We start from the raw sequence: 71,460 nt of genomic DNA, 5'->3' as shown, positions 1-71,460 counted from the left end.
TTATAAGTATTATTATTATTTTATTTTATTTTTTTTTAGTTTTCAGGAGAAGGTCAGTTCTTATTGCCTCTGCAATCACAGGGTCCCCCCTAGGAGAGGAGGGCTTTCTGGGGAGAGCTCAAAGGGAATGAGGAAGACACTGTATGTAGTAATTCACTGAGTATGCTAAGTAAACAGCTTGTTGTTTTACGCTCATGTCTCCCTAGTTATTTCAAACATTAATCTGACAGAAATCAGCCTTTGTTCCTCTTTCCTCACTAGATATTATTTGCCTCCAGAGACACCACCCAATAAGACTTCACAGGGCCAGTAAAGACAGGAAATGAACCAAGTGATTTTGCCCACAGTGGCTGCATCTACACAAAGCGGTGGACTGCGCAGCCATTTAGTACTTGCAGAGCCAAGTACTACATGACTGTGCGGTACCCGGCGTTATTGCGCAGTACTGTCCCTGCACGTTTTTTTCCTGATCCTGCTGTGCAGTATCTCGTTGCTACTGTGCAGTACCATCGCTGTCACAGTTAGTGCCCCCCAACACTACGACATAGTAGCAATGAGCTACTGCACCATAGTGTCTTATGTAGACGCGCCCGCTAAGGAGCACTTCCTTGCCAACCAGTGGAATATTTACAAGAGGCCCAGACTTTGCAGGTTCCTACCTGGGCCCAAAGAAAAGACCTAGAAGTCTATGGGATTCCAGTGCTGACTCCTCGCCTCCAAAGCCTCATTTTCTCCTTGGAGGTGCCTCTGGTCCTCAGTGAAATGCCTTCCAGCATCCTCCTTCCTGCTTCCTTGCCTGGGATAGAAATACAAAGCACTTAGCAACATCTTAAAGCTGCTGGGGCTAAAAAAACCTGCAACTTTTCACTCCTTTCAGAGTCAGGAGCATTTGGCTTTTTTGCTAAGAAAATGAGCCACCTCCTAGGTTTTTCTGTGCCTACAGCCACCACTGCATTGGTTTGGTTATTGTGTAGAGCCACATCAACTTTGTAAAACCAAAAAACCCAAATTTCCATTATGCCAAATACATGAAGATGTAATCTGTTTAACTTTTTCCTAAAATCAACTTTTATAATTAGCTGGGATGGCATGATGCGTATTGAAGAAGGCAAGAGCGCCAATTTAGCATCAATAAAAACATGATGTAAACCACTCTGAGCCTTCTTTGAGTAGGGGGGCACATAAATCAAATAAATGCCAAAAATGGAGGAGATCTGTCTTTGCTCAGATAATGCTGATGGTTTGGGGGATGGGAGTGGGGGAGCTGCCATGATGCTTTTTGCTTCGGGACCCCAGAATCCACTTCTTGCCCTCTTCATCTTTCCATGTTGTTGCATTTAAATTGAATATCTACATTAGTGATGCATGTTGCAGGTAAACTTCTTTCCTGCTCTAAAACCTACTAGCAAAATCCCACAAACAAAAACGAACCTGGAAAAGACTTCTTAATATCATCTGAAAGAACATAGAAAGTATTCTCTATTACTTTTTGGAAAGTGTGTAGTAGTATAAAGCTTGAGAGGTTAGTGTAAGAGCCTTGTGGTTCATTCAAATGACTCACTCTGGGTTCTTATAGTATATAATCTTCTTGGATCAGAGACGAACAAGGGTCATGGCAGCATATCCATATCATTAAATGTACACACACAACGTGGAATGCAGTAACTTTGCCGTCCTGTGGCAGCTCAAGTATGGTTTCAGGTCGGGAGACAAATTGTCAGGGTAAACGATTCCCATGCACTGTGTTTGCCTGGCAGAGGTTACAGCTTTATTTTTCAGCACCACATTTCAAACTGAATGTGGCAAACAGAGCTGTCGTTATGTATAGCTGTGCCCATAGTCGAATTATTCACAGGAAAATCTGCAGAGGATAGCTTAGCCCCGGGATCCTTCCTGCTTATAGGTAAAAAATTCTCTGCTCCGCTACACACAACTACACTGTATTGTTATTGGTTTGTGTATGCCATGCTAAAAGGTTTTATGAATATGAAAATAGAAATTAAAGCAAAGATTTTTTTTCGCTTACCTTTTTAATCATTGTACTGGTATATCCCAGTGAATTCGCCAGTTGTGATGCAAGATATCAGACATCCCAGAACTAATACAGACTAATATGTCTTCACTTGCATAAAGAGCCTGATATGCATCCAAATGACCAACAGCACCTGAATCAAACTGAGGAAAAAGAAATCTCTTTCACACATTTAGTAACTTGTAAAGGTACCAAAAATATATATAAAATATATGTCAGGCAAGGCAATTTTAAAAAGCTATGAAATCACTTCTGCTAAAGCAAGCTTAACTGGACAGGCTAAAGTCCTTCTCTGCTCACGTGTTCATATCGCAAGGGATCTAGCTGCCTGTGCCCCGGGGTCTATAGCTGTGGTCACCTTCCTTGCATGCTGGGTAGCACTGCTTAGTGTTGTTATCCTGCTAAGAAAAAAAAGAGCCTCTGAAACAATGAATAGTTTTATTTATATTCATTAAAGGGTCACAGAAATTAGTTTCCTCACAACAGAATCCCAATAAATTAATAAGTAATTATATATAAAAAAGAAGTCTGTAAACAGCCCTCAGTTTCTATGGTTTTAAAGGCTCAGAACAAGCCGCCTTTTCATTTGAAAGTACACTGGCAAAAGCAAGCTAAGCTTCATAGATTCACATGAACATGGTTCTCTGAACAAATTGAAAACCAATATTGTCCACACTTCCCTGAATTCTCAAGATGAAAATCTAGCCTTTCATTAGGACGGTATAATGATTTTTGCCATCCCTTCCCTGGTGTCAGATAGTCATTTTCTCCTTCACTGCAGCTGTCTCCAGCCCCACTGCACAGTCCAGTTCACAGCTTTCATCCTGCAGCCCTGGCATCTCTCAACTCACTTTAGGTCTTGGGGGAGTTTGGGTTGTAGCCGTGTTGGTCGAAGGACACGGGCAGGCGATGCTCTTCGGGTAGATGTGATATCTTTTATTAGACCAACTAAAAGCTGGAAAAATGTTATTTGCAAGCTTTCGGGCACAAACACCGTTCATTAGGCATAAGGAGACTCTGTGGGCTGTTATGCCTTTAGGTCTTGGGGACTTTTCAGGGTAGGAAATTTCTGAGGTTTCCATGCCTCTCCTGGTCTCCTCTGTGATAGTCACCTTCTGATGGGGGAGCCGATCGGTACAGGAAGATACACGCAGGACGACTTCTGTAAGCAGGCTTTTAGGATTTGATCTACCGTCACCAGGGAGCAGACTGGACTGGAGATGTACCTAACTTATAGAAAGGGGCTTTGTGTGGGATTTGAATTGGTTCCAGCTAGGTCTATAAATGAAAAGGAAAGTTTAAGAACTTTAAACTGAAATAATCAAGGTAAAGAATGTAAATAGCCGCTAGATGCCGCCAGCTCTCTGTAGAACATGAGCCCCATGTCCTTCGGCAGGACCATTTGCCATGCCTGCTACGGGGACGGTCATCACCTGCCTTCCTTTGCCTCTCTTTCATTTTTTCCTGTTGAATTGTCTCATTTTCCTCTGGCTTTGTCCTTTAATATCTGAAGAATTTTTCCAGCTGTTGGAGCTGGTCTAATAAAAGATATCAGATTTACCCAAAGAACCCTGTCTGTCGATGTCCTCAGACCGACACGGCTACAACCTGCACTCCTGTAACCCAGGTCAGAGCACTTTTTGTGCTAGGCCCTGTTCACGCTCATAGGAAGAAGCATTTTGTTGCCGTGAAGAACTTACAATCTAAATAGACCAGTAGCAGGAGAAAGGAAGTGCAAGCCCTCTTTCACAAATGGCAAATGAAGGTGGAGGAAGAACAAGTGTTTTGCCCAGGGCCACACAGGAAGTGTGTGTCGGAGGTGAGAATCAAAGCCAAAGTCTCTTGAACCCCGGGCCAGGGCCTTGTTCCGCGAACCCGAGCCCTGATTCAGCAGGCAGCGTCTCTGTCTGCTGTGCATTGCTTCCTTCAGATTTCTTTACGTGCTGCAGCGCGTTGCTTCGGGAAGCGGAGGTGCGTCTCTCCACTTTAGCGCATGAAAGGAAACGCCTATAAAGGCGGTGGCAGTGTCTGACTGGACAGAGAGTACAACGATATACTGCTATGACAGAAGGGCTGATCTACCCTAGACGTGCTTGTCAGCACACCTCTATACTCCCAGGCTGGCATATACTGCTTTTCCCAGATAGCTTAGCACACATCTGTGTCCAGCAGTGGCTTAGAAGGGGAAGCTAGAGAGGGAGAGTCATCTTGTTCTGAATTGTCCTTTGCATTTGGCTGCCCTGGGGAGGTACCGTTCGGTTTGGCCCTGGTACTTTTGTGCGGCCCCCGGCTGTTTCCTGACTCGAGGATAGCCATGTACAGAATCCCTATCCACTCCTTCAGCGCACGGAGCTGATTCAGCGTGCGGTTTGTATATCGTGTTCCCTGAATAGAGTCTGACGGCATTACCTTCGTCCTGCAGAAGGTGCAGCTCATAGATCCAACATTTGCGTATCCCCTGGCAGTGATGCTTCACGTTATTTGGTAACATGACAGGATTTTTCAGATAGCGTGGCCAGATCCAGTAGTCATACACGTCCACAGATCTCACTGGAGTTGTGTTTGATTATATCTAATATGCTTAACTACCTCGGTGGTTATTTGTGCTCAGCTGAATAAATGCCAGTTAAAATCATCATTTGTTTTAAAGTGGATTTGCAGAAATTTTAAATGTACAGTAAAATAAACTGTTTATTGGGAGACAGAGACATGTATTCTGCCCTTGATTTTGCCACCAATTTGAACTTCATACTTCTTTTCCAGGCTTCATGTCATGAATGGAGGACAAAATCAAGAGGAAAGCACTGCTAAGCTTTTGCTGATCGGTGCACCAGAGCAAATCTTTGCTCTGTCTTTTGCTCTCTCCATACCATTACAGATATAAAGGAACCACAGAGACCAACTGGGTCCCAGCTTATAGAAAGTAGGGCTGGAAGGGACCTCCAGAGCTCATCCAGTCCAGCACCCTGCTTGAGGCGGGATCATCTTCATCCAAACCAGCCCAGACAAGTCCTTGTCTAAGACACTGAAAGAGCCCTCTGGCGTTTAGTCCCAACAGAAGCATCACTAATGAGCTGCAAACATTAAAAGCCTTGTTACCTATACAGTGGTACTGTGTAGCTCTGTTAGTTTTGGGTGGTGTCTGCAGTCGGAGACAGAGAGGTCCGCTAGAGGGCTCCCAAACTGTGCAGAAGGAGGCTGGCCAATTCTTTTACCCTACAATAAACGGAGCAAATAAATCAAAACTGTTCTCAGTTTGTTATCACTTTTTAAAAAATCTTGTTGCCCTACTGATCAGGCTGGTGTACTATGCAAATTATATTTCCCTTTCTGAGCTGCAGTCCAAACCCATCCTCCCTCTGTTGCAAACACTTATCATCACCCTGTTTCTAGCTGGACTACATGTGCATCTCTCCTCTCCCTGATGCATTTCCCAGAGGGGCTGCTCCGTACGCAGGACTCTTGGAGGTCTTTACAAACCCCCTAAAGCACATTTAGTGCTAACAGCCCCGAAGCTGGATGGAATAAGCTGAGCTGATTAAGATGTTGAAGCGAAAGCTTTTCATGCTGCTGTCAACAGCACACTGAGCAGCACGTCACAGAGCAAAAATCAGAAGATTCATTTCTTCTAACAGCAAAATGCTGCCCTGGGAAAAAAATTGCAAATGCTGATAAGACCATGCTCAGTACAACCCGTAACTTGTGCTGCAGTGCCTGTGGGTATCTGACAGCAGGTTATACATTTTCCGGCAGTGGTTGGGGGTGCCGGGATGGAAGGTGTTGCTGGTGGTTACTGCCTGCAAGAATTTGAAGGGTGGGAACACTATGGAAAGAAAAGAACCATTTGGAAGTGCATTACGAAGCTGAAAGCCCTGAGATGCAATTAAGACACACAAAAATTAAGCTGACTGTCACAAAATGTTTCCTTCACGGGTTGCTCCATTAGGTTGGAACCGCGTCTTGCAAGGGGAAGGGTGGAAGCTCCATAATGCTAGACATTTAAACGAGACTGGGCAAAGCAGTAGAAAAGAGATGGTAGAGGGCAAGCGAATGCTGTTCAGCGATGACTCTCACCCAGGGGGGCTCAGCATGCTGGGGTGCCTGCAGATCCTTTCAAGTCTCTCACAGGGCACCACACAATTTTAGCACTGTTAGGTTTATAAACCTGATTCACCAGGTAAACCCAGAGAAACCTATAGTTGTGGGCTTTCTGAGGTTTTGTTTTTTGGGGGTTTTTTTGCAACAGAAAGGCTGCTCTTTTGTTTTCCTGTAGCCATAAAAAGAGTGAAAACTAAGAGCTGGCATTTTCTAAGGGGTGCCTCAAGTTTAATGTATCTCGTGTGTCTATTTAGACCCTGTGAAAGAACCAGTCCTTCCTAAATAGCTCAGGACCGAAATATCCCTCCACACCTACAAAGTGCTGCAAAAGCATTAGCCAATTAAAGCCCAAGCGGCTCTGCTAGAAAGTCCGAGGTTACATCATCGCCATAATTCCCAGCATTCAGAGATTCTCCACTGTCCTTATCCATTCAGCACTGGGAGCATTGCAGATACCAACATTTTCATGTGAGAAATGGCTTTATGTGGTGTTATCAAGCCTGGCAAGTGATGGGCTGCAAGTGAGAACAGCCACCTAGGTCCCGGTATCAGAAGGAAGCCTCCCAGTAGCTCAGAGCACCGTTGACCCGTGTCAGGGAGAAGGAAGTCGTTCTCTTCCAGTCGGACACACAAGATTTAGCCCCGCTGTTTTCTTTGATTCCAGAGGAGGATGGTGAATCACACAAAGAAAAAGGATTATGCTATTAGTGGGCTGTTAGTCAGAAGGGGAAAAACCATTGGTATATAACTGGGTTGCAGGGAAATACAGAAACACCATCTAATTATAGAAGTGATTTGGACGGGTAGGGCCAAAGAACCAGGAGCTTCATGCTGGAGCGAGCGTTGTTAGCATCTGTTTGTTTAGAGACAAGCGTGCAAGTCTGTCATTGCCATTCTCCTGGTTACACACTCGTCACATCTCAGTCCTGGTTATGCATGGATCTCATGTGCTGTACATAAGTAATGAGATTCAGATGCAGCAAAATGTGTTAAATCCAGATTTTAACATTCATCGAGTGTTTCCTCCACCGCACTTCGGGAGTGTTAAAAAAAATTAAAAAGCCATGTCATTATGAATGTGTAATGGGTCTAAATCTCCCAAACAGAAACTAAGCTGAGCGGGAGAGAGCTAAATCGCAGCACTGGAGAGAGTCAAGAGGGCACTGTAGACTCTTTTGTTTTCTATTAGCTGTTTTCCTTTACTTTACACTTCCTGGGTACTGTTTCTTTATTCTTTTCTTCCCGCTGAGGCAGCATTTGTTCTGCGCTACAGGCAGCCACGTTCTGTATCGCTTGGACACTGAGCAGCCTGCCTGCACGGCCGCGCCGAGTGAAGAAGTACAGCGTTGATGTCAGCTCTGTGCAGGTCCTAGCCCATCTCTAGCAACAAGTCTTTGCGAAATACCGTCATCCAATCAAAACAGAAAATAATGTTGATAACAGCTTTAATTGATGGATTGGAGAGCCAAAGCATATGTATAGATTTGCAAATTAAAGAATGATTTCATACACGGTATAATTGCAGCCACTTCTCTAAAACAGCAAGAAAAAGACATAGCAGTAAAGGAAACCAGTTACAAATGTTATGAAGGATTATCAAGTGCCTCCTAGTAATATAATAGTCTTTGCTCTCTGCCTGTGATAAGGTTACCCTAATCTCCTTTGGCAGGTATGTTGTTAATGCTTGGGGACGGTGTTACTGGCAACACTGAAAGCAGCTTAAGGGTGAGAGTGGACAACAAATTAGATACGAGTTGCCATGTGTTATGGCATCTAAAAGGGCAAAGTAATTTCGAGCTGCAAGCTATGAGACATCAAATTTAAGGGCAGGAAAGTAGTCGCCCCATCTCAATACGTCCCTGCTGTAGTCACGTTTAGTGCACTATGTTCGGTTCCAGGTCTCCCATTACCAGAACGATGTTGGAAATTGGAGTTAAGGGAAGAGCAACAGAAGACCCTTAAGGGACCAATTTGCAAAGACAAATGAAAGAAGTTAAGTAATAGTAACTTTAGCTAAGCACTGGCAAACAGAGAATCTAACGGTCTCCATTGGAAACACAGAGGAAATGCTTCACTGAATAAAGAGGACTTGATAAGGAGCAATGAGGTGAAATTAAAACAAGGACAATTGAGCTTAAGTATTATGAAAATATGATATACATATGCGGAGGTGCACATTTTATTAGTTCGCTGCAGGAACTCCTTGAGGGCACAGTGAAAGCTCCATCCTTCAGTGCATTTAAATCAACACTTAGTAAAAATAGACATTTTTACTGTCAGTGTGACCCTGGCTGCAGGGGAGCCACAGGTCCAGTTGAATCAGTGCAGGTTGAGTGACCCAGAATATCAATGGGTGTAGCATGACCTTGATCACCCGGCAATCTGTAACCCAAAATCTTCTAGAGAAACTCCTAGGTGCTTCTATTCCTACAATACTAGTGTATTATTCCTATTACATTATATTTTTGTATTAGTGTATGTATTACTGAATATTGCGTTATTTCTATTATATTGTATCATTGTATTAGTGCATGTATTATTGAATATTGTATTATTCCTTCTATCCCTACAAAGTACTTAATTGCAAGTGGGAGGAAACAGCAAGGCCTTGAGTGGAAGAAGTCGCTGTGGGGTACAAGGGCTTCAGGTCTGCTGAAGTCAGCAGATTTACCCTTTTGGTTTGAAACTTGTAACCAAATAAATGTCAACTGGCTTCAGACTTTGATCTAAAGTTTTTTTCCCCAGCTCTTATCAAGTTGTCGTGGTGGAAGGAGCATTCTGAAACCTTAGAAAGGGAGGGGGCAGGGAGGGGAGCAGATGCCCTTCAGATCAAGGGATTTGATTACTGTCCCCAGATCAAGTAAGCAAATTAGCCCTATCAGTTGAAACCAAGATTACCGTGGGTTTTGAAATGCCCAGTCCTGGTGTTAATCATCAAAGGGCTGTTTGAATCAAGTTGTTGAAGACTCATTCCTGGGGGAAAAAAGCAGCAGATGGAGAGGTGGGGCACATCCTGTCTAGGTGACATGCTCTCCTGCATGCTGGAATATTGCTTAATCCTTATATGTCACTAATTACAAAAAAAGAGCATCACAGCTGAAGGTTTAGCAGGAACAGAGACTCACGCTGAAACAGCTCGAGAACCTCTGACCGAACCTGTCATCATGGGCTCTGCAAGCAAGATTTGGGCTATGCCAGCACAGCTGGTGCTTTCAAAACCTGATTAAAATGTTACAGGTTATTTCATTGCCTGTCATCATCACATGAAGGAAACAAACAATTTGCTCTGGGTGCTTAAACAGGTATTCAGCATCTAACAAAAACACTGGGAGGTACTTCCCTAATGGTTTGATTTGACTTGCCCCTGAAATAGAAGCGTCCACAAATCCTCGGGCCAAATTATCGAAAGCAGACATGCAAATTCCAGTGCGCAGGCCCAGGCACTGATCTACACATATATTGGCATTTCCATCTGCACAAGCTGGGTACACACAAAAGCTTGTGCGCAGTTTGATAAGCACATTTTAAAGCAGCAACTGCTGACGTGTGCAGAACAGGACGTTACCCATGAGGCATGATCATCATTATTCAGTAATGTTCACCATGTGCTACATGCTGTACAGAACTCAGGGAGACACAGTTCCTGCCCCGAGGAGCATAAAATCCCCAAAGACAGTAACAGGCAACAGAAAAGTGGAAAGAATATACATGCAGGAAATCAGGCAGGATAATGTCTGGCCTGTCTCTCCAATCTATGTTGTTATTTTATACTGTGGAGGTGCTATTTTCAATAGTAACAAAGGTGTACGATTGTTATTACTCTTATTATTCCCTGAGCTTGTTCAGTTCCCACTCAGTGTTTGGTGAAGAAAGGGTTAAAACTGAATCATGTCAAATGTAGTTGCCACTTACATAAGTGGGATTTTTATCCTTGATTTCAACTGTCTCAAGTTTTGCCTGCCTGTCTGAGCAGGGGATTGGCAACAGCTGCTTGCCCTCATTGCAAGAATGCTGCCGGAAGGGTGGATGGGGCTTGGTGGAGATAATTGCTCTGTTAGGAAGGTGAAACAGCAGTATAAGAAGGGGAAAGCTGGGCTGGGCTCCTTTTTTATGCAGGCAGATGCTGGCTGAGATATAGGGCTAGGCTCTTTTCTTCTCTTCTACTCTAGTCATTTTTAGCTTGGGTTTTGTTGTTATTAGCTGGTTGCAGGGAAGCTTAGGCCTGGATTAGGAATCTATCATGCTAGGCATTGCACGGGCAAAACAATTAAAGAAAGTCTTTGTTCCCTGAGACAAAAGATGGATGGAGTCAGGCACGGGTATACAAGAATGGGCAGCGGGGGACATAGCATAGCTCGTCTCTAGCTGCAAAAACCTTGTTTCACCCAGAGCAGAGGAAGCTCCATGCCAGGATGTAGCTGTGAATTCAGGCGCAAGATATCCGCTGTTTCACATGCCTTTGCAACACTATGGAGTTCAATCTTCACTCCTTCAACACCAGTAATCCAGGGGGCTGGGTTCATGTTTAGCTTGTATATGGTCCATGTTTCAATAAATGCCTTGTGGTTGAAAGAGGCTAACAATCTAGTTCCACTAGGAAAGGTGTGGCTGAGGGAAGGGTTGGGAGTAAGCTGGTGATGCATGAATGAGGCTCTTCCTGGCTTGCACAAAGCAGCACAGCTTAGGCTAGCTTCTTAACTGGGGGATTCCCCCAAAGTCGGTCTCCCACTCTCCAAACTTGAGGAATCTGGTTCACTGCAGTTTTGCCCTTCAGCTGTGTGAAGTACAGCGCTAATCTCTGCCTCCCAGCCTGCTCTGGAGAAACTGGGCTCAAAGGAAGCATTTCCCCCTTTGGATATCTTTGAGGGGCTTCTCTTGTCCTTAATGTCAAACCCACCATCAGGCAGCCGAACATGTGCTAATATTATTCAGCGGATCGGGGGTGAATAGTTTTTGTTGGAATTTGACTCAGCGCGTCGGTAATTTCACTGAAAGTCCTGACTTAAATCCAAAGGCCAGTAGAAGTTGCACGTTTACTTCTAAGTGAATGTCCCAAAATACTGTAATAAATATCACCTATGTATTAGATGGCAATGCTGGAGCATTTTGTAAGCACCCACCCGCACAAAGTAGTTAAAGCTACAACCACTTCATCGGAACAGGCTCTAGTTGTTGTCCTTAGCTGGCTCTCTCTAGCAAAGATCCCTTTTCTTATGCTTTGTTCTATGCCCCTAGAGTTCTCATTACATCAGTTTATCAGATCTGGCCCCAAACTTCCATCCATGCCTGTCTTTATTCTCTCAAAGTGTCCTCATTTACCTGTAGTCCATTCTGGGTGGGTTTTCCTAGATTACCCACTCCTGTCTACCACCTTTCCACTTGCATTAATGCATTCCTAGTAATGCCTTTCTGCTGTCTTAACTTCTTTCTCTCTCTCCTTGCTTAAGCTGCAGATTCCTGAAAATTTGATCTGTGTTCGTAAATAAGAACATGCTCAAACATATCCCATCCCCTACTCTGTATTGTATTTCCTTAACATACTACTACGTGATTCCCTGCAGTCCGTCCCAGGGGCGTGGTTGAGTAGTACAAGGAAGATAATCTTATAATGAGGATAGCATGGGATCCACGGGAGCATCTTATTAGAGGAAGTAACTGAAGTGCGGTAGTTAATGTACAGTCACGTGTCCACTGTTTTCATTGCAGAAATGATGTTTGGGAAGATGTCACCTACTCCCTATTTGAGGAGTCCATGCAAAGTACGTGTCCAAAAGCACGATAACATCAAAACAAGTTCAGTCCAGATCATTATTTCTCAGAGACCTCATTTACTTTCTCCCCTTCCAAGTGAAAATAGCCAAATAAGTAGCGTGGCTTTCAACAGGGTCTAGAAATCACACAGGGGCAGCGTTTCTTGAAGATCAGTAAAGTACATATCAATGTACAACATGTACCTCATTCAGTAAGGGGACTCAGTGATACAGGTACGGATTAAATGTTCCTCCTATTTCAATATATCCCAAATAAATGTCAGCTAGGGAAAAGCAGAATCTGCATCACATGCGCATCAGACACATGGGACATCCTAATGAAAATAGGAAACCACGCTGCAGCAGAAGTCCTCCATTCTGTTATAACTGAGCTGTGCTCCTGATGGACTTTTTAACCATTCAGTATGCTGTTTTAAAGGAGTGGAGAAACCAGTAACCTGACCCTCCCTCAGTATTACAAGGAGATGTCTATTGAGGAAACTGGACTCCAAACACCAACAACTTCACAGTGGAAAATTAAGCTAATGAAATCAAGAAAAGTCACAGTCCTGCCATGCTTTCACAATGATGGCACAGAGAATGGGACTGAATTCACTCCTTCTTGAAAGGCTGTCTGTAAGCATTACAACATCTACTTGTGCCCATAGCGAGCTAAGCCGTAGCGCGAGCTCACTGCTGTCACTTTTTCTGCTTTCCAGCTCCATCCTTCTGTCCTGTTTCAGATTAGTTGTAAAGTCCACAGGCAAATTACAGTGCCTTTATTTTGTGGTTTGTATAATGCCTAACATAATGGGCCTTTGGGGGTTACTGCAATGGAAATAATACCACCAGCATTAAAAAATGTAAACAGTTTAAAAAAAAACTGCTGGATAGCTTTTCTTGTGGATTTCCTCTCAGGATAGACCCAAAATCTTGAACTAATTTTCATAGAAGAATTCCCCCCCCTAAAAAAAGACCTCTGTTAAGCCAATTATTCTAGGAAGTGGAAAATGACCACCAGTGACGTTGCTCGGAAAGTGAGGCCCTTTTAAACATAACCAATCCAAAGGCTAAATTTAAGTATGTTCTTTTTAAGAGGGGGCTCTTGGGAATGAAACACTGACAAACTCTGAGGATGATTGTAAATGACTTAGTGGTACCTATGGATGTTAAAAATGTCCTTTCAAACAATGGCTTTTCCTTTTTACTGAGTTCCTCTTGGGGTAGAAAAAGCAGGGAGTTAACTTCATGGTCTGAAAAACGTCCTCTTTTTGCATGAGTTTGGCTAGGATCCTGTCGTGGAACAGGCAACTTGACAGTACAGCACTGATCGCCTGATCTAGGAAGCCAGGGTTTCCATACTTCTGATTCGGCTCCTGGTTATTCAGCCTGTTCATTATAGTCCCTAAATCTATCCTCTTCACTTCCCAGAACAACCAGAATAGCTGCTGTAGGCCAAACAAGGTCACAAGGCACCTAATTCGACAACACAGAATATCTCAAGATACAAATTTGAGAGTAATTTTTCATAAGGGATGTGTACATAGTTACTTCTGTCATTCACCTTTATGGCATCGCTGCTGTTAAGTGGTTGAAAGGAATAATGTCATTTAGTTGTTTGTTGGCACCTTTCTGCACTGAGGTAGATTGGAAACTTTTGTCAGCACCTTTCTAGAGAACTTTTGTTTAAACAAATGGCTTGAGACTAATGCTAACATGGTTTCCCTGGATTATATAGATAGGGCCTAATTTTGTAAGCCAGCATGGACATTTGTGGGATAGTGTACTAGTACTGCTAATGGTGTGTGAAATCTCAGAGCAGGCTTGAGAGCAAAAAGGTTAAGCTGTCTCGGCTAATAACCATAAGAAAATATTTATACACGTCTCCTGTACTGCATCGCTAAGTGTAACTCTGCCTCTCATTGCTTGTGTGAGTCTATTCTTTAAATATCTTGGCTGGGGCAAATAATGCCCTTTTCCAACAAGTCTCTTTCTCTCTCAGAAGGACAAGTCTGAACGAATATAGAATATATATTCCCCAAATCTGAGTGTTCCCTAGCAAACGGTTTCAGCTCGGGAGTCAATCTACCTATCGACTTGGCACAAAGTCAATCTACCTATCGACTTCATCACTGCAGCTGGGGAAAGAGAAGATGATGTTCTGTGGGAGACGGTTAGAGCCACTGCAATCTCTGATAACCGATGGGGTGGAAACGAGGCCTTTCCTTGCGGCAGCCTAGCCCAGTCCCCCGTTCTGGGTGGACTGGACAGCAGTCAGTTGCTAAGTGGGTGCAACTATTCGATCCCTTCTCAGTTCCCTTTGTCTGGGTACAGTCTAGTCATGGTTCCCAGGCGCACGCTCCTTCCTCAGCCCGGCTGCCTTAGGGCATCTGAAGCCCTGGATTTTGAGACCGAGACCATAGTAACAGGTCGAATTCAATCTGGGTTTGTGCACTGCAGCTTCCTTGGAGGTGACCTGGCAGGAAAGTGAGGAAGATGAGCATCAGCAAAGGAACACTTTAACCATAGTCACTTTATTATTTAAAAACATATTAGGAGAGCTACAGACCTTTGCAAAATAGCAGAAGTCCTGAGATGCAGCCCCATCTAGTTTAATCCCATTCCTTCCATAACATGCTTCTGAATAAAGCTGTACAGTCACGTGCTTCAAACCCCAAATGCCTGATTCTATAACAGAGCTTCCTACAGAATTTGGATATAAAAGACAGCAAAACACTCTCTTTGATTTATTTGCCCACAAATTTCTGTTGCCTTCTGTTCTCCCTTGTGACCTGAGAATTTTTTTTATTAGGCCCACTGGGATAAATCACTACTCCCAAACCCCCAGTCAATTTGTCATATCAATTAAGATAATCATATGCAATCCTAAATATATTCCAGGCTACACAGCCCTACCAACTTTTACAAATGCTATTTTTTGATGAAGGTAACATCCTATTAACAGAAGGAGAGAGAAATTCTTGATCACGCTCTTAAAGGCCAGAGGAAAGAAGTCTATTGCATTAATAATCACTCAGCTGCTTAAGAGAAAATCCCATTCAATTTACTTGGCCCACCAAAAATGAAATCACCGTTGCCAATACAAAGCATGTCTATTCACATATCTTCATAAACCCTAAAGGTACAGCTTCTTTGAATCGCTTTTATGGCAGTGCAGACTTCAAACACATACAGTACCTTTGACAGGACTTTCTGAACTCATTTTTACTTTCTCAAAGTAATATCTAACACACACTTTTGCTTCCTCACTCATATTTGGAGCATTTTCATTTTTGCTTTATATTTATAAATAGGTATGCAACACACTAGGCATGTCAGAGAAATGTGGTGTAAAGTATCAACGTATATGTCTGCAACCAGGTTCTTTCTAATGAAGAAATGACAAAGGCTGTATGATCCTTTTAAGTATTCTGCCACTGTCATTAGCTCATTATAACATGACTCAACTTTATCAGCAACACTTTTTAATTCATAATTATCGGTGGTGTCTTATCATCCCACTTTGTCAGTTGTGTGGTAAGGAAATTGTTGTCTAGCAAGTTTGTCTCTCTGACGTGTAACTTCAGGTGTAACCAGCCCGGTGATGTTGCTGCTTTTAGTACTAACTTAATACATAGAAATGACACTCAAGCAAACTAGATGACGCTGGGTGGGTGCCTTGCATTGTTAGGATTGTCCTGAGCTTCAAGAGTTTGTTGTGCTGGGCAGCTTCATGTTTTTGGATATAACAGCAGCACTTGAATGTCTCACAACATTGAGGACCCATTCCTATACATGAATGCAAGTGTTCTGAACTGGGGTAAGTTGCTTCTGGATAGTGTACTGTGATGGAAAGTGTACTTTGGTGCCCAAAGGGACAACAGTGTGTCTAGGAGAACCTTAAAATGGTGGTAATTTTTTGTTTTTATGAAGTAAGGGGTATTTTGGGGGGTGGGGGGTGCACGAGAGAGAAATTTAACTCATTTTTTCCAAGGGCTATGTGACATGAGAAGCATTAACACTGAATGTTTTCAGAGGTGAAACAGGTACGGGGACTTCCATGAATATTGGTGTTAGTGAATGATAATTTGTGCTAGTGAAATAGTCTCCCAACATTCCTTGGCAAGAAGGACCTCAAACAAAACTACATTTTAAGCACGCTTTCCTCTTCCTCTGAAACCACAGGCAGTGTTGATCCCTGCCAGAGGGGGGATGCCTGGTGCGATGCAATGAGGAGCAGTCGGATGAGGTCCTGTAGAGGTTCTCGAGTGCGGGGCCATGTACAGTGCTGGGTGAGTCGGGTACAGCGGATGCTCCTGCAGCATGTTCCCCCAGGGAAGGAACTGGTACTTTTCATGCTGGATTCTGCCAGGAAAACAAATGAGCTTTTCATGTAGCTCCTTGGCCCTGCTACTGTAAGCCCTCATGACACTTCCTTCGAAGGGAAATATGTAGCCACTTCAAGGAAAATGAAAAGGGACATTTTTTCACGTGGTAGATTTTCTGTCTGTAAAGTCTTCATGGGGTACAGAGAATTGCTCTTCTGTTCTATTGCTGACCCTGACTAGCCTTTTCTAGGTACACACAAAAATTGGACGTAAAGAACATAAGAGGGTTACTCTCATTTTTCCTTTAGAAAATCTACATTAAAAAAAAAAAAGAAGAATAAATAGAAATGACTTCAGTTATTTTTTTCCAGGAACCTAAAAAGAAAATCCATCACTTCACATTGGCCCATTGTTTGTTTCTCTTTGTATATTTTTTTCTTAATTTGAACTATCGTGATTGTTCAATTGTAATGGGTCAGTAAGTTGGTTTTTTTTATTGGTATTAGAGGAGCATTAGGTCTCTCTGTGACAACTTGCAAAGTGAGCAACAACTCACTGTAAGGGTGGCACAACCAAGTTCCAGAATAATAATGCCCTTTTCTCGTACTTACTGTATCAGAGCTATGTCTTATATTCTGAATACACTCACAGCCCATTTCAATCTACTCTCTAGTACTAAGAGCTAGCATGACATTTTTATTAGTACATTAACCCCTGCAAATAGGCCATCATAGTAGTCTCTTATAAAATAATGATAGACTAGATGGTGGGACCAAAAGAAAAGATACTGTTCAGATAATCTAGAACACATCCTGTATCAGATTATACAAACTGCATCTCAAATAACTTTATAGACTGCAGAAATGTCAGAAGTTAGAGATCGTGCTTATAAACATATGCCTAGGCATACACATTGAAGGTCTTTGTGTGATGGTCGTAGGACTCAGTAAAAACAGATTTATCAGGCTAACAAGACCTCTTACACATACAGTGCGATCTAGAGGATTGACGGTTGCCTACCATGTCCTGCATGGCAATTGGACCAAAGCACTCAGTCATTACCCCAAGAGAGAAATTGAAGAGGGGCATCTCCAAGTTAATAACGTGCACATTAAACTCATTGATTTCAGTGGGATTGGTAGAGGTATACTGAAGATGAGCATTGGGCTCTATGGGGCATATTTTAAGGCTCTATTTTTTTCTGCTTGCCTTTAAATGAGAGTGCAATCTCAGCGTGTGCTTTGACCACCTCCCTCCTTCAGGCCCTCATGTCCTTGCACTAGTTGTATCCTCTCACTGCTTACTTTTGAGCCATTCCTCACATTTGAACTATATATCTCGACCATAGTTGTCTCCTTGTGTCTTGTCTCATCCCACCTATTCTGCATACAACTCCGTCCTGACGTCATCGTCGTCTCTCCAGTCTTCCTCTTCCACTACATCACCTTCCTTATCTTGGCTCCAGTTTTTGTCTCCACCCCTATTTCCTCCTGTTATTCCCTATAGGACCTCACCTAGCTGCTTTCCTTGTGACCTTCTGAATTCTATGCAAGAATTGCAATTTTTTTTTATTGGTGATAATGATTTAAATGGTACACTATTCTGAGTTGTGCTTCTGGTTCATCCTGTAAACATGCATATTAGCAGCATACATTTTCAAAATGTTTTATCTCTCCTTTTTATTTTGTTTTTTAAACCAACATTTTCCAGCACAAGAAGACTTCAGTTTAAGTCCCGCATTGAAGTCTTAAACCATGTGTAATGTCGTACCATTCACCAGTGGCAATCGTGACTTTTTTTCTTGTCTATCCGCTCATTTTGTTACAGTTGAACCAGGGCCCAAGAGTCCCTGGTAGTTACCAGAGAAGGGTAAATTTTGAGCTGAGTTCTGCCACTGGTGTCAGAAGTCACTAAGCTTGCTCAGAGGTTGATTCTCTTCTCTTCTTCCATCACTGTGCAAAGATTTCTGCCTTTATCTACACAGTAGTTTTAGTGTGACACCAGCCTTCCTATATTGCACCCAGTAGATTTAATATTGCTAGTCTGCTGGAACTTATTGGTTTTCTAAAGCTATATTGGTTGAAATATGAATAGACTTTTTAGATTTAGCAGGGCTGCATAACCACCAGTGCAGTTTATCAAAGTTACTCTGTTCCTCCTATTACTCTCAATATCTGTCGTAATATAAATGGCTAGACTCCCTTCAATTAAATACTGACTTCCTAGTTTTCCTAATGGTGGTATCATATCACCTCTAATACTGCTCTTGTTGAAAAATAACTTACACAAACATAGTCCAAAATAGAAACTTCAAACCTCAACACATTTTAATTGAACATCTGTGTCTGAATCTGTTCAAAAGGAAGAATTTTGAAAAATATGCTGATTAAAATGTGTGTATTATTTTTTGTATGAGAAAGGAATACCAACAAGCAATCTAGTCACATAATTTCTTGAAATTAAAAGGAAATTGAATAACTGACTCTATCTACTGCAGAAATATGATTAAGGATAACAAGGAAACTATTCCGCTTATGGGCAAGAAACCAAATCCACCTGGTACACCTCCTACAAATCACCAGGACAAAAAGGCAACTGAAAGCACTCTCCCAAAGAAAAGGTAGGCCCCAAGAGCTTCCCCAGACCAGCCAAGGACAATTGATTATGATGAACAGCAGATTATAGTGCTATTTGTAAGCCCTTTTATCAGCAGGTATCAGCATATATTAGCATGGCAATCATTGCTAATGGTTTTGTTGTCCATGTGCACGCAGGCAATGCATGCATCGGAGTCGAGGTGTGAGGTATTTTGCCCAAATGTGGGCAGGGTCTATGTTGCAGGAGCTTTAAAAACCCACCACCTCAGCCTTGCAAGATCTCAGATCACTTCATGGGGGTCTACCCACGTGTCTGAGCCTGCAGAAACAGGGTCTAGCAAAGCGCCGTGGTTTAAATGTGTAAGGGTATAGTGATCATCCGTAAAAGGCCATTCGGGGAATGGGAACAAAGAGGAGCTGTTTTGGCTGCAGAGATTAGGCACTTCCATAGTGAGAAGCATGGAAATATGACTAAGTGTGAACTATTAGGTTTAGGAAGGAGGCAAAAGGGAGAAGCAAGGAAAGAGTTGGGAACAGCATAAGATTTTCAGTTAAAAGGTTGGATTCACTCTGTTTCACGATCCTCATTAATGAGCCATACCACTGATCTCATGCTATGGAATAAAATATTCATTTTAATGCATGCTTCATACCTGTACATTAATACTCCAACTAGAGATTTGTGTCTGAATACAAGCTGATCATATTCATCCTTGAAATACCGCTGACGAATACATGAATTTACAATATCCTAAGGATGAATACGTCTCAAACGTTTGCTCTCTGATTTCTGCTTGTACTCTGTGGGTGATTTCCATTCTTTTGTTGACTGCACTGCACAGAATATAGCACAATCACATTTTTAAGTCCTAGGAAAATTTAAAATTGCTTTGGCACCCATTACAACTCTGTTGATAGTCTGAGGGATCGCATCTGTGCAGAAATGATGCACACAGCTGCTTGTGACTCCTCGTAATCTGAAAACTCATGAGCTGGCCTGATTTCTCATTCTGTTCAGGAAAAGACACGACCTTTGTTTCTGTCTGGCAGGTTTAACCTGCCTGAAAGTATAAGGGTAGCCCTATACAGACCTGTGCTGGAATTATTGTTCTTGTTTGTAGTACAGTGTGGGCAATAGGGATGTCTGATCTACTCCAAATACACCTAATGTTTCAAGCACAGGCCACCTTGCAGGACGCTGTCAAATTACAGCAAGTACATATGAGTTTTCCTATGGCAAATTCAGATTTCTGGCATCGATAGTAATAACCTTAGGGTGGCAGAGGCTCACCCATCTTTCAACAGGGAGCTAGGGTGTGGTAGGGAACATTCCTGTTACAGAAGAAACACCAATCACATGCATTTTAATTATAAACCTCCACCGTACTCCATTAATTACATGTGTTCATGCTGCCGTATATACTTCCTGCTTTTAACCATTTCAGGCTGGAGTGTTATACCCCCATGGGTGAGCCCAGGGGTAAATGCACTTCTATCTACGTGTAATCTCTCTTTCACAAGGCTTTTATTTTAGCAATAATTCATTTTAGAATTAAACCTTATTTGACATAATGAGGTAGGGATTAACCAGCTGCACATCATCTAAACTCAGGAAGATCTGGAGGCTGCCTGGGAGGAGTGCTGCCTGTGTTTCCTGAGCGTGACTAGGCTCATGGGGCATGTTCCCTGTGACACGTGGCTGGAATACATGAGCACTTGGGTATGTGTTGTCAGTGACTCATGGTGTGCCTTGGGTTTCCCCCGTAAAGCAGAGGATAGGTATGAGGATTATGCCAACCTTCAAGACGGGCTACAGTTAATGACAGCCATGTGCCCGTTTGATGCCAGGGATGCAGAGAGAATGGAGCTCCCCAGGCTGGAGGTCCTGTCCCTGGGGGTTTCCCCCACTGTAGGACAGCTGCCTCAGTGCTGAGCCAACACGCTGCTGTGTCCAGAGCAGGGTCCGTGCCACTCTTCAATAGCCATCTCCACTGCCTCCAGGGTTCATTGTAGCCATCGGCAGTCACTGTCAGCAAGGGCAGGGCTCCAGGCCTCCTTGCATAAAGTTTGCAAAACAATGGGATAAAGCTGCTCTCCCTCCATTCTTTCCCAGTCTTTGTGCCAAAGTCAGACATCAGCAGAGCTATATAGCCATTTACAGCTGCTGAGAATCTGGCACCTGTTTGTGTTAAGCAATGTCTCAGCTAACATGCTTCCTGTGCAGTGATCAGCCCTCCCCGCTCAAAGCAATTTCAGATATACAGTACATGCCTGCTAAACAGAAGTGCTATTTTTCATAGTCATATTTTTGGAATGTGCTCGCATGCACATATAAAGGCACTAAAAGGTCACTGAAGTTTGAACACCCACATGCAGTGAATCCATACTTTTTTTTTCGCCAGATGATCAAAACTGTCAACCAGGGAAGATATCTCACACTATTTTTGGCTTACATTGACAACTTGTTCAGTAGTAGCATAGCAGAAGGTGGAAAATTGATGCTCATGTGCTTGCTTTGACTGTATCTGAATATTTATTTGTAGGCAAGTTTAAAAGAAAAAGGGGGCAAATTCAGCACTGACATTCAGTTTGTTCTACAACCTGAAAGAATTGCAAGGTGACTGTCAGATCACTTTAGAAATTCAGGCAAAAACCTGCAGACTGTAGCCCCCATAGAAGTCACTTAGCCCACCACAAAATTCATCCATCGCAGGTAAAATGTGACACCTGTTTAATGACATCTATCAGTGACAAACCATTTACTCCTTCTTGCCAACACTCCAGCCTTTTAAAAGGCTGTGCCATCATAGTTCCTCACTAATTTTTTCCTATGTTGTTAAGCAACTCATCTCTTCCCTATCTCCTGTCTTAACTAAACACAGTGAAATTTCACTCTCCTGATTGTGGAAGTAGCACATTCAGACCTGGAGGGTTGAAGTGTCTTGTGCCATTTTAACACGTGACGCTTTTCAAGCTTTGCAGTGTTCTTCAGGGTCAGTGGCTTCAGGAAGGCTTCCTCTTGGTTCTTCCTGGCTGGAAAAGTGGTGGCTATTATATAAATCTTTCAAAGAGCAGGCAGATAGGGTGGGGAGGGGGGTCTGCATTTGATAATACATTCTTTTAGAGTGGCAATAACCTGTGTGTACAAAAGTTCGGTACAAAGTTGCTCCATTAAGTGTGGGACATGCAGAACGTGATGGGAATATCTAAATAATCCCGCCCCCCCACCTTCATGGCTACAACGTCACTCCAACTCTACTAGAAATATCTAAAGCTGTTCCTGGCTGAGAGTATGTGTATTAGTTTGTGTTACGATTTGATTTTCTTTCCTTCTAATAAACATTTAATACAATGTATTCAGCAGCTCACACTTTTTCCTCGAGCTCGATGGCTTTGACAGCAATTCTTCTCCAAGTCACGCATCTCCTCCTGTGTTTTCAAAACCCATGGATTCAAATATCCGCCCTTGGTAAGTGCAATATATGGCATATACACGAATTCCATTGTACACAACCGCTCCTGTTTGAATAACTAATCAGAAGTTCTCAGTAAAATACAACGGTGTCTTTACATTTCACGCTGGTTTTCATGATGCCAAAACTACCCTTGATTTCAGTGGGAGTGAAACCGTGGCCAAAGTTGGCGGTCTCAATCCTGAATTTTGTCCTTTCTTTTTTTTTGACAAGAGACATAGATTAATAAATTAGGCCCAAAATCTGATTAGCTGACAAGCAACATGGTGTTCTTTATTTCGAATCCTGTCTTTTCATTTAGCACTATCTTGTTAAAAAATTAGGGTCTGTGTCCCCCCTACTCCTGCTGATTTAGGACTGATAGTGTTTTGGGTTGTGTTGTAAAACCAGCAGAGGGAGCACAAGTCATCTAACAAGCTCTATCCTTAGCTCTGTGCCGGCATCCTTTATATTGGTGATGGTACAAAAGTGAATCAAACAATAGAGAGGAAAAACAAGTATTTGTGTTCAGGTAAAAAAAGCCATTTATGCCAAATGAGGAATGAGTGCAGAAAGAATCATTCTGTTGTCAGGGCTGTGCAAGGTTTGGGGTGTCAGCAAGAGGAAGCTGGATTGCACATCGCAGGTCAAATCCAGTCCTAGATGATGAAGACTGAATGCTTTTAAGTTCAATGGTGGTCTGGGGTTTTATGCAAATCAGCTGAATGTTGTTTAGTTTCCCAAAGATAGGTCCCCAAATTGCAACATCCCCAAATAATGACCATCCACCTTGCATCCTTTCTCTTTTGCAGAGTGGTCATGGGCAGACTGGGATTGCAATCTACAGGGCAGTGTGTGAAACCTAGCACTACTATCTGTATAGTTATTTTGTGCATAAGTAATGCCGGGTTTCATTCTCCTGAGTTTTTAGCTCAGGGTATTCTATAGCTGCTTAACCTGCAAGGAAAAAAATTAAAAATAAGCTATGAAAAGCAATTGCCATTTGTCCTCTTAAGTCAGATTTGCATTTAATAATTCTGCAAAGTAGGTACAGTATGTATTAAATACAACCTCCCTTGGAAGTATCAAAGTCAATCGTGCAAATCCGATTTAGAGCCTGGTCTTGAACTTCTTATAGGCAATACCAGCAGTAAGCACTGCACAGAAATAACTTTGTAAGTCATTTATATTGTGCATGCAACCCACACACAATAATTATCCAATTAAGAAGGAGAAAATGGTGGGGAAAGGTAGAATATAATGTAATATCTAGAGTGAAGTGAGAAAAACAGTATGAAAATTAAAAATTTTGGGGATCCTCAATGAAATAACAAGGGAAAACACGAGCAATCTTTTCACATAGAACTTGTCTGCACAGTAATCTTTGAAGGTTTTAATTTTTCTTATAGTTTGAAACACATAAGGAGAGCTGAATGATGGGATTAAAAGTACATCATCAAATTAATCTAATTACCATGCTTTCATTGATATTGCTTCTCACTATTGACTGATTCTTAGTATAATTTGCCAAGATGTCCTCCTGACTTAAGCACTTAACCTTTTCTGTGTTTTCTGTAGTGCATCTGGAAATGGGGAAGATATAGATTCCCCACAATCTCTTCAGGATGATATTACAAACACAGACAGCTGTTGGTAAGTGGAAGCATAATGTATTTCTGTGCTGCATTTTCCATGGATTAAATATATGATAGAGTGGATTTACTGATTTTTTGCTTGTCGTGATTTAAAAATAAGGTCCTAATAGACTTCAGTGCATATGACTAATACATTTTGAGTCTCATAATCAACAAATGCATGTTTGGAAATTGTATATCATGCATCCCCCTATGAAATCTTGGAGATCAAAGAAAGGAAAAAAGTTATAAAATTGTTTGCCTTCTGGTTCAGAGAGGAAATTTTGTACCTAAGCACCATGCATACAGGCAAGAGCTAATCTAGTGCATAACTGTCAGCACCGTGTAGAGGCAACACAGCCCCTTTTTTCTTTTTATGGTTAATCTTCACAAGAAAAATTGTTGTAGGATAGAAAAATATCAGCTGGGGTGGAAGTTATTGCCTTCTAGCTCAGCTCTCCTTAAAACACAAGAAAGGGGATGCTCTAATGGGTGGAATGAACAAATATGCAATACCAGATAACTTCTGAAAACCAGTAGTATGGCTGCTGGTTTTTATTTTGGAAATTCCTATTTGTTAGGGATAGGACTATTCAGTATCTGAATAGAAGACCTCTAGGGAAAATCAGATCTTGATGATTGTCAAAAGAAAAAATATCATTCTGGAATGTATTAACAGGAGAGTCATATAAAATACACCAGAAGTAATTATTTCACTGCTCAACCTTGTTTAGGCATCATCTGGAAGACGGTGACCAATTTGGGGTACCGCCTTTTAAGACATAGGCAAATTAAAGTGAGTTCAAAGGACAGCAACAAAAATAAAAGTGCCAAAAAAATGAGACCTAATGAGGCAATATGGAAAGAATTAGGTCTGTTTTGGTCTAGAAAAGAAAGAAGAGACTGACCGGGAATGCAACAGTCTTCAAATAAAGATTTAGGAGATGTAAGGCTGGACATCTTGACATTTCTAAGTGTATGAATAGCTGAAAGACTGGAACAGGTTTACCAGTGAGACTGCAGAGTCACCTTTATTTTGTAGCTGAGAATAGGGTAGAGAAATGCCTGACAGAGATGGTTTCTGTACACTTGACCCTGCCTCAGACAGGAGGTTGGACAGATGACCTGCTGAGGTCCCTCAAGCTTTAGATTTCTTTAGTTTTATGATGCATCAGTGCAATTTTTAAGGAAGACTTCTACTGCTGGAGATGCTGTCTAAATTTAAATCCTTATTGTGGTTAGTAAAACTCCCTTGGCATTCTCTACACAGTGGCAGCTATAACACTGGTCAAAATTTAATTTGGTCGATTAATACGTTCTGCTTCTATGCATTCAAAGCGGATTTCTGGTGGACTGTTCTGAGGTCAGAGATCCTGAGCTGGGGATGCTGGAAGCTCAGCCAGTTGGGCCTGATTTAGACTTTTTTTTTCAACATTTCTTCTTTATTTCTGAAAACCAGAACCTCCATTTTTCTCTGCCAGTTTTATGCATTGCATTGATACTCTGCTCTTGGAGGTTATCTCTAACCAGTCTTGGAACCGTGTCCAGATGAATCCAGTATTTTGTGCCAGGGATTTGTCATGCTCTCTGATATGAAAAGCCCTCTAGTGACCAGCCCATATGTTAGTCGCAAGTTCTTAGTGGAAAGTGGAGGATGTGTGCTGTGTAGGGGGATCTCCGAGCTTTATTCTTGCTCTGATGGCTGTTGGAGATGGACTATGCAGAGGCTGAGGGGCCTGCAAAAAGCCCCACACATTGTAAAATAATCCCTTGGAAGAATAACCATGTTCTGTAGTCAGATAATTACAATCAGCTTTAGTAGCTGTTTCTCACCAAATAAGCTTGCTGTAACAACATTGCAGATGGAAAGCACAAGTGTGTATGCATGCATTTATATAAACATGATTATGTTAATTAGCAACACATAATCACATTTCTTTTTCTAAATAACACATTGGTAGTAGTAGATTAGACTAGGTTATATGGTTCTTTTTCTTTTCTTTTCTTTAGTACTAACCTGCCGCATGGAGCTCAACAGAACAATGTCCGGAAAAAGCTGAAGAAGTATTTGTTCAGGGCAGTATCTGAGGGGAATATAGAAGAATTATGTCATCTCCTCATAGAAATAAAGGAAAGATCAAACGCATGTAGAAACATGACTGTGCCAGGTAAGCTGCTAGTGAATCAGTGTTACTTCACCTGATACCATGGCCACGCATGTGGCAGAGACATGACTGTTTGTTTTTACAGAGGAGTAAGGTGGCTCATTTGTTTGAATGTCATGTTTAGGCCTTAGGAAGAGGAAGAGCATCAATTTAGCTACCTACTAGCAGATAATGTAAGATTATTTCTGATGGTCCAGCACATCAGCATGCACAGCTATAACTCTTCAGGGTGAATGTGATGACTGAACACTGCAGAGGAAAATAACTATATGTACAGAGCTGCCTTTTTTTACCCTCTGTGCTATACTGAGGGTATCTCTACATCACACAAGTTTTCTATTCCACTTCTTGTCTGGATTTTGCAACTGGTGTTGAGCTTCATGCTGCCATAGCCACTCTGTTTGAAATATCCCAATAGCTCTTCGAAAGCTATCTCTGATATGTCTGCATGGACTGCAGTTGTGCTTGTTGAGTGTAATAAAGATAAGCACTTTTAGATGCATGTAGAAGAATAAGTACTGAACTGAAACATAGAAACTGCTGCTTTTAAACCTAGTTATAGTTAGTGAGAATCATAGATGAAAAAGACCTGAGGATTTCAGGATTTGGCCAAAGGTTTGGTATATATTAGCCAGTCGTAGTAAGTTAGCAATGGATAAACCAGTCTACTGGCTTGACTGATTTGTGAATATGTGTGTTTCTACATTTAGGTACGTATGGAATGCAATGCTCAAATAAGGGAATGGGAGTAGACCAACTGTTTGCTGAATAGTTTGTGTATATGTTTTTGTTCCCTGGTAACAAAAGGTTGGAATTCTTTCCTTGCTTTAGGAAATAACAAAACCTGCTTAGATTTTAATCTCAAAATTCAATTGTTACAGAATATCTGATGAAAAAATTAACTGCTTCTGATACTGGGAAAACCTGCCTGATGAAGGCCTTGTTGAACATCAACCGGAACACAAATGAAATTGTGAATATACTGCTCTGCTTTGCAGAAGAAAATAGTATTTTGGAAATATTTATTAATGCTGCATACACAGACGAAGCCTACAAAGGTATCACCATCCAGCAGCCACTTCAAAATAATGTAATTTCTTCAGACTTTTAAACAAGAGTCCAAATTATTAAAGTTATAGATCGTTTCAATGATAATTTATAGTGATGATGCATCATCAGTCTGTTTAGTGTTGTACAAAGCACAAAAAACCTTGTCCTTATGCTCCTAATGCGTGCATATTGCTCTTGCAGGCCAGGCTGCTCTAAATATTGCCATTGAAAGAAGACAATATGATATTGCCAAGACCCTCATAGAAAAAGGAGCAGATGTCAATGCCCATGCAGAGGGTGTGTTCTTTAATCCCAAATACAAGCATGAAGGCTTTTACTTTGGTAAGTGAAAAACATAGTCTACCTGGGAAAAGACTGGTTTGTAATACTGGAACAATTAAACCATCAGGAGACCAGTCTCTTACGTTAACTGGACCTAGATTAGTGAGCTCCCATAAGCTATAAAAGGGACGATGGGCCTCATTCTAAATGCAAAAGAATTTTCTCATGCTTTGCTGTATCGCAATAAGTTCCTGACAGACAGACCACACAGACAAAGCAAGTTTTTGCCCCTACAGAAAAATAAGGAAAGTCTTTATCTTGAGACACTCAGATTCTGGTTATGTGAGGCACAAGCAAACAAATAATACCCCAGACTACCTCTATTATAAACACGGGGGTAGACCCAACGGGAGTCCTTTCTGTTCATTTCATGGGGCTTTGGAGCAGGTGCAGTTAATAAAGGAAGAAATACCTGTCACGCAAGCTAGAAAAGAAGCCACCCAAACTAATGGTTAAACAAGTCCAGCAACAATGCAACTCAGCATTGTGAAGGACTAATTGCACAAGGTCCTTTTACACTTTGTCCCTACAGAATAGATGCTTGCAAAAGACCAGGGTGTAGGATGAGCTTATACATAGTGCAGAGTGAATAAACACAGTGCATGGATTTCAAGCAATATATACATTTCTTATAGAGACATGAAAGGTCTGTGTGCTTATTTTGTTTAATTGGGTATTTCGTGTAAGTGCTTGACATAACCCATCACACGACGTTAGATACATTACCATTTGTAATGCAAATCACTATGCGATAAAGAGAATACAATTTGCTACAGTTTAGAAAAGTCCGTTCAGAAACAGTTTTGCAGCAATTGTTTTCAAAGACCGAAATTTGTCAACAAAAGTGCATGTTTGCAATTACAGATCTTCCTCAAATAATGATTTCACATAAACTTAGTTTCTCTTCAACTTTATATTATTGTGCTCAGATTTTAATTGCATGTCAAAATAATTATTCTGTTACTGTTACAGTTCTGATTCTTATAATATTTTTAATGGATAGCTATTCCGTATTGTACTTTCTTAGGTGAAACTCCACTGGCATTAGCTGCATGCACCAATCAGCCAGATATTGTTCAACTGCTAATGGCCAATAGCAGGACTGATATTACCTCACAAGATTCCCGAGGAAACAATATATTGCACGCATTAGTTACAGTGGCAGAGGACTTTAAAACCCAAAATGACTTTGTAATCAGAATGTATGATATGATTTTACTGAAAAGTAAAGCTAGAATGTTGGAGACCATGAAGAATAAAGACGGTTTGACACCACTACAATTAGCTGCAAAAACTGGGAAAGTGGAGGTAAGGCTCGGTCTCCATATTAAATTAAATATGCAGAGAGAATCTAGGTTGTCCATCTCTGTACTCGTATCAGTAGTGTATACGTTGTTGATCACGTACTATACGTTAATCATGCTGGGTCAGCTGAGATCATTTAAAGTAAACCAGAAAACTCCATTAGTTGCACCAGGTTGTTCCTTGTATGAGTCAGATTCTTTCAGGTCTTCATAAATATCCTCCTAGCAGAATAAAATACCTATGTCTTTAACGCATCTTGCAAACCCGTCTTGTGAGGGAGTGATTTGAAGAATGTAATGACTCCCCTGCTAAGTTATCTGCACGCATGGTAACAAAATGCACTAGCATCTTTGACGTGGTACAAAGAAATCCACAGTATGTTCAATGCAATGAATCAAGGACATTACCAAGATCCAGTTCTGCATATTTTTCTGCCCTGCAAATAAGGCATGTTGCAGACAGAGTGGACAAGCCACAACCATGTCATATGGTATCCAATGCAAGCTAATGAGATGAAGCAGCCATTTATTTTTGTGCAGGCACAGCAAGAGTAAAGTTTGGTGTGGTTCCTGAAGCGACCTGGAAATTACCAGCTCGCTTAAAGGATGGTAACTCCTACAGCAGTGGTTTTCATTTCAACCTTTCAGACTCGAGACATGTCTCATTAAGGTCAAGGCACCTGTTGGAAAATGCCAGTCTTAGTTTTCAACTTTTGACTACAGAAAAGTCATAGAGCAGTTCTTCTGTTCTAAACTCAGAAAGACCACAGCTGGTCAGTATGGATTCCTGTTTGAAATCTCTGGGTTTATCTTGTGAATCATATTTGCACACCTAGCAGTGTGTTAGCAGAGCGTCCCATGGCACCTGTGAAAGGATCCCAAGGCTCCCTGGTTGAGAATCAGAGTCCTATAGCGTTGAATGGCCCTTTCGGGATTCTGCATTTATGCCTGCTCATTATATACATGCTCAAGATTTAAATCGCATGAGTTGACCTGATCAACTTTTGTAAAATTAAATCTTTCAAAACCTATTAATATAAATGCTTTAATGATATTTACAAATAAAAATACGTTTTGTTTAAATTTAAGAAGTTTTCCTTTCAGCATTTTCAGTTCAAGCGGTGAAGTTTTTGTGCTGACATGTGACAAGTAGAAAATGAAGTAGACTTTGCTCTTAATTACACAAGCGTGTCTCTGGAGTTGTTCTGTATGGAACGACAGAATAGAACTTGGCCCTTGGAAAGCAACTGCTTGGAGTGCTTGGTAAATAATTAACAGTGGAATAAATTAGAAAGTCATGATTAAAAGAAAAGTTAAACAAAAATACCAAGTGGAATGTATGGTAGATTTGCTTTAATTGGAAAAAAGTGCACATGTAATAGAAAATTCAAAGCAATTAAAGAAAACCGTACATATTTCACAGAGCTCAGTCATCTATAATATCTCCCCTCAATTACTAAAAGGTTAATGGAATTACAGAATACGTTTAATTGTGCCGTTTTGGCAAATGTGACAGTACTTTATTTTATTTTTTTGGCAAGTGTGCCCTGCTCTTGCTCTCTTCATTTAGAAGACTACCCTCACAAATGATTCTATTAATGTTTCAGATTCTGAAATACATTCTTAGTAGAGAAATAAAAGACAAGCCAAACAGAAGCCTTTCCAGAAAATTCACGGATTGGGCTTATGGACCTGTTCAATCTTCTCTTTATGACCTGACAGAACTAGATACCACCGTGAACAACTCATTACTGGAGATTATTGTTTATAACACAAATATTGGTGTAAGTTGCCTGTCACTGAAAGCTGTATATTTTCTAGCAGTATATTCACTTGCAGTTTAAAAACCCATAAAGTAGCTGGAGAATTTGTGTAACTGTTATTAAAAATGCAACTTTAGTTGTCACTTTTGCAGCAGAAGCCACTATCATAAACGGAGCCCTGTTATGCTTGCCTATTAGTTCATATCCCAACATAGGATTAGGGCGTTACGTTTTGTTGCGCAGTTGGGGCGTAATCTGTTGTACTGTAGTTTTTAACTGTAAGAGCCATCAGAACAAGCTGCCTCGGGAAGTTGCAGTCTCCTTCATTGGAGGTTTTCAAGAAGTGGCTGGCTATGTATCTATTTGAGTGGTTGTAGAACTAGTGGATCTGTGAATGAATAAAAAACCTGGGGCCGGGGTGGACTTAGTGACAATTAGGGTTCTTTCAAATCCTGGAATGCTGTCATTCTCATGGCACCTAAAATGGTTTTGGGCTAGTGGGTCAGCACGCCGCATCTCCCCTCTCAAACAGCCGCCTGCTATCCTAGCTGTAGCTTCGTTAAAAGGAAGTGTTTATTGGGGATCACTAAGAAGTAAATTTCCTTTGTGTATCATTGTTCTATAGATCTAAGCAATGCATTAGCAAGAATTTTTCACTCTTTAAAAGAATTTGGTTTTCTACTAAATTTCACATGATTATCATCGTACTTTCACCCGAGCAAGGTGAACTTGATTTAGGAGATAATCGCGCATGCCAATTGCTGTAGCGCCAATGAATTATGCCACCTGAGGGTCTGACTTGTCTAGTCATTGAACAAAGATGTTAATCTAGATTAACAGGAAGAGGCCCTGAAATGAAGCTTATAAAATATGCCCTTGAAAATTTGGGGGATTTTTTTTATATTCAATCACTAGTCTTTTTCTCTTGCTTTCTAATTCTCTTCTTCTACAGAACCGCCATGACATGTTGACTTTGGAGCCCCTGAATTCACTACTGCGAATGAAATGGAAAAAGTTTGCAAGACACATGTTCTTTATTTCATGTTGCTTTTATTTCATATACAACGTAACATTAACACTTGTCTCCTACCACAAGCCCCATGGAGAGGAGGTATGCACATCGACTGAAAATTCTCATCAATTTTTTATTTTAAAATGCCATCTTCCCCAAACCAGATTTAACATGCGTGGCAGATCAACAATACAAATAAATGATATACTGGTTCCTATGAAGTAAAAGAGTTTTGGCATTTGGCTTCAGCGAGGGCAAGGTTTTCCACATTGGGTTTATTAATTGAAGAGCAAGAGCAACAATTAAGAGAAAAGAGAAACTCATTTGAGTCTTGCAACAACAGACCAGTCACTCTTTGATGTATGTGTGTGGGGATGGTGGAAATTGTAAAGTTATTTCTTTAATAATAGAGAAAAATAATCACATTTTAAACAGCCTAAAATATGTTATGTCATTTTGGACTTGACCCTGTCAGTACTCCATGCAAAAAACTCGTATTGAAACCAATAGTAATTCTGCCCAGACAGTCCTGGGGATTGGACCCTGTGTCAATACCTTTTTATTTGTTTAGTCTTCAGATAACTAACTCAAAACATCCATTGTTCACTCCTGCCCTCTTTTTCAGGATCCACCTTATCCATTAATTCTGACTGGTAACATGGGATGGCTACATCTGATGGGACAACTGTTTGTTATGCTAGGGGCATTAGGTTTAACTGTAAGAGAGGTAAGACATGTCCAGAATTGATTATAATATTGTATGCATAAATGTCTTCTGCAGATTTATAAACAGTTTGGTAATAGTTTTATGAACATTTTAGAAGCCTTTACAACTTGTGTAACACCTGGAATTACTTGGTTAACAGCTAATGAATGAGCATAAGGGTGTTCATCATTTCTAAGGACCCTGTATATATACTACTATAAGTGATACAACATGAAATGATGCGAGTATTTTCTATTTGAAAGAGTGGGAACAAAATAGCCAGGTACAGACATCACAGTTTTACTAGTATAAGTGATCAGAAATCAGTTTATACCCATAGGAGAACAAATGTTTAGAGCACAAAACTGGTCTATACCTGTAACAGAACAGAAGTTCAGCAGACGCAGACTGGATTAAAAATGGCAGAGCCCGGTCTAAGCTTTGCCCCTTTGTGTGTTCTGTTTGCAACTGATCTAAACTTACAGAAAATCACATAACTTAGATCAATTCTACCTCGGGCTTTTTGAATGTCTGTACCTAGCCAAGATGGACAAGGTTCTTTGGGTAAATCCTAGCCAGTGAGTTTTAACATACAGAGAGCATACCCAACTTTTACTCATTAGGCAAGGTATTTTAGCCAAGGTGTCAGTTTAAGGTCTTTAAGTAAGCAGAACTGCTTGTGTCCTTGAAGTGGTTCATGTTTTAAATTACAGTATTGGATTAGGGCTTGTCCCAGAGAAGACAAAGATTTATGACAGATTTTTCCAGTGAAGCATTTAAATAGACATTACTGTTAAATGTTTTTAAAGTTAACTGTTACATACAGTTGAACAAGCAGACTAATTTCTTAAACATTCTGGAAAAGTACCTTTTGAGCTATTACAGAAAGACTAAAACTAGTTGTTTGTATTGAATTTTTAATGATCGGGTAATATTTTGCAACTTTTTTTTACTACTTTTAAAACCTATTTTAAAAATGTCTCTATGTAGAGCGTAGCAATCTTTCTGCTGAGACCCTCAGACCTTCAATCAATTCTATCAGATGCCTGGTTCCACTTTGCATTGTAAGCCTAACATGTAAATAATTGTTGCTTCTGAAATAACGTTCATTCTGTTAGCTATATATCTTTGAGTTGCTGAAAATATAAGACTTTTGCTGTCGATCACATTTCTTTACACTTATTTGCGGCAATATTATCATTTTAGATGTAACTTTAGTGTAAGACACTGCTCATTATCTGGCACCATGTTTAGTTAAACTGATCAGTAATTATTCTGAATTAATAGATGCAAACTTCTGCCCCCCAGAGTATTTGTTCAATATATGTGGCTATCTCTAATTTCTTGCGAGACTTTATTTCTAAAAGTGCTGTAGGATAGAGGGCTATATTTTGTTTAAAAAGAAATAAGTCATTGGGCCAGATCCTGACCTTCATCATCTTTGTATTGCTTTGAGAAAAAGCTAATAAAGCTGGCCTTACTGGCTGGTTGGGGCTTTTATATATGGGAATCCTCAAGTGGCTTGAAGTCAGCATTGGGATTCCTGTTCTATCCTCTCCTGGTCTTGGCAAAGAAACATGACTGGGGGATCAGTCAAGATCCTTATACTATTCCTAGATAATCCTTTCCTATTGTTAAATTATACTAATACACACAGGAAAAAGCAGGATGGGAAAGTGAAATTAGACGTTAAACTTAAGGAAATAAGGAAGTTCAATATTACTGTTCTCCATTATCTATTTTAAGTGTGTGTGTTGTGGAAGAATATTTACAAGATTTTGTTTTTAACAGTTTTATACAAGCCGTGCTTGTGATCTTCTCTGTCTTCCTCTACTACTTTTCCTACAAAGAATACCTTGTGTGCCTTGTTTTGGCTATGGCATTAGGATGGGCCAACATGCTGTATTTTACCAGGGGGTTGCAATCCATGGGGATATATAGTGTCATGATCCAAAAGGCAAGTATACCATTTGTAGCTCTTCGTTATATTACATCCTCGCTGTGTTATATTTACTTAGTGTATTTGGTAAATCTTAGTCAGATATGTTCTTCAGTTTGGATGTTGCATATACTGTATTTCAAATATTCGACACTGACAGTTCCAGTTTTTTTGGTTTCTAAAAAATGCTTGAGATCAATGTCATACTTTAAAATAATCATAAAAAATAAGGGGGATATCATACTAATTACTTCTGAGTGTTAAATATACTTTTAAATCAATTAAACATATTCAGCTGATAGAGTTTTCATATTTAATTGCATTTTATGCCAAAATGCTTTATCTGGGAATAGTGTTATATGTGATCAAGCTGTGATTATATAGCCATTAATGCACAAGAAGTGGGGCCAAATCATAGAAAATCAGGTCAACTAACTCTTTTAGGTTTCCACTGTTTACAAAGTAACCATAACAATGGTTCATAATAAAATTAAACACTTTTTGATAGTTGCACCATTTTTATATCACTGCAAAAACAACTTTTGGCTCTATTTATGATAAACACTTTCTCTTTTTTTAGGTCATCCTACATGATGTGATAAAGTTTTTAGTTGCATATATCATATTTTTGCTGGGATTTGGTGTAGGTAAATATAATTTATTGACTATTACTGGAGCAAACATACTGGTACTTTTCTGTGAGATTAAAGGTTTAGTGCTATTATGAATAACAATACTGTTGTTCTGGTGACAAATTTCCAGATAGAGGTAGGTGCTTCTTGTGGATATTTAAAAATCCATTTTGTGGGAGTGTTTAAAATATCTGTGTAGATAACTGTATCCTCCCCAGCTAAATGGCCCCTTTTTAGTTTCTCTTGGTCTTGCTTTGCTAAATTGTTATCTGCTGTTGCTGTATCTTACTGGATTGGTTCTCTATTTCCTTTCAAAATGCAGTGGGTGAAAAGTAACCTCTCTCCATAGTATGGATTGTACTACTTTATTCTTTGAGATATGAGATGTATACACGTGAAATATATCTTTTTTTCCCCATTTTCTTTCTCCTTAGCTCTTGCTGCATTGATTGATCCTTGCCCCAATAACACCGAATGCCATTCCTACAGCAGTCTGGGCAAAGTTCTCATGGAGCTTTTTAAGCTCACCATAGGACTTGGAGATCTGGAGATCCAGCAGAATTCAAAATATCCTCTGCTCTTCCTTCTTATTCTCATAACTTATGTAATACTGACTTTTATTCTCCTTCTGAATATGCTGATCGCATTAATGGGAGAAACTGTGGAAAATATTTCTAAAGAGAGTGAGCACATTTGGAAACTCCAGGTTTGTTTGCAATATTAAACCAGAAATCATAGCTTTTTCCCCCACTTAGTTAAGGCCCATCCACTTCTAGTTTGAAAGAGAACTTTGTAAAAATAACAGATCGTGTTAAACTATATTTAAGTTTTGATTTAGTGATAACCAGGCTAGCTACATATTGTATTGTTCTTCAAACTATAGATGCAATGGCCAAATTCTCCTCTGAGCTGCAGCCATGTAAACTTGGAGCATCTCCCCGGAAGTCAGAGCAGTTAGAAACAACAATGGTAGACAGTAGATAGACAGGTGGGACAAATAATAAATAGTCCTCCAGACTTAGACAAGCAAAATTTGAAATAAATATTTGGTCCTGTAATGTTAGCACCTATAAAGAAATGTTTAATAAATGTGATACCTGTAGGAAGTTCTCTGTTTCCTATTTGTTTACACACCCTTGGCAGGTACATCAACTGAATTTAGTATTAAATGGTATTTCCTACTGTTGATGTCAGTGCAGATTATAAAATCCCTTGGTAGATAGACAAAAAGAACATAACGGATCATATGCCAACAATGACCGTTTCATAGATTCAGAAATTCACTTAAATATGATATGAAATCTATAGATGCAGTGAGGAATACACTTATATTAAACATGGTTAAGAACGCCACACTAACATTATAATATATTTTTGCCAGAGAGCCAGGACCATTTTGGAATTTGAAAAAATTCTACCAAAATACCTGAGGAAAAAGTTCGAGCTGGGAGAGCTGTGTAAAGTAGCAGAAAATGACACTAGATTATGCTTAAGGTAATAATATACTAACACACTTTTTAATCTGGCATGTGTGCTGCTTTGGGGTTTTAATGCACACAAAAGTCAGTTCAAAATATTTTTGTTTAAATATATAAACTATTTTTTACTGGTTTAGATTTTGTAAGTAGGAACAGTAATTTGTTTACAAAAATCTCATTTAGAATTTCTACTGCAAACAGCTGTTTAATAAAACTGGAAATATGTAGTCTTGCTTATACACAAATCATCTTTTTGTGGGGATTTTATTTATGTTCATATACGATTTTAATGCCCAGTCTCTAAATCTCTGTTTTGCAGTACATTTTAATTGGCTGTAATCTCCTTTGAATGTTAATTTAAAATGACCATTTGTAATTGTTGCTCTTTAACTGCAAAATATTACCAGACTTTGAGAACATAATCATCTTGATGAAATGTGAGTTCTAAACCAGTATTAACAATGCGTGAAAATATAGAATAGGTGAATACATTACATAATGTTGCAAAATACACGCATTCTTTTACTACTGGCAAAACAGGTATTTGATGATATTGTGACAATTCTGAGAAGTAATTAAGAAACAAGAGAGGAACTGTAGCTATGAAGCTGGAGATAATGCATGCTAATTATGCAATTTGTATACAATATAAACAGGATTAATGAAGTGAAATGGACCGAATGGAAAACGCATGTTTCATTTATTAATGAAGATCCAGGGGCAACAGGTATCGTTATCGTAAAACTTGTTCTATTTGAATGAATATACAATTTTATAAAGGCCTTCCTTGTTATATTTGTTCTTATAAAATATTTAAGCAGTTCTTATATGTAAAGCTGAATGTTGTTAAAATGTAAATTGTAATAATTCTAGCAATATAGCAAATTGTCTATTCCCCGCCCCTACAAGCCTAATGATCTGCTTCTCAGAGGTTTATTGAAATCTTGCTTTCTTTCACATTTAAGATGATTCCTCAGAAAAGAAAACTCTGGAACTTTGTCTCCAATTCCTACTTTTAAATGTGAACTTGGGCCCTCACTCTGTTTGTATTGTGCAGTTGGACCCTTGTGTCCACTGATGAGTGATGCTCCATATAAGAGGAAGGGTCTGCTAATACACAACAAAGGATGAAGGCCATAAATATGTAGGAGCCAAATTATCCAAGGTATTTAGGTATCCTAAAAATGGAAAGAGGCAGATTGCAAAATTTGCATATCTTCCTGATTAGGTAGTTCCTCCTGGCTGCTTGCACCATAATAGGTCCTATTAGTTGCATTTTTAGCTTTGTTGCAGTCTCCTTTCTCACCCTTTTGTTATTTAGAAGAGGAATAATAGAACAATAGCCTAATTTGCAGATATTGCAGATGGCAAAAAAATACCTGTTTGAGTTCTGTTCTGATTTAAATATGCATATATGTTGCTTAGTAGAAAAAAATCTCAGCATTATCAAAGAGGGGGACAAAGATAAAATGTAGTCCTATACAAAATATGGTAGCATATATAGACCTTATTGATTAATTAAATTCATGTATTTTAAAATACAAACACTATCTGCCAAACTAGATTATTGAAAAGAATTTCTTCTGTAGAATATTTTTAGCAAATATTTTTTCTTTTTTTCCTAGATTACAACAGAATTCAAGATAATTCAAGAAGTAATAGCAAAAACACCCTGAACACATTTGATGAAATGGACGATTTGCGAGAAACCACTGTTTAGTTGCGCAGTACTTCATCTTTAGACCCTTAAAAAAAGGACCCGCAAAGATACTGGAATCCTAATGTGTTTGTACGTCAGGCAGCTACAAGCAGGCGGAGCAGCTTTCATGGACTGACAGTCCAGTGACTGCAGTCCACATAATCATAAAATATCAGCGCAAGGAATAAGGACTGTTCTGTCTTGGCTCAGTTTGAGCCCCTTGAACAAAACCACTTGTGTCAGACTTGTGAGAGAATATTCAAAGATGGTTCTTGATTTTTTTTTTTGTATCGGTTAAAAAATAATCAAACAAAGGTAGTATACAATATTTGTACCTTTTGGAGATGTTATTCAGATCTCTTTTGAGGCCTGACATTCTAGCATCTCTTCTAGTATCTCTAATCCATGAGAAACCATTTTTATACTGAAAATGATGAAGTTTTTGGAATGTGAAATAAGACATTTCAGCTTTGAAATAAAACCACTCTATGAAGTATGTCATTTTGAAAGTTCTGGATACAATCGGTGCTTGCATGGCAGTTGTCAGTGTTATCATTATAGGACTGACTGATCTTGCAAGTAGGGGTGGGGGTGGGAAGTGACAGAACCTCAAGGGAAAAGTCTTGCAAGATCTGTCTCTTTGTCTATAATGCCCAGGGTGAATATACATGTCTGTTTCTTTTTCCTTATTTGTACTGTATAAAATCGCTTTCATAAAAGTAAAGGTCAGGAAAATTAATTCATTTCAGGGGGGTTATTGTTTGGGTTGGTATAAATCACTAGGAGTTTGGCCTTTCGCTATCACCACTGAAAAATCCAGTGCGTGTTTGTCTTATTGTTTAAACAACGTACTTGTTACCACATCTGGAGTTTTCTTGGGTTTTAACTTAACTCCTAAGCTCATCTACAAGTACACATAAATATTTGTCCACAAAGAAATTTTTAATAAAAGTATTTGTACTGTAATTCCAGACCTTTTAAGCTCCTTTCTGCATTCAAAACACTATGTTGCACTTTTTGTAGCACTTTCTAGTTGACTGGTTATCAAAACTTATAACTATGAATGGTATTGTTTACATGTGTATATATTAAATGCCATATTTTTATTTTAAGCATGTTGAAAATTTGCTAATATTTCTGTACAATGTGCTTGAATCTTCATGGCTTCGATAAAATAGTTTGTTTGTTGAGTTATTTTAAAGATAAAAAGAGGCACTCAGAAAAGATGAAAATCCCGATATGTGTTTTGTGTAGTAATAAGAACTGGATTAGATCCTTAGAACTGCCTAGCCAGACCATTCAGCACCAGTATCTTTGAGTCACAAGATGACCATGACCAGGTTGATGATGAATAATAAGCACAGTAGATCAGATTCTGTTCTTTTTTATATAATATTTATTTAAAGTTAAAGACAAAACATGATAATTTAATAAATATTTAATTTTCTCTGTCATCTTTGGCTCTTTTGTGTTGTATTATTGCCTTCATGTTAGAGTTGGAACACAAGGTAAAGATAAAGGATATTGGTTGGCAACAATGGATAAGGAATAGATCACTTCTCAAAGGAAAAGGGAAATATCATACTTTTTGGTCCATTAATTTTATTTATTCATTCTTTTTTGGTTACCTAAATAAGGACACTGGTAGGAACACAAGATTTCTGGGAGCACTGCATATGGCCTTAGCACGTAAAGCAGTGTTAACAAATGTAGAGTTATAATCAAAGAAGAAAATGTTCTGAATTTTTCTGTATATACCATATTGCAGCCAGTGCACAGAAGGGAAAAAACGTAATTGTATACCCCAAACGCAATGTATCCCACTTCATAAGATATCATCCGCCCTTTATTTCAGGGCTCATATGAAATATCCACCTGTATTTCAATTTAAGCACAGTTCTGAGTTCTCAAGTTTTAGGAATACTTGGTTTGTGAGCAAGCTTTCAAACCTTGAATAACCTCACAAATAAATGGCTAAAAAATGAACAACAAGCCCAAGAGGAGTATTTCCTGCACTGGGATAATCATCATCATATTTGTACCATTCCGCCTAGTTTTTGTGTTTTACCCAAAATGCTTAACTTAAAATTTCTTTTCCTGCCCTTTCTCCCCATACACCTGCTGTGTTTTTCAACATGTTCTAGATTTCTCCAATTCTTGAAACAGAAGTCTTGCAGTGGGTTTCAGTTATGGGTACGTTATAAAGGGGTGACATTTGCCATTACCTAGTTTTGGTTTTATTTCCCTGACTATTTTTACTCTTGGGAGTAGAACTTTGAAAGTACTTCTGTAATGGACCCAACACAAAAATGACCCATGAGGCCATACACAAAGCATCTGAATTGATATTTCTTGTTAGTAATATGCAGATAAACCAAAAATTATCCCTTTAAAGACTAATGTTGGCATTACTGCAGAAATAATGGCGTTTTCTACAAAGTCCTTACATAGTCCACAATTATTGCCCATGAAGTAAAATCCTGTGTGTGAAACAAACTGAATGTAAACACATTTGCCGTAAATCAATAAAAATCAGTTTTTTATATATTTGTCCTTCGCATTAATTAGACAATGCATAATTATGACTGGTTTCCATTGTATTTCATAACTTATACTCAGTGAAACATTCTCCTGATAATGTGTGCAATTTTTTAATAATGTAGACCTCAAATCACACAATTCTTTATTGTATTTGGGGAAACATAATTTGGTGAATTATTTAGACATAGTTATGCAATATTAAAGAAATAATGAACTATATAAATTAATAAATTTTATGCTCTGTAACTTAAAGAACCAATTAAACATTGATAAATACTAGTAGTACTTTAAATTCTGACTGCTTTGGATTTTAAAAGTACTTAGCAATATTAACTGAATTGTAATGTAAAAATAAGGGTTATATTCTATAGTCATACTTCATGTATCCCCACTGACTTCAGCTGGATTACATGAAGTAGATGGCAATTAATTTGGCCCTGTATTTATGAAATATTTCAATAATCTTTTAAAATAGTCTACTTCTAAGATGAAGAGGACCTGAGGCCTTTTGCGGTAAGCTTTACTTTGACCGTTTTCACAAAAGCTTGTTTCTTTTCATAATAGGCAGCCTCGTTCACAAACGTTGGGTATACTGTAGAATCCCCTTCATATGCAATGGTTTCTCCATCACAAGTTAAAAATACTGGATCCCCTTTGTTCAATGGCTGCCAATCTTGATCCTCAGAGGAAAAAAATAAATTAAATTTATAGATGCAAATATAATTTTTAAATTCTTATTTGATGTTATAGTATGTCCTATACTGTAATCCAAACAGTATAAAATGGAATTCCCATTAAAAAAAGCTTCAAATGAAGAAGTGTGATAGATTTTACCTGTAGGCAAGGGTGAATAATAGCAATAATGTCATCGTTTTTATTCCTGGGATAGTCTACTTTCTCTATTATTCTGTAAACTTCAATTGTACATGGTGGAAATTCTTCCCCTAGAAAGGATAAATGTATCTTTAATGTCACCTCAAACAATTCTCAGTTAACAAGAACATTGTATGTACTATTTTATTTAGAATGTCTGAAATCAGACAGTTGTATCTGTTCATAGTTTGCTAGTTAGTAAGTATCTTAAGTAACATGGAAGTGTCTGTCTGAAAGTCAGATCGCTGGAAGATGACGCAGTGTGCACTGGCACACACGGCCCATGTCAGTACAGCTGCTTATACTCTATTTTGTAGATAGAGGAATTTTAATGCAATTTCTTTCTTTGGCAGAATTACACAGTATGGGATGATATTGATGGGAACTGTAAAATTCTTTGCTTCAGGTATAGACAAGAGAATCTTCAGGGGACAGGTATATTCTTACGTTGTTGTTGTTTCCATTGAAAACAGTGCCACCCAAGGTTTAGGGACAACTTTTCCAATATAATCACATCTTCATTAATGGTAGTGTAAGAATGATGTGGTAGCTTTGGTGGTCCAGAAATCATTCAAGAGGCAAGGATATCCTAGGGTGATATTTTTTATTGAACGAACTATGTAGCTGGAATAAAGTTAGACAAGCTTTCGAATGCAAGACATTTTGACAGGTTTCTGATAACAGGAAGCCAGGTACAAATCCTTACTTTCATTAATGGATTTGTTCTCATTGCATATTTAACCTTGTATAAGTGCATAATAGAAACTTATTAAACTGCATAGAAATGATTTGAGATAACTCTGTACAAAATACATCTATATAATCTTTTTTCCTTATTATAAATGTTACCATTTTCATATGAGGCTGGTTTTCTATGTACATATTCCTGCACAATACATTGTGAACATATTTGTGAGCACCCACTTTCTCTTTATGAAGCACCTTCCAGATCAAGCTTCATTATACTTATTGGTTCTCAGCACACCAATCGATAAACAAGGGCAATAGTTACTACAAAATTAAAAAATTCCTAATTCAAACTGTTATAAACTACTGCAAGACTGTTTCAGGCTGGACATAAGTAAGACTTTCTTTACTGTCCAAGCCCCCAAGGCCTGGAATAGCCTGCCATTGGAGGTGGTTCAGGCACCTACATTGAACACCTTCAAGAGTAAATTGGATGCTTATCTTGCTGGGATCCTATGACCCCAGCTGACTTCCTGCCCTAAGGGCAGGGGGCTGCACTCAATGATCTTCTGAGGTCCCTTCCAGCCCTAATGTCTATGAAATCTAATATATTATTTATTTTCTCAGTGCGATTAACAAGTCCAACATTCTTATATGTTGGCTTGGCATACTATAAATGTATGAATAGGATTACATGAGACAGTAGCAAGGCAGTAGCAAGAGATGGGACTTGAGACCCTGGGGGTTCTTCCCAGATCCATGTTGCTATGTAACACCATATAGCATGACATTCTGTGGCTGCTTAATAAAATAAGGATTGTAGTTATAAATGCCAATGGCAACATGTTTAAAACTGCTGCCTATGAAAGCTCATGCCTCTCTGAACCAGACAGAAGATGCCTGTGCTCTGGGGGTGGGGATGAGAGGCGCTTTAATTATGCTGAATACATGAAACATGGAGCGCCAATTAGCATGCTCCAGTAGATTCAGTTAATTGAGTCTGCTCCAACACGCTGTAATTACAGTGTGTCAGAGCAGTGTCCCCACACGTCTAGAGGCACACCTTGCCAGACCTTCTGCCTGACTTCAGACTAATGTGGCTAGCCACCTCTCTATCCACAAAAAAGACAATAATCTCAAATCTTTGGTTTGAGTAAGATCAATTGTAATCAATTTATTAACGCCAAAATGAATGAACTGGCCATCAATTCTGCGACAATAATATAAGTTCTCTTTGGTTGAGAGTGAGAGTGTTTTAGCTTCATCTATTAAAAAAAAAAATCTGTTTTCTTGTAATGAATTGCTAGCACAGCCCACAGGAATTCTATTTTTTCATGTTGTACTATTATTACCTTCATTAAAAATGCGCACAAAATCAAGACCATGTTTGATAATCTTCCGCATTTTGTCCAAAATATCAGCTCTAAGAACTCCTTGAGGCTGAGGTCCAACTTCAACACCTGTGCACAAATAGAAGAACTATTGATAGATGTATAAATATCTATGTTGCATATTTAGAATGCATAGTAAAAGTATTCATGCCTCTATACAAATGCCTCTCTGTGTTTACTATACATTGTATATTTAGAATGCTCTTTAAATCTGATTGAGTTTCTGTTACTTCTTCCATAAGGCAAGCAGGATTTGAGTTTATGATCAGCATAACACTTGTAGGCTGAAAAAAATAGCAGTAAATTTTTTTTTTCAGACTGCTCTTAGCTATGGAAAAGATTCAGAACTTCTCCATAATGTCTTTTAGTAAAATAACTGTTTAATTAACATTAGAGGCAAAATAATCCCAAGATTTGTCTATAGGTTAATGTCTATTGCAGTATAAATGAAGAGGCAAGCTAGTTATATTCAGGACACCATTTTTCCTCTTTTTATTTCACCATTTCTTTTTCCATCTGGCTTCTGTATCCTGCAAACCAATTTAAATGGGGACTCGTTAGGAAGCAGAATAGATCACCTATTTACCTAATCAATAGATAATCTATTTACCAAATATTTACCAAATATTTACCAAGCAAATGGATGCCACTGATCACAGAGTATGTACAATTTAATGAAAATTAAGTGTGAAACAAAAATGTCTAGAACAAGACACTTATTGTTCAGTGATCTTAACTTTCATATTTACCAACAGGATGCTTTGCTATAGATCGAGTTGTTGCATATTTCAAGTTAGGATGCTCAATCAGGAAAACAGGACAGCTTTCTGGAGCCAAAGCGTTCTGTGAAGAATTATTTAAAAATGTCTTTGTTATGCAAATATTTAAAAATGCTGTTGTGTTACAGAAGACTACTGATGCAGAAGTGATTTACACAGTGTCTTCAATATGTTGCTTTTATTTCACGGCTCTAAAATAAGTAGGGCATCTTTAGAAAATATACAAAGCTATATTTGTTGGTCTGCCTTCCCCAAGCTCATGCCAGGCATGCTCCACTGAACTTTGCATGCTAATATAAATGAACACAGTTCCAGCCTTAGGTTACCAACAGGAAGAGAAATCTCTAATTTTTGAAAGAGCAGTGTTTCAAAAACTAAAATCAAGCTGCTTTAGCTTAAATTTCAAATATTTTTCTTTTAGTTGAATTTAAATTCTGTTATGAGACACAGTGATTTAATACATTTCCTCAACATGGTTTGGCGTAATGCAGGACTAGGACTTCCTTTTTAGATTACTGCCTATTATTTCTTCTATTGACCTTGCTGCTATACGCCAGACTTCATATGGTTGCAGCAATAAGCTGACTATGTCTTCTAACACTATATAAAAAGAAGAAACATCTTATGTTGAAACATATCCTTAAATATCTTGTCTTGCAGCATATGAATTCAGGGTTGGATTTTCAAAAGTACCAAGTATTGGCCTATCTTTGCTGCCATTTAAAGTTCACAAGAAGACTGCTAAGAACGTCAATAAGAACAGTTAGGTTGCACTTCTGAAAATCCCGTCTCAAACCGGTATCAGCTACATTACCAACAATATTTACACTTCCTTCTAGGACTTGTTAGAATTACAACTAGTATTTATTCCTGGATCTAACTTCATTTATTTTTCATGTTTGTATATTATGTAATTAGCATAATAATTACATAATTACTATACTTATTTTTCCTTTCTCATCTTAATTGATCAAACTTCAGGACAAACCAATATAAAAGCAGGGCAATATTATTTAAGGATTTTGAAGTAGAGGTCACTGTATTTTTTGTCTTCTTTTTTCAGTGGTGTTCCTATCGGTTTTAAAGATTACAACAGATTTAAATCTGTACAATCATATCAGACCAAACTGAATAATAATCTCATATATTAGATAATTCTATCATTAATTTATTTATTTTTATCCAGCTTTTTGGAAAATATAAAAATTACAAATTTTAATAAAGGCATTAAGTTATTATACAGGAACAGAGTTCAAATTATGGGGGAGTTCAGGGGCGGGGGTGAGCCCGCACATAAGCGACAGGAGCCCCTCTGTAAGATTAGAAAATCATAACCTGGGGGTGTCTCTGATTTTATTAAGGCATCATGATGGGCAGCCAATTTTTTTGCAGACACCCCAAGAGTCAGTGTAATTCAAACCCTGTACAGGAATACAGTCTTTCAAATGCATATCAAAATATATATGTAATAGTTTATTAAAAATTAGTTTTACCTTAATATAATGAAACATTTGCATTATAAAGTCATTCCCGGAGTTTTCAAGAATAAGAGTACCACCCATGTTAGAAGTTGTGTTGTGAAGATCAAAAATAAGGTCATAGGCAACATCACTACCTTTTGGACCAAATAAATTATTGATTTCCTGAGCCTTTCTTACTTCATATGGAATATCTTCCATCACTTTTCTGCTGTTAATATTAATACAAAAAGATTAAAGCCATTTTAGGTCTCTGCAGTCAACAAAACTGTGTAATCTTTTCATTTGGTTTTTTTTCCTGATTTAATACAATTGATAATCACCCTATCAAACTGGCTAGCAGGAGTTTGTACTTGATTCAACAGGTATTATTGTTCATGGGGAAATATGTCTTACTGTTGTCCCTTTCAGTAAAATGCAAAATTTGTCACTCAATCTACACTGGTCTTTCCTACTTTGATTTTAATTCTTTATGCTGGCTCCCAGTTTACACTGGCTGAAATTCTCTCTCCCCAGGCAGAAAATCACGACAGGGCTTATCCACCACCTAAAACCATTGCTAGGACCTATCCAACTTCTACTGGAAAGGAAGCCTTTCAGCAGTTAATTCCTACCCTAAAATCATGGACTTCATCAACAAGATCCTTCATAGTTTGCTTCCTTTTCTCTCTCTCTTTTTTTTTTAACTTGCAACCTACTTTTCATACTCTGATCAGGTTCTTAAGACCTTTTGTTTTAGGCCCTCTTGTCCCATAAAACAGCCCATGTGCGTAGACAATCACATTCTTGAAACCATAATGTTGCTACCTGCAACTCTTTCCTTCAAGATTTTGTTAAGTTTCCTCTCAGTAGGCACATCTACATGTGAAATGAACACAGCCAAATAAACTCCGGTGCAGTTCATGCCAGAGTTTATTGCTCCCAAGTGCCGTGTTTGCATGTGCACCTGGGACTGCAGCACACTGAGCCAGGGCACAGCAGCCCTGGCTGGCAGGAGGCCTTGGGGGGTCAGCCTGCCAGCCTGGGGCTGCTCCAACCCAGCTCAGCTTGTGCCCCAGCCAGACCCTCCGCAGCATGACTGCTACAGTCTGGAGCTAGCCAGCAGGCAGCCCCTGCACTGAAGCACCCTTGTGCCCCAGCTAGCCCTATCAGCATCTACACCTGTGTTGCAGCAGAGTAAACAACTCTGCCATAGGATAGTAATTGTGTCCGGTAGTACCATCCTACCCCAGAGCTAAGTAGTTCATTCTGGCCTAACAGCACTGTGCATGTACACACTGACTAAACAGCTCCACAGTAAACATCTCGTGTAGATGTGCCTGGTGTTTTTAAATCAAATGTTTTAAATGTGATTTATTATACCTTGTCAGTTATTAATTTAATTACAAGCAGGCATGTGACATGTCTGATATGGTGTACTTATGTTAATCTAATACATTTTTTAGGTCTGCATTTGAAAATGGATATAAGGTCTCTGGATATAAGAGAAAGAACTAAGTGCTTTCAGCAAAATTACATCCCATTTGAAGTCAATGGGAGTTGTGCCTTTGTGTTCAGTAGGATTAGGGCTTCACCCTCTCTTTTCATAAGGTCTCCACCTCAACTATAAAATGTAAAACAATCTAAATATAGAAGGTCTGGGTGATCTGTTAAGATTTACCGAAGAATATTAGCAAAAGTTTTATATAAAAATCCTTATTAACCCAATATTTATTAAAACATTTTATTTTCAAACCAGGTGAAATTAAATAAATCAGGAAAAATAAGTTGTTCTAAATGCATAGGATAAGTAAACAATTAAAAGGCTGACGCAGAACTTTGCTACCAAATATGATTTACCTTAATTTATGCGACAAGCAATATATATTATCACTAGAAAAAGCCAAATTAAAGTGCACATGAAAATGCACAGCTGCCTTGTAAAAATAGCTGAATGCGTAAAATGTGTGTGCAATAAACGCTCTTAACTTTCATCCACATTTCCTATGAAGACCTTTGCATTACCAAACTGCCTGTTAACAAAGATATGCTAAACATAAAAAAGCTACCAAAGGCCACTTCAAGCACTGATATGTTAACAGAATTAAGTTTTCATGAAAAATAATGTTTACAAATGTAAGTTAGGCCTTTGTAATCTGTACACCTACATTACTTTTTAAACTTCTTTTCAGCTTAATTTAACATACAAAATCCAGTGTGATCACTTATTTCATTGACAATTTCCTGGTACCATGTTGCTATATTGTACATATTTCCATTTTGGCTGTTTTGACATTTCATTTTATGCTATTTATAACCGAAATTAAAAATATTCCTCCAATTTGTAGGACACTTGTAATTTTTCCCAGACACTCAATATATTGATCTTTATTTAAATAACTGTGTGATTTAATATCTGCTACATTGCTGCCAGTAAGGAGCATTAAGAATAGCCCCAAAGCTGAATTGCATAAGATGTTTATTTCAGGACGTGAGAAATGACACTGCAATTCAGGGTAACAGCAGTACTTAGCTTTAGACAAATAGAACAAATCCAATATTGATTTTTAAACACAGTCTTTAAGTTTCTGTGACAGTTTGCCTCCTGTTGCACAAACGCTCTATACAGTGCATCAGCAAAGTACATGCTATTTAGTCTTTTCAGGCTAAAGGTCATGATTGCTTATGTGCTTGAATCCTCACAATAGTAGTAGAGATCATGTTAACATTTTAACAGTAAAATTATGCTATACATGCCTGACAACTCTTAAGGAAAAGATCTAAAAATACACAAGGCACGCTTGTTCTTACCCAAGATTATCAGGGTCAAAAACACGGTTCAGGTCACAGTCAATATATCTAGTACATTTCTTCACAGCTCTTGGGTTGGTAATAAATGGTGTCACTTGGAGCCCTGATCTCTGAATCTCAGCTCCATTCTTTTGCCAATGCTTGACTAGAAATACCCCTGATAACTCATTGCCATGAGTTCCTCCAAAGATAGCAACCCTTTGCACAGGAGCCTCGAGAACAACAGAACAGGAAGTCATTCTGTTAAGCAGCTTTAATGGTTGCTGAAACTGAAACAGAAAATAACAGAAAAGTAAAACTTTTGTTCCTAAGAACAGACAAAAAAAAGTTGACTTATTATCTGAAATCCCTTAAGTCTGTTGAGGTCAGATGTTAACTGAAGTGTATTAACGTTTGTCTAACAGCATTAGCTTTCTCTTACAACATGTGGGTGGTGCTAAGTTGATATTCCTCCCTCTTAAGACCTGCCTCCTTATACCATATTTGGACAGCAATATGTATAAATCAACAAAACATACATTCATAAAGTTGAAAATCTAATTCCTTCAGGCAGCCCATAATGCTATGCAGTAAAAAAATCAAATACTATGCCAATGAAAAACTTTAAGACTTAATTTGTACTGTGAAACAATATTCATACTCCATATGTTCACAATCTCTGAAATTCTATCACTTCAAATTAGACGCACCAAATATAATCCTGCATCATTATATGTGTGCATTATCACATAGCCAGTATAGTAGGAAAAAGTGAAGTGTTTAAAGTGAACAGAAAAAATCCCCAACAAAATACAATTCGTATTCTGATTTAGATATTACATGAGACCCTCCCAAGGATTACAACCTGGAAATGATGGGGAGACTTGTGACCTCAAGAGCGGTGACTTCTGGAGTTTTGACTCCTGGTAGGGTCCCCGTGGTGGCAATAACAAGGAATAATATTTAGACCCCAAGACTGTTAACTAATCTCCAAGTACAATGAACTTCTTAAAGTGTGTTGGCTATATTTTTTACAATTTTATAATGCATATCAGTGAATAGGGGGCATTAATTAAAAATTTTAATCCAGTATGTTCATAACTCTAATGTTCTTAGCCTCAAAATGTCTTTGGGATCCGTTAGCATGGGCTTTGGTATCAGTGCAGATGATTTACCTGGCATTTTCTATTTTTAACTTCTATGATTCTATTATACAAAAAATATGCCTGACTGCCATGCAGCATATAAAATCTACTCCCCAAAATACTTAATAAGAGCCATTCATCATAAAAAGAAGCAAAAGTGGAATCAGCTATTGCAACAGGAGTCACCTCACAGGCAGTGCAGCAGCAACACAGGAGAGAATCACAGCAGCAGTACTCAGAACATAGTTGGTCCAGTACAAGGTATCACTGTAAGAAAGTCTTGCCTCTTCTCAACAAAATAAATGAATGTAGAGGACAAAGGAACACATCATTTATTCTTTCCTTTCCGAATCCTTGCAAGTCAACAACCCGAATTCTTGTAACTGAATAATTGTTCCATAATCTCAACCACAACTACCATTAAGAAATTCCTGAAAGGAAAGCTAGATTAAGCAGCAATTATGTGAGTTTCGTAACACCCTAGGAATGTTTTACATTACATCTTCAAACCATAATGAAGTCTCCTGCAACCCTAAGCTGACTTTGATTCCCCTAGGTGGGTCCAAGCTTTGTGATGTAAGCCAAGAACAGATATACACCCTTGATCTAAAGGCTTCTTTTATGAAGTTGTTGCAACTTTTGCAACTCCTACAGGAGGGGGTGGAGGGGAAAACCCAGGCTAGGAACAGAAATTACGTATAAACCGGTAAAAGTGATCGGAAAATGGTTCAAATCTGTAACACAGCAGAAGTTCAGTGCACATAAATTGCTTTCAAAATGGCTAAAACCATTTTAAGATAAACCTGGATGGAGGTAGTATCAAATTTAACTGATTTAGATTATTGAACTTGTCTCAGATCCCAGTTCTTTCTGTAGGTGGCACTGAGCTTTACTTCTTGTAGTAGCACTTGCCCACCATATAGATACACATAAACATTATGTTTCAAGAGTATAAAAGATACATGTTCGCCAAGATTTGCTTTCCTTCTGTTACAGTTTATATTTCAACAATCAAGCAAAGAGATCTCCAGTCTCTGAGACAGGTTTTATAAGCAAGACAAGATTGATATGCTGTAGATATAAGCAAAGAACGATGAATACAGGATGCACGCAGGACTAAATCTAAAGGTGGTGTATCCCCATAAAAAATGTACACGTTACATTTGAACCCTCGCACGTAGATGTAGTGATCCTTGTGGTGATTCAGTGTGGCTGGACTCTTCATTGCAACACGTACAATCACTTCTACATGTTGGTAAGTTGTCAGTTTAGAGAGAGGGAACTATAGTAAATAATTTATTAAATAAAACAATAGTTATATTTTACACCAAAGACCTGTTTTTACCGTCCTTTGACCCCATTCCCAGTGGTAATGATGCCAAAGCTATTATTTCCACACTGCCTGAACAAATGACTCGCACTTTGAATCCTGTTTTATGGAACGCAAACAGCTCAGCACTTAGGGGAAGTAAACTGTCAAATGCAAATACACAGTGCTAGTAAATCCAGTTTCTCTTTTATTTCTGAATGTCGTATAATGTTTATAATTCCCTGCAAAAGGTTGAGCGAAATAGAGCCGTTGTTTATGCACTTACCTCATTTAACATGCAAGAAGTTTGTCTCGCAAGAAGAGCTTAAACAGAAAAGATACGGTGCATTTCCAGACATGAGTTGAGGACTCAAGCCATGGAGGCTTCTTTTATACCCTTATAACAAGTTAACTTCCAAAGAATTGTTAACTCCTAGTTTCCCAGTACTAATTATAGAGTGGATTTGTGGCCCTACAGAAAAAGAAAACTTTGAGAGGTTTACATTCTTCTTGGTTACAATGCTGGCAACTACGCACAGCTAGGATGTTGGCAACCATCCCTTATTACTGCGTTTCGCCGCTCCCACAATGTATACCCTTGGAAAACGTGTCAGGCAAGTAGTTGGTTTGTTTTAATGCTGCGGTTTATGTTGTTGTAGATTTATTTATTTGGATTTGCAACAGTACAAAAGGAGGCATAGCAAGAAATGGAAGATACCATAATATCATTATTCACGATGACCAACAACGTAGTTTAAAATGTTTTCTAGAGGGGGTCTTCTGTCTGTATTCAAGTGATCCGCTCTAAGGACAGAGAGCAAGTGGATTTGGCAGCCCCCAAATAAAGGAAACGTGTCTGCATTTGCCACAAGTACTAAATTCAGCAAAATACTCAGCCCGTTTTGTGTCTGTCCGTGCTGCCTTGTAGGGGAGGGTATTTGCCAGTTTATTTAATCTCCAGCGTGTCTTAAAAAGCGCTTCTTCCCTAGGGAAAAAATGGTGTAGCCTCTGCAACTCCCACATCTCCCCCCAGGCTAGAAGCAAGGGATGAATTTCATTACTTCAATTAAAACGCAGCCTGAAGTAGGAACAACTACACATGAATGCAGTTTTCCTGTGCGGTACCATTGCAAAAATGCATATATATATTGGTCCACCTAGACCTTCTTCCAGCTCTTCATACTTAGCTGGTTGCCCCATGAAGCCTGCAATACATATTTAAATACTAAACTACTCTTTGATACTGCTTGAACATCTTGTGGACCACGTCTGAGCTGAGGGCAGGGCACCGACCAACTGAAATCAATACGCGATACAATGTAAAATAAAATAACGAGGAGGTCTGAACAAAAATACTGATTTTAGGGATGTATTTGGTAGAAAAAGACAACCACAGATGTTGCGATTTCCTAGTTGGTCTAATAAAAGGTATCATTTCTGAGTTTTCAATTTTTTGCATGCTTATTTGAAGCATTTCCTTTGGATCTGCAGGCATGCAAAAGGATGACTAGCAAGAAAGGGAGGATACGATGATATTGTTTTCAGCCTGTGCTTGGGTTCCTTGATGGTTCGGAGCTTTTTGGGCGCTGGTATATATTTGCATTGCTCAGATAAGCCGCTTGCATAGTTCCTGGTTTATGGAAAGGATCCAAAAAAACCCCAAAGCAAAGGAAGAAGCCCAAAGCTGCGGTTTAAAGCAGAGCTGAGTGGCTGAGGGAGAAGCCTGCGCGAGGCTGAACTTGGGATAATGTCGGGGCACGTCTAATGAGTTAGAAAAAAGGTTGCTCGGGGCGGGGGCGTTCATTGCTGGCTTCTGTGGGGACACGAGCGAGGCGCAAAGAGAGAGTCAAGGAAAGCGTCCAAGCCAGGAGCGCTGTGTGTCGGGGGAACGAGGCACCCCGCGGGGCTGCCAGCTCGCTGCGTCCGCGTTGCGGCAGTTGGCTTTTTGGCGGGCTTTTTAAATCGACCGCCTCAGCCCCATCTCTTCACCCAGGACAGGGCTTTAAAGCCCGTTTATTACTGTAGTTCTCCCCGCCCCCCACGGGGAAGGGTGTTTCCCTCAACACCTCCTGCAGCTGCCTTCTCCCGCACACCTTAGCTCTGGATAGATTACCTTTTTTTTTACCTGAACCCCAAGACAGAAAAAATACTTCAACCCCGCCTCTCTGCAATCACACAAGAAGAGGAGCTGGGTTTATCAATTGAAAGGACAGGTCTAGTCCTTTTCTTCCTCCAGCCTCACAAGTGTGTTTTCCGCAATGGGTTCTAGTCCCACGAAACCTAGTTAAAATGTGGGTTATTATTCCAGACTTAAATGCACATCAGTTACTGATATCTAGGGTGGCCATCATAGAGGTTTTCTGCTCCTCTGTCCTCTACTGATATGAAACCCGACACCTTTATGTCCCCTATTTTTGTCTTCAAGAGAAAAATGGAGGACATAAAGGTGTTGAGTTCTGTATCAAGAGGACACGAAGGCGTCAGGTTGTCCTCTGTCTTCTGTTGATACGAAACTCGACAGCTTTATGTCCTCTATTTTTCTCTTCAAGAGAAAAACAGAGGACATAAAGCCGTTGGGTTTCATATCAATAGAGGACAGAGGCCAACCGGACTGTCCTCTACGACGGCCGCCCTAGTTGGGAATGGTTTCGATGTAGTTGATCTTAGCTCTAAGGGCAGGAGAGAGGACTAGATCCACTCAAGGTTTCTTTCAGCCCTATTTCTATGATTTTACGATTCATTTTCACAGGTTGAGAGGGAAACTAATTTCATAGACCAGATAAAACTTCGGCTCCAATTCATAACCGTAAAGCATTTCATTTTCAAAGACTTGTAAAAATGTCCCTTTAGAGTCATAGAAAATGAGGGCTGGAGGGAGCCCAGGCGGCCACATCCAGTCCAACCCCCTGCTCCAAGCAGGACCAGCCCCAACTCCATCATCCCAGCCAGGGCTTTGTCTAGCCGGGTCTTAAACACCTCCCGGGATGGAAATCCAACCATCTCTTTGGGGAGCCTGTCCCAGCATGTTACTACCCTCCTCAGGAGAAAGTTCCTCCTAACATCTCACCTCAACTTCCCGTGTCCCTTGCTCCTTGTCCTGCCATTTGCCGCCGCTGAGAACAGTTTAAACATTTGAATGGGTAATGCTTTTTCCACTCAAAGCTGAGTTTTATTTTTGAAAGTTGACATTTATTTAAAGTAAACCAAGAGAAAATAATGTAACTAGGACAAAATATTTCCTTTTCAATAATGTATTGATTTGTAGTGATGTACTCCTGTACCTAATTGTAGGTCCCCAAACAGTCCCAAAATGGTCAAATGAGTTTACATCCATAGGTAACTATATATAGGCAAAGGTAAGTATATGCCTAAATTAATATAGATAAAGAATTATACAAATTATTAAATGGGATTACTGAAAAGCTGGTTGTATTTAGAGCGCAAGTCAGAGTTTATTTTTTATACAGGTAGACGTAACTGAAATAAAACTTCCACAGGCTGATCCTGGAATAGTTAATACACGGTTGCTTGTTTGGATATTGTGAAAGCAATGAAGAGGAATTTAACTGACAACTCAACTCGTAGTGCAGCAGGTATCAATCGCATTATGATTTTCTAGCTTTCAAACTGTTCTCATTCGGTACCCCCGGCCCTGTAACCGCACGCTGCCCGCGTAGCCACGAGTTGAGATCCAGTCACTGTGTATTTTTGTGTGTGCGGGCCACAGCGTCAATGCTGAACTTAGCAGTCACGGAGTGAGAAAGCTAAGCGCATGCACACTTTTGTCATCACTGGGGCCTGAGATAACAAACTCTTCAGGACAAGGGACTTGTCTTTGCTTATGAAGGACCACACACACAGGCTGCTACCCAATAAGTAAATAACAGGAAGATGTGTTAAGCAGTCACTTTTAATGCATGTTATTAATGCAAAGGACAGATTTTTTTTATCTCTTTGGAAGGATTTAAGTGTTTTTTATTATATATGATGATGTGTTTAAATTTAATTTTAGGTTGTTTTCCTGTGCCACTGTTCAATCAGAGAAAAAGGAATAGACAGCCCCTAACTTCAAATCCGCTTAAAAATGAGCCAAGTACAAGTTCCACGACGCATAGCTATGACTTTTCTCCCACAACAATGGGTAAAAAATATAATTTTATTAACACAGCAACTAAATACGTTTTAATTTCATTTTAATACTTGCTAAAATTCGAAGTCTTCTTTATCTAGAGCTCACAAGCACGTTTGAGTTTTTTAAAGAAAAATATGTTCTAACTCTTCTGTCCTCTGGGAAGCTTCTTCCCTCTATACAATTGAGCCCTTTTACTGTATGCCTTCAGGGAAGTGGACTTTTTTTGTTCTGTTTTAGAAAATAAAGTAGCTTGCTGGCATTTAAATGGAGCCTCTTGAAACTCTGACCTTTTATTTTCAATTGATTTCGATCAAAATTCAAAGTCCATGTTACAGGCTCAATCATTTATAATGTGCTATTGTAGTAATTGTAGAAGAGAAATAATCTGTCTGCCATACTCTGTTTTGAAATGATATAAAATTCTGCCAGGTTTAATTATTGCTATCATTGTTATCCTGCCTATTGTTGCTGAAAATACAACTTTCTTTGTGCTTACCGGAGATAATTCTAATACTTGTAGTTTAGGCATCAGCTTAGAAAAATGTTAATTAAAATTCATTTTGAAATAAAGTTATATGTAATTACAAATATCAAAGACCTAGCTTCTCCATTGTTTCCAGTGAGACTACTTATGTGAAGCACGTACACAGTCTTTTGCAGATAGTCTTAAACATATATATATATATATATAGAACATATCAGTGTTTTGGGGTTTTATCCATGTGCAATCCTTTTCCTTTTAAGAATCAGGCTGGAAAGTTGCAAAGCCAGAGGTCCCTCAGCTACAGAAAACAGTACACAGTGGGTACGTAAAAATTAACTTTTTTTTTGCCTGCTTGTTCTCATTTAGAGAATTTTACTCATTTGTTTCATAAAGTTCATTTCACAAGTTTACCATAATGTTTAGCCTTACCACGTTTACCATGTTTAGCCTTATAATAAGGCAGCTAGTATGTCATTCTGACATTTAAAATATTTCTTTGAAAGCCAAACAGAACATCTTGTGGCTCCTTTGCTGTTAAAACAAAACACATCAACGTGTAATGTATCAAATGTTGGAAAGAAACTGTATACTTGGAGGTTGGTCAATTCTAGAATTTAATTTTTTTCTTATAACGCACACATTTACATCTTTTGCAGAGTCGGACCTAAATAAAGAAATGCTTTATTTATAAGCAGGAATTAGCAGAGAGCCCGTAAAACACCCGGCATAAAACAATTCCATAAATCATTTGTTGAACTGTTTTTTCATATTTCAGATGAAATTGCTTAAAAATAATTTTTAGTTGCAAAATTTGGATTTGCTAATCCACGTAGCCATGGATCCTGAGAAGCTTCAGATAAAGACTTAAAAAAAAAAAATGTTCTGGGCACCTAGAAGGACCCATTTTTGCATCCTCTTTATAGAGTATATCATGCCATATGTTTTTAGGAAAAGCTACTCAAAAATACTGAGTCCAGCTTAGAGACGGTGGAATTGAGTCTGATATGCAGGACTCTTGTTGATTTCAGTGTGGACCCGCCACAGAAAAAGGCCAAAACATTAACATACATTTTTCCTCAGTTATCCTATCGACTTAACACAGATTTTAAGCAAGGGTAATTCATTGCCTATTGTCCTTCCTGAAAATGTTTAAGTCGATTTTTAATTTTAACAGGAAATTCAGTTATGAGCCTTAATGCAAATGCTTGTGGCTGTCAAAGCCACACATCCCAGGGGAATGCTTTTACTCACTGAACAATTACATTTTTTCCTCTTTCCAGTAGCAAGACCAGAGGAAGAATGAATGTCTTTTTGACAAGATCTCCCTAAACCAAACCTCCAACAAGCATGACTAGAGATGGGAGCAGACCATGTGCTTCTTTGATGAAGTGTGGGGTCTTAGAAATGTCAGCCCTAGAGCCTTTCCAAGGAGAGATTTCTGAACAGTGATTGTAGGGTGGGATCCTGAACAGAGGATCCTTTCATATCATTTGCAGAATTTCCACATAAAATCTTTAAACACAAGAAAATCATCAAGGTCATCCATCATCATTGTCTTGAATAAGAATCAACGTGTTTAAATGCCTGTTGGGTCTAAAGAAATAGACATTTTTAAAAGGAGGTTACAGAATTATCCATAGAATGCATGTAATTACATCTGGAATACCAAGACTGATGTTTTACAGATATTGTGATTTTTAACCATAAATTATTTTGTACTGCAGAGCAGAAGAAAAGAATATCAACACAAGGGTTTGGAACAGAAATAAGTATATGCCTCTAAACAGCACATCAGATTTAATATCTGATAGTGAAATAATTCAGAAGTTTGACAAAATTTCCAATACTTTGAGAACTGTTCAGCAGCACAAACCTGACCATAAGGCATCACAGCATGCAGAGACAACAGAAACGGGACAAATGGACTCTGTCACAGCACAGCGGTCAGTTAAACCGAGCACCACGTCAAGAAGTTTACAGGATCATAGTCTGGCATATAAATTTAAACGCAATTTTCCACAAAGTAAAGTTAATGACAAACAGTTTGATCATGTCCCAGAAGACAACACTATTCAGGTAAAAGCTTGGGGAGAGGAAGGAAGGAAAAACTGGAAATCTGTTTTCTGTATTAAAATAACTTAAAGTCTCCTGGTCCTTGCAGAGAGTTACCACTGCTCCCTCTGTTGTCTCTCTCTGCTTCTCTCTGATATGCACCCACATGCACGTGCACCCCCACCCACAACTATCTGTCTCTCTTTCTAAACTCCTCCTGTACCCTATACACATAAGTTCGACTCACCTGCTCGGCCAAACAGCATAAATCAAACCCAAAAAACCCCTGATATTGATTCTGTAGCAAGTTTGGGCCAACTGCGACTTGTGACTTCGTTTCACTTCACTGGCCAATGTGAAGTAGATAGTTGAATCCTTATAAACAAATCCAGGGGTTGTGGCCACCCCTTCCTTTGACAGCGCTGCATGCAGGCAGTGCACTCTGCTGCTGAGAACTCCCTGGTTTTGGCTGCGGGTCTCTGCTGCCAGTCACCCCCCAAACCACCGAGCTTTCTGCCACGCTCCCCTTTTCAAACTCCTGGATCTGCTCCTGAAACTAATTATCCAAGTACATTTATATTAGTTCTTTGTCTTGCAAGCAATGGTTTTCCACTTGGTCTGGTTTACTAATCCATCGAGTGCACATGCGAAGAACTATCAAGCCCTATTTATGTTCTCTATGAGAAGTAGATTTTGGAGCTGCATTACTAAGTCACATAGGCATTTTTGAACATATAACCTTTACGTATGATCTTCATTCTATGAAATGCCATTGACATGACTGTGGATGTGAAGAAAAGTGTAATGCCATTATTTTTATTGGAGGATATTTATTTATTTGAACTGGAAAATATTGTATAATATTTCTGTGATATAAAATATTTGGATAGTGGATCGTGGGGACTTCATAAATCTAAATAAATAATACTAAGTTTCAAATATAAGATAATGCACATTGCAAAGTATAATTACCTGTCTAACTTAAAATAACTTAAAAGACTGTAAACGTCTCTATTTAACTAGAGTTTTCTTCCTCCTTTGAAAGAAAGTTCCAGCAAACCACTTAAAACTTAAAGAAAAGGACAATTCTCTGAGAATTATATCAGTAGTTATTGAGAGTATGAAGCACTGGAGCCAGTACACTTATAAAACTCCACTACTGTTTGAAGTGCTAGGTATGTATAATTCTTAGTGTCACTGCTGAGACTCCAGGGCAATCCCATAAAGACAATGGAGCTTTTATTATACGGAGACTATGGGCCAAAATATATAAAGAAACAGACTTTGTAAATGTTGAATTACTTGCTTTTTGCATGAGCCCTCATTTTACCTTTATCCAGACTTCAAACGTGACCAAAATCTGAGCATGACAAAATGGAAAGCATAATCAGCTTACAAAATTTAAGTTTTCCTCATCCTAAAATTTCTGGTAGCGTCTTGGTGTCTGTCATAATGGTTTCTAGAAAGGATCAGGGCAATATTAAATGAATTGTGCTAATCTAATCAATGATTTATGCTGAAATAGAGAAGGGAGGAGTTTCAAGGAAATAAGAACTCTGGTGGGTAGCAGTTGTGCAAAAGCAAGTACAGCTCGATTTACGTGGATCCACAAGGTAGGGAGGGATAGAGGCCAGCACTTCATCAAAGAGAACTGCCAGAAAAGGGAAGCGGTTAGTCTAGCTATAGAAACTGCCCGTTCACTGAAGTTTTCTTACTGGGCTTTAAATTATAAGTATTCCTCCCGGCTTAATGGGTTTGGCTGACGTGAGATGGTGTACTTCACCTCTGTGGCAGTCTTCAAGGAATTATACCCAATAGGATCTTTCTGTAGTTTAGAAAGCTGGAGCAGAAATGTATCAGTGCAACTTGGGAGCTTGTTTGTAAAACCTGAAGTCGTTGAGAAAAGGATGAGTTAGCAAAAATGGCATCCTTAACCCCAACGAAAATCACACTCTTCAAAAGGCCTTTGCAACGTTGTTTAGTTGGAACACGTATTGGAAGGAACCCCTTGGATCGTGACATCCAGTCCCCTCCAATGCATGTTTATGCATATTTTGGGATATATTGATTTGAAGTAAGAATAGTTAACATAGGTGAACCATGATACAACGTGCTAGTCACAAAACCCTGCTTATCAACAGTCTAGCAAGCCTTGTATGTCACCATAAATCAGTCAGAAAAATGGGTTTTAAGCCAGCAAACAAACATAGGATTATTCAATTTTTCTAAAGAATTAACATACTTAAAGCTGGAGACATTACTGAAGCTAGGAAACAGAAGAGAGTTATACTGAATAACTAAACTAGCAAAGGAATCCGAGTTTTGCAATAATCTTTACAAGAATTAATTTAGGAAACTTTCTAAATTTAAACTATTATGCTTGCAATGTGTTAAACTTTTCACTTTTATTGGCGTTACCTAAAAACAAGCCGGGACAAGAAAGATAGAAATGACTAATTGTTTTCACAGTGAGGGTGATCAGGAATATCACAAGGAGTGGGAGTTCAAGAACCTTGCATATTGAACGTACTAGTTAGAAGTAAGATGTTGATGTTTAGAACTAATTTGCATGTAAGGATAAGTCCAGTTTAAAAAGATTCTCTTTCAGGCTTTTAGCCTGGCAAGAGCCAGCTCACAAGGCTGCTCGTACACGCTTGTTTACTCACTTCCCCGCGACAGCGTGGGAGTTTATCGGGAGTTGGCTCTAGGAAGACCTTCAATTGCATTGAAACGCCCTCTCATGTCAACAGCTCTTGTGCGAGGAAGCTAACATTAATATATAGCTTGTTGTTTTTGGCTACTAAATATTAATGTCACCTTATCTTTTAGATCACGGCATTTAGTACTGATCTGATACTTACATCCTGATCTATCTCTTGCCGGATTGTTTAGGCACACTTGATTCTGCAGTCACACCTGGAGCATTTGGAGCAAAGAATTTTCTTTTGAGAGATAAAAAGGAGAGTCTGACATGTGTATTTTATGAAATTGTAAGTATTTTCCATGTTTTTGTAGAATATACCAAATATGGTGCTGTTAGGGGCTCATTGTATATATTTAATAAAACTAAGTTCTAAAGTATGAAAAATGCAAAAAGCCCTATTATGTCTCCCTCCAAGTGAAAGAAGTGGGGTTCACAAATCTGTGGTAGTCATGCTTGCGGTTCAGGAAAGACCAGGCTCCTGTGTCACCAAAACTGTGGAAGATATTTCTAGCAATGTCTAGTGACTTTCTCAAATCAGATTAATGTTGAAAATAATCCACTGGGATCTTGGAGGGAAACAATTGCAAAGCAGAGGGAGCATCATTCATTCTTGAAAATGTGGTTGGTGTGCATTTTATTTGTAGGATAACATACCACAACCCTGTGGTGCTGCTGAGCTTTTCAGCACCCTGTAAAACAGGGGGGATGTCTGCTTGGATCACATGAGCACCACTTCCTAGCACTGACAAGCATGACACAGCCCCAGAAAACCTCTAAGAACTACACTTACCCTTAAAAAATGTTGAACTTCTCGGTTCAGGCAGAAAAGGGAGATCGTTTTAACTTTTTGATTATTTTAATTTTGAAAAAGGATCGGGAGCTTCCAAGATTAATTAGAGGTCGAGTGCACAGGTGCATGGGAAACTACGACACAAAAAAGAACATCTTTAAGTGTGTTTCTGTAAGACCTGCAACGCTTGCAGAACAGCAGACTTTCCACGAATTTGTCAGGATCACAGATGTCGAGATGGGAGAATATGTAAAAACAATGAATGAAGTTTAAAGTAATTCTAATTCCCGTAGTAGTTTAGAGTTGAGATTAGACTCTTGTTGATCTGTTAGCATACCTGCTGCATATCTTGACACATTTAACAAAGCTCCTTTCAGCAGTATAGGCAACACTTAAAAGTACTGTCATACTGTGTGCTATATAAAAATGAAAATATCATTCTGGTTTGTCTTGGCATATCCTCATTTATCTGTCATGGATTTTTGTTGTGCAATGTATTATATTGTACTGAAAGAAACTGATGAAAATTAAAACACAAACATTAAAATATATGGTTTTATACTAATTGTGCATTGTATCTAAGATGGGCCAAATTGTATCCCTGCATGAGAGCAAAGAATGGATTTATTAGTGCTATCAAGGAAGGTGGGGAGAGTGTGCCATTCATTTCACTGTCATTCCCTCACCCTCTGTGGGTACAGATTTAGTATCACTTTGCATTATGAATCTCAGCAGCTAGAAGTGGGATATTTGTATCCCTCTCTTCCACCACCTCTACAGGCAATCCAGTCAAAAGTGAATGCCACGGCCCCTTAAGGAGTGTGTTACCATGGCACCAGAGGGCCACTCCATCAAGTGCTTAGCCAGTAAGTGCTTAAATCAAAAGATTTAAGGGGTTGAGACCCAAACCCCTCCTTTTCTGAGGGAAACCTATCTAGCAAAAGAAATGACCTTCGTGGATACTTACTCGTATTGACGCAGAGCACAGTGAGATTGCCTTGTGCGGATGGTCAGAGCAAAGCCTCTGCGCCACTTTAGTCCTGTAAAATAGGAAGTTGTCAAAAACTTGTCACTGGCACTGCACGTGGGCTGCAGATGTCGCCTTCCCTATTCTGGCTCCACCAAAACCCATTGAGAAGCTCTTCTACAGTCGCATGTACAAGGCACTGCAGTCTGTCTGTTTATCTAATTCTCTGGTCCCTATTACTCTAGTATTTGATGACCTCGGTATTTCCCTATATTTATCCTCACAACACGTACGTGACGGAAGGAAGCACACAGACACCAAACATGAACTGCCCAAAGGCAGACAGAAAAGCCTGGGAAGAATGGGGAACTGAACCTGGGTCTCTTGTAGCGCAGGGCCGCATCCTGACCACAGGGGCCATCATTTGTACAGGCCTGAGGTCAAGGAATGAACATTTACATCCAGGCTCCCTTCGGCCTCTTCTCTTAAAGTAACTGCTCTGCACCAAATTGGACTAGATTAAAAAACAAAGATGAAGTCAAGAAAATAGTGAACATGAATTATTTTAATATACAGTGTTGGCAGTTGTAAACTTCACATTTAAAATAATTGAAATATTTTATTCAACAAGTCAAATACAGAAAACAGTTAATATTCTAAAAAGGAGCCAGCTAGTCAACGCAGAAACACAGTAATGGAAAATACAGCTTTTCATTACACTTAAAAAATTATATATTTAGAATAAAACTTGAACCTGATCCAGTAAATTTTGTTTGTTTTTTTTTAACAAGAAAACTATTATACACCATTTAACTCGCAGACAATCCTCATTTAAAAAGTGATCTATCAGTGTTAGCAACATTCTGCGGAGGCTCTGCAGCCTATGCTTCCCCGACTCTGGTCGGAGTCATTCACACTGAGCTCTATCTACTCTTGTCAGTGGCTTGGAACACGCACCTGACATGGCAGTTTTGTCCACCCATGTGTAGACGGCATACAAATTGACACTATTTCCTCACAGGCCTTAAAATGATATAAAGTTCAAAACAGAGGCATCTGTTTCTCTTTCAAAAAATGGAGATCATCCCAGAAAACATGTTCAGGTTTTAGTTTGATTATTGTGTTAGAAAAGTGGAATGATTTTGTAAAAAGGAAAGCGTTTGGTACAGCGAGGTGGTCAATCAACAGAACCCTTGGAGACAGCAGGCTGGAGTTACCAAGGAACTTCCGCCTGGAGCCAAGACTGCAAACGCTTGGACGTGCAAGTAACTTCACTCGCATGTACGGTCCTATCAGTGCCAAAGGAATGAGTCCCGCTTCCAACTCTGCACAGATGACTAACACTACAGTAATAAGCAATGCCGGGAGTGGGTTCCAGTTGTCTGCTGGACTGACCGATGGGCACGGACATAAATCTAAAATAATCTGACTTTGGAGTAAGCAGTTAATTCTTTGCAAGAATGCTCTCTAGTTTACACTAACAAATCACTTTTCCTAGTGAAACATTTAGTGAACAATTGTAAACATTACACAAAACAAAACCCCTACAGAATACATTTTATACACATTGTACAACATTTTCAGTGGTTGATGAGAATTTTTATTTTTTTTTAGTTCTTGATCCTGTCTTGTACATTTGTTCGATTGTAAAGGCACAGGTTGGTTAAGAAAGAAAAGCCTGCATCCCTCTCTCTCTCTCTTTCTCTCTCCTTTGTGGTTATGATTTTCCATTGACCTGTCTTAATTTTTTCAGTCTTTACCTTCTTAATTTTATATGAAACTTTCCAAACTATTCCAGCAACATATGAGAAGAAGAGCATAAGATGCTAATAAGAAGCACGTGTTATGTACAGAGAAGACTGAAATCTATCCCATTTACTTTCGGAGGGCAAAGGACATCCCCTCAACCTCATATTTGTTACCCATGTAGAAGATTTCATTCCCAATTGAACTTATGCTATGACCAAAACCACACAGCTCTCTCCCAATGTACTTGGTTCTGCCTTCACATCTGTATTTCCCAATATTAGCCGTGGAACTTAATGGGCATGATTTGTCCTTCGGGGCGCAAGATGTAACAACAAACTTGTTCTGTAGAAAATACCGCACACCTCTGTTTGAGCTCAGAAGGCTTACGAATGTAACCACGATTTCTACAGCACTTTGATACATCCTGGAATAAAATTAAGTGATTGTTCTGCCTGGTCTCATTTTCTAATAAATACACCCTCGGTGTTTCTCCATCTGTCCCTTCGCACACCTTTTTCACAAAAGAAGAAGTTCACGAATAACCAGTAGTTGGGCTCGTGTAGTTAGTGAAAAAGCATGATTAATCTGATCAATTAAGTTACGTGACAAGTTACAAACCTGAAAAGTAAGTTTCAGAATTACAATATTTATTAAAAGAGAACTGAACATAATTATGATACCAAATAAATGATGATCTCTTGACACAATGAAAGGATGGGATTTGATTTTTATTTTCAGTGAGGAACATGGAGATGGAGCAGGATTAGAACCTAATTATTCTTTTAATTAAGGCAATTGGTGCATTTGTTTGAATCCTTGGTGGTAATGAAGATAAAAATGCTACTGCTGGAATTAGACTTCATAAATTTCACACAAAAAATACCCATCGTCTATGGCATTTTCCTAGTCAACATTAAATTTAATGTCATGTCGTCGGAGTCTGCCATGTATACTCGTGTCAAACAGCATGCGCTCCACAATAAATCACACTCTTGTGGAAAAAGATACTATTCAAAATGAGTGGGAATATGAGAATCTTGTCCATTCTGTCTGGCATTTTGATGAACCTTTGTCATGAGGCAAACAGGGTTTGTTAATGAAGTCTTTACCCCTCAGATTTAAAGAAACAAAAGCGAGCCAAAAGCAATTATAATTCAAAGGCTTCCGCACAACTATACGCGAATTAGAATCTAAAAACTGACTAAACAAACGCACTTGTTACGTATACTTATTTTTCTGCTTTAAGCTGTTATGTTGGTATTGGGCCCTTTGAAATGGTTAGATCTCTTTAACAAAAAGGTTGCTAAAATGTATAGCGGTCACTACGGAGGCTATACGTCCCAATTATTAGATGGGTACAGAAAAGTGTGCCTAGAAATTACAATCTTCAGGCACACAACTAGCATGCATTGATTAAAAAAGACATTTTTCTTGCTTACAATGTTTGTCATAGATAACAAGCTTCATTTTACACCCTTATGCTAGCAGGAGCTTATCTACTCATCATAATTATAACAAAATACCATCACTGGATTTAAAATGATTGGGTTCATAAAAGTTCTGACATTGAATACTATATAAAAGTGAATTGAGGCTTTTAAAAGGTTTTGAGACATAAAAGAAACTGTTTGGGAGGTAGACAGATGTTTTGAGGATAAACAGATTTTTTTTGTCTAAGGCATTAAGCCATTGTATATTTCTAGCAGTATACAGGCTGCTAATGAATCTTATTCAATTCCAGAGTGTTAGCGTCTCATCGTGACGGAAGACTATCAATGCACTTTTGGTCTCTGAGTCTGACCCTCTCCCCTTCCCCGGTCTTCAATTTTGTGTGTTTTGTTTTTAGCAATACAGCTAAAAGGAAGTGCTATATAATACTTGCTGCCTATGGATTGCAGACAGGAGCGTTCTGCTGTCAAATACGAATAAAATACTATAAAATAGTAGGTATCGGAGTTGGAGATATGTGCTCTTTTGGTGCATATTTTGCAAAGAATGGTAAAAAGACAGACAACATGACTCCAACAATGGCCAGCATATACCCCCATCCAATCTGGCAGTCTCCTGCATAGTAGATTGCTGAATTCTCGCAGAATTTCTTCACAGTAGCAGAGTTGAGACCGAAAGGATAAACCAAGAGCCCGGAAGCCATGATGAACACTAGGGAAAAGAGAGAGAGCAATGTTTGTTAAACATGACGGTTCTTTGGGGAAATGAGTCTTATTTTAAGGCAGCAGCTATTGGTTCGATTAATGTCAACGGCTAAAACTCCACTGGCTTAAAAAAGATGGATTTGTCTTGGAAGTCTTGTTTCTTTTTATTATGAACTCCTTTGGAGAGCCATGCTGCAATCTGGTAGCACGTGGCCATACCATGGAGACTATTTCTTCGTCGTTACGGTTAATCGTTGTTTGTTCGGGGTTTATTGTGTGTTTTGGTTTTTACCCAACCCCCCAGTTTTGGTGATCCACCTCTACGATAACCCACGTATTGAACCATCTCTATTTCTGCAAACTTGAAACTGCTTGCTGTGGTTCTCCAAGGTGAAAGTTTAAATCTAAGCCCTTTGGCATACTGTTCAGGGCCAGATTTTGCCGTGGTATGTGAGCACAGATGTACTACAGTCAACTTGTACAGAAAAGACTTGGCCTTAATTTTCATTTGGCTGGTTCTGTAATAATCTCCATCACATCCTCATCTTGGCTTCTAGCATCTCACCACGCGTGGAGATAAAGAAATGGACAGAGAGTTTGGAGCTTGGAAATGTACTGGACTAAAATTCCACGTATCAACCATATTTTAATATTTCTTTTCCGAAGGACGTACAATGCACTTATAGATACCTTACATTTTTAAATACCTTAAAAGATATATTCCATAACCCATGTTGGGAAGCATATGGCCAGATCATACCCTCATATGCCTACAGCCAGTTGCAAAACTCCCCCCATGTTCCCAGGACCCCACAGGGCTCCAGCCAGCTGAGCGGAGGCAGCCCCGGAGAGGAACGCGTGCTGCATTGGCAGTGCTGATGAAGCTGCCTGTTGTAAGGCAAATTGCCTACTCAGTATTTAGGAAGGGACAGTGAGTCTGAGAGTGTCCCTGCTGGGGGAGTTTTAGTGGAAATGTTCTTCCAGAAGTGGAAATGCAGGACTGGAACAAGAGCGCACATTCTGTGCAGGGAGCCCAGCCGTCCCCTCAGCCGCAGGATTGTGGGACGGGCCTCGGAGCCCGTTCTTTTGGCTTGGCTCACAAAACCCCACCGCCCAACAGGCCAGTCAGGGAAAACTTCCTAAGGCTAAGGAGATACTCACTCACAGAGATTTCCCCTTTCTAGGATTTAACCATATGAGTGGGAAACCCAGAAAAAAAGTGTTATCGAATGTAACTCCCTATGGTTCATGGTCTCCCACGCTTCAGATCATTATTTGAAAAAAAAAAAAAGAATAAATATCTTGCCTAGTTATGGAAACACACTTTTTTTCTGGGGTTGTTACTCCTCCTTATGCTACTATACAAATGTGTCATTTGCTCCTAAGACTGCTCCAGCGAGTGGAAACAAAATTAACTACAGTTAAGTATGGACTGATAGATTATTCATAACTAGCAAATACTTAATACAACCTCAACGTGGTAATGCAAACATTACATGATTTGCCATGCATCTAGAATAGGACCATGCTGCTTAACACTAATGGATCGTCCGACTGGTGTGCAAGCCTTTTCAATCGTAAAACAGGAGAAGCATGATCTATTAAAAGAGGATTCAAGCACCCTCTGTGACTTCTTTTGTTTGCAAAATTTCTTTCAAAAAGTTAGTGAGATGTTCAGAGCCAGAAGGTCCAATCTGCCCGTGCTGGTGGCTCATTTTGCCTTGGGCAGTTGAACTAAAACTGTTCCTTGTGGTGGAAAAGGACCCGTTGATGAAGGCAGGGCAGAGATGCACCTTACAGACTAACTGAATCAGAGATGCATGATCTTTCATGAACGTGAGCTCTTGCTCACAAAATCCTAGGTGTCTCTGATTCAGTTGGTCTACAACAACGGGCCTGATGCTTTTTCAGATTCACGGCACCCCTCATTAGACTTGAGCCCCCCCTTGGAAAATGCCACGTTTTGGCTTTCGCTCATTTTGACTACAGAACAACAACAGAATAATTCTGCAGCCACAAAGAACTCCGAGCACAAACTCTGGGTTTATCTTGTGAATCTGATCTGCACACCTACCAGGGCGAAGGTTGCATGGCATCCCATAGCACCCTTGAAAGGCTCTCCAGGCACCCTGGTGTGTCACGCACCCTGACTGAGAATCGCTGGTTCGTAAGGTGTGTCTCTACCCTGCCTTCTGCTTGACTTCAGTCTGCCGTGGCTAACTACCTGTCTCCACACCCACGGAGCACACTCCTTCCTGGCCGCGACGAGCTATAAGCCACCACAGAACAAGCAGTAAAGTGCTTTCCAAAAGGAGGACTAGTCGCAACCGTACCGATCTCAGTGTCTCTCTGGAACAATTAACGCGGTGAGAGAGTGCTGCTTACCAATGACCGGCGTTCTGTGCGAATCGTCCTGCTAAAGCCTCTTGCACGTGCACAGGAGTAGTGCTGCAACCAGCACCAGCTTCTAGGGTTTGCCTCCTGAGAAGGCTTGTTTGGGGGGTTTGAGCCCTGCATAGAAATCAGTCCCTTGGCCTCCAGCCATTAGGAAGGAATAGATTTCAGGGTTTCCCAGAGAAGGGCAAACTGAAGCGAAAACTTCCTTTTTTCCACGCTCGGTATGAACCACACAAAGCCACGGGCTGCGTGAGGAAATGCTGACCTGAAAACAGCCAACGTGTTGAGGAGAAGCATCACCAGGCTCTGAGATGCTGGGGGAGCACCATGACTCGTGACTCGTGACTCCAGGCCTCCAAGAGCCCAAACCCACCATCGCTGGTGGGCCCAAGCAACAGCCCAAATGCAATGAAATGGCATTATCAAAAGCATGTGGCATGGCTAAAACTAATATATGGCCTAAAAACAATTTACATGAGCATGCCGTCTAGCAGAGGGCGCCGAGCTTCTGCAGTGGAAGAAATCAGGATTGTGACTTAAATCACCTTTGCCAGGAAAGCTGAGGGACACCAGGTTCGCCCAGGCAGTGGGTGCTGCTTTCAAGAAGTTCCCCACATCCTGCAGTGCTCGAAGGCAACATCCCCCGTGCAGCAGCACGCAGAGGGGAGCTGGCACAACCAGCACTACCAGAACGGGGAGCTTGCACGCAGCCAGCCTCACCTTCAAACCATTAAAGTAGAAAAATACATGACTGGGTGTGCCCCCAGAATCCACACGTACTGTAAGAGCTGCTTCTTATGCTCTGCACCGAACAAGCAGCATCCTGCCCTGTTATCTAAAGGCCCACAAAGACAGTTGGCCGTACAAGAGTCACATTTTCCCACTGCCTAAAGAAATCCAAAATGGCCTCAACATCACCAACAAAACTGGACCTCCCCCCAAACGGCCATGCACAATTGTGCCTTGCAGCCCTGCACACCACCGACGACACTAGCAGTTACTCTTTTATCCACTCGGTTGTTTAGAAAACAAGCACGTGCTAGGCATTTAATACCCATTTAGTGTCCATCTCCTCCTCTACTGAGTCGGGCACGCCTATCTTGACGGCGGTGCTCTACACCACTAGCGACGTTCTGACTATTATTCGGTGATGGGATCTGCGTTGTGAGTTAATGGCAGAAGCCGTTTCGAAGGAAAAATGCTGGAACCTTAGGAGCGAATGTGTCCAGACATCAAATGGGCTGAAAAAAGTTGCCGTTGGCTTTATATCTTCTGGCATGTCACAGGCTGACCTCATCAAACTCAGTCATATGAGCCACGCTGTGCCCTGCTCCTTACAAAGGCTCCGCATCCTGAATGGCCTGTTGTTATCACAGAAGCCGAGCTTTCAGACATGGTGCTAATGACTGCTTAATAGCGCTGTCTATCAGCAGTGCAGTTAGCTAGGAGAATGCACAAAGAAACAGTGGGGCTCCAGTTAGGCTCTTCATCCCACATTTATCCCTCTGCACGGCTCTAAAACAACAAACATCAATTTCAGACGTGTCGGGATGCGGCAGAGCATTACGATGATCTATTGTCGAACGCTGCCCTCGGGTCCAGCAGACAAGACAGACAGAAAACTAGACAGGAAAGATTATGCTTTATATCCTCTTCTGCAACATGCAGGGCTTCCAAGGGGCTCGATGCGAAAAGAAATTGTTTAATTTTACTTAACACAGTCTGGACTGATCTTTTGATTCTTATAACTGGAGGCACTGATCTCTCATCAGATGCTGGATTCTCGTTAAAACATTAATAATTTTGTTGTAATATCTTTGGCACGTGATCTTGGTTGCCTTCAAGTATTCCCCACTTGGGTTCGCCCCAGTAATCACAGTCACTGCTGACTGCGGGATTAATAAAGTCGAGCCCCCTCTCACGGTCCTGGTTTGTCTGAGAAGATGCTGTACAAAATACCTAGGTGATAAATCAACGGAAATACGGAAATTCCACACAAAGACTCTTTGATTTACTTTTTTCTTTTTAAAAATGAATGACAGGATTTCACATTTTTATTTTACTTGGCAGATTTACGACCGTTCACTAATCTGCAATTCGCTGTGTAGGGCACAGGGGGCACCAGCGTACAAAGCACTACGGCGTATGCCCAACAAGGTCCTGGGGCACAAGGCCCGTTTTTGACTTCTTTCTGTACAGCTGTCTGCATGTTCCACATTTGTAGCGGTGAGATAAAAGCACAACTTTTCCAGCAGGAAGAAAGTCGAGTGAAACCTTAGCTAGGCCTAGCGACGAGTGCTGTATACGACACATCGGTGAATCAAGCTGGAGCGTTAATAAAGACATTACGCGTCTGGTTTGGACTCTTACTTGTTTCCCCCCTCCCTTTTCTTCTAAATTGGTGTCTTCATTTGCAAGGCACCACTGAAAAAGGTCACCTTTTCTGGGGTCCTCATCAGACGGCAAAATTAAGGCCAATCATCAAATTAAGAAATGTTCCCAAATAAAATTAAAACGGGGTACAGTCAGAAAATATTCACTGTCATTTTTCAGTCAACCAGAATGGGCATTTCACAGACACGGGCCCTTTCCACTGACTGCTCTTCACCTTCGCGGCTCTGTGGAGCAGTCTCCAGGCCTACGGCTCTCTCCTCGCTTCATCCCAGAGTCCCAGAAATGATAGAAAATGAGGGTTGGAAGGGACCTCAGAAGTCACCTAGTCCAACCCTTCATCATAATCCTCTCCCACTCTTTGCCTGTCTCCATTTCTTCTCTAACTGCCTTTTCAGTCTCCTATGGAAATGGCAAAATAGTTTTTGAAGGCTTGGAGCTTCAATTGCAACCAAAAAAAAGAGAGAGAGAGGGAGAGAGAGAGGAGCTCAGAAACAGGAAACCACTGTCACCAATGTATCTGTATCACACAAATCAAACCAAGATACACTAGGCAGTACCTGGTCTGTTGTTTCAAAAAGCCCACTTGCAAGAGTAGTGACCTAATTTGGCTTTTAGCTTGTGAAGCTACATTTGTCCCCAGGCCATGGAAGAATCTGCACCTGACTAAGAACTGGAGCCCGCAGCC

At 39.7% G+C, this 71,460-nt stretch overlaps 4 protein-coding genes across 12 annotated transcripts in view; 3 read left to right on the top strand and 1 right to left on the bottom strand.

The window, feature by feature from the left end:
• The window catches only part of LOC102372182 (transient receptor potential cation channel subfamily V member 1), a 17,742-nt gene extending 16,610 nt beyond the window's left edge, over window positions 1-1,132 (top strand). For all 5 annotated transcript variants that reach the window (XM_025214819.1, XM_025214817.1, XM_025214816.1 and 2 more), the window contains one exon: window positions 1-1,132. This exon is cut by the window's left edge and continues 189 nt beyond it. The gene's annotated coding sequence lies outside the window, so the exon portion shown is untranslated.
• Window positions 1,133-16,158: 15,026 nt separating this feature from the next.
• TRPV3 (transient receptor potential cation channel subfamily V member 3) lies at window positions 16,159-38,067 on the top strand. The gene is made up of 18 exons (XM_006033129.2): window positions 16,159-16,172; window positions 18,706-18,828; window positions 22,167-22,274; window positions 23,836-23,910; window positions 25,902-26,059; window positions 26,938-27,114; window positions 27,308-27,448; window positions 28,476-28,756; window positions 30,360-30,536; window positions 31,468-31,626; window positions 32,153-32,254; window positions 33,224-33,297; window positions 34,025-34,190; window positions 34,753-34,819; window positions 35,239-35,510; window positions 36,186-36,298; window positions 36,939-37,009; window positions 37,908-38,067. Exons 1-18 carry the CDS (start codon window positions 16,159-16,161, stop codon window positions 38,000-38,002), a joined length of 2,373 nt encoding a protein of 790 aa, XP_006033191.2. The 3' UTR covers window positions 38,003-38,067.
• A 942-nt stretch (window positions 38,068-39,009) lies between these two features.
• Window positions 39,010-51,329, bottom strand: ASPA (aspartoacylase). Of its 3 annotated transcripts, none has more exons than XM_006033100.3 (7): window positions 51,240-51,329; window positions 48,521-48,789; window positions 45,746-45,941; window positions 44,223-44,316; window positions 43,435-43,542; window positions 41,357-41,466; window positions 39,010-41,202 (listed from the first exon to the last, which is right to left on the bottom strand). In XM_006033100.3, exons 1-7 carry the CDS (start codon window positions 51,249-51,251, stop codon window positions 41,005-41,007), a joined length of 987 nt encoding a protein of 328 aa, XP_006033162.1. In that variant the 5' UTR covers window positions 51,252-51,329; the 3' UTR covers window positions 39,010-41,004. The 3 variants fall into 3 exon arrangements, with proteins under 3 accessions (XP_006033162.1, XP_025070659.1, XP_025070660.1); XM_025214874.1 differs by having other exon boundaries at window positions 45,746-45,938; XM_025214875.1 differs by lacking the exon at window positions 51,240-51,329 and adding an exon at window positions 50,806-50,903.
• Window positions 51,330-52,885: 1,556 nt separating this feature from the next.
• SPATA22 (spermatogenesis associated 22) lies at window positions 52,886-61,649 on the top strand. Of its 3 annotated transcripts, none has more exons than XM_025214856.1 (8): window positions 52,886-53,197; window positions 54,421-54,546; window positions 54,966-55,094; window positions 55,830-55,890; window positions 57,294-57,645; window positions 58,667-58,796; window positions 60,514-60,611; window positions 61,197-61,649. In XM_025214856.1, exons 2-8 carry the CDS (start codon window positions 54,504-54,506, stop codon window positions 61,386-61,388), a joined length of 1,005 nt encoding a protein of 334 aa, XP_025070641.1. In that variant the 5' UTR covers window positions 52,886-53,197; window positions 54,421-54,503; the 3' UTR covers window positions 61,389-61,649. The 3 variants fall into 3 exon arrangements, with proteins under 3 accessions (XP_025070641.1, XP_014379890.1, XP_025070642.1); XM_014524404.2 differs by having other exon boundaries at window positions 52,886-53,244; XM_025214857.1 differs by lacking the exon at window positions 52,886-53,197 and adding an exon at window positions 53,232-53,244 and having other exon boundaries at window positions 54,451-54,546.
• The last annotated feature ends 9,811 nt before the right edge of the window (window positions 61,650-71,460 follow it).

Source organism: Alligator sinensis, unplaced genomic scaffold, assembly GCF_000455745.1.
Source record: "Alligator sinensis unplaced genomic scaffold, ASM45574v1 scaffold1801_1, whole genome shotgun sequence".
Lineage (NCBI taxonomy): Eukaryota > Metazoa > Chordata > Crocodylia > Alligatoridae > Alligator > Alligator sinensis.
This window is presented reverse-complemented; position numbering and strand designations above follow the sequence as displayed.

Excerpts from the sequence above, each read along its gene's own strand:
- TRPV3 (XM_006033129.2), top strand. Across the intron at positions 34,820-35,238 it reads TTTGCTGGGATTTGGTGTAG|CTCTTGCTGCATTGATTGAT; the intron begins GTAAATATAATT and ends CTTTCTCCTTAG. Across the intron at positions 35,511-36,185 it reads AGCACATTTGGAAACTCCAG|AGAGCCAGGACCATTTTGGA; the intron begins GTTTGTTTGCAA and ends TATTTTTGCCAG.
- ASPA (XM_006033100.3), bottom strand. Across the intron at positions 45,942-48,520 it reads TTTGACCCTGATAATCTTGG|CAGAAAAGTGATGGAAGATA; the intron begins GTAAGAACAAGC and ends TAATATTAACAG. Across the intron at positions 43,543-44,222 it reads TATAGCAAAGCATCCTGTTG|GTGTTGAAGTTGGACCTCAG; the intron begins GTAAATATGAAA and ends ATTTGTGCACAG.
- SPATA22 (XM_025214856.1), top strand. The coding sequence starts at position 54,504 with ATGAAGAGGAATTTAACTGACAACTCAACTCGTAGTGCAGCAG. Across the intron at positions 58,797-60,513 it reads ACTACTGTTTGAAGTGCTAG|GCACACTTGATTCTGCAGTC; the intron begins GTATGTATAATT and ends CGGATTGTTTAG. Across the intron at positions 60,612-61,196 it reads CATGTGTATTTTATGAAATT|GATCGGGAGCTTCCAAGATT; the intron begins GTAAGTATTTTC and ends ATTTTGAAAAAG.